Genomic DNA, 72,089 nt, shown 5'->3' on the forward strand with positions numbered 1-72,089 from the left:
CAGAGAGTGGTGAATCTATGGAATTCATTGCCACAGTAGGCTGTGGAGGCCAGGTCACTGAGTGTATTTAAGACCGAGATAGATAGGTTCTTGATTGGTAAGGGGATCAAAGGTTATGGGGAGAAGGCGGGAGAATGGGGTTGAGAAACTTATCAGCCATGATTGAATGGCGGAGCAGACTTGATGGGCTGAATGGCCTAAATTCTGCTCCTATGTTGTATGGTCTTATGGTCTATAAAGTGACAAAATGCATATGCCCGTGCAACCAACTGTGATCAGAATTTCTTAACTTTTCTAGGCCTACTGCATCTTCTAGGTGCTGCCCTGACATCTGCAGGAAGGGTGGAGACAGCCTGTGCAATGGGTGGTCCTGCTGCCTCTGATGACTTCAATGTGGGTCCTCTGGAGACCCAAAGCCTTGAGGGGGTCACAGGCAAAAGGGAGTTGGAGGAGTGGACAGCCTCTGAGATCCCTGAGTGAATGACCCTGGGATGTCCAGCTACTACTACTCCTCCCTTTGGGTGCCTGACTCCTTGAACTGGAGGGACATCAAGGTGCCCCATTTCCCTCTCGCGTTGCCACTGCAGGAACTCACCCATGGCTACCGAGATGGAATGCAGGTCAGTATACACCTCCACATCCTGCTGGACCAGGATCTCCTTGGCGTCCACCATCCTCCCCATGGAGACCTCCATACGCACCACTTCATCAGAGAGCAGGCACACACTCCTCTGCCTCACTCTATTGAGAGCTTCCAACAGATCTGCTTCTGCAGACTCTCCACGATGAGTTGGGAGGCTGAATCCAGAGGCGTCATCTGACTCGAACCTCACAGATGCCTCTTCCCCAGCAGTCCTCCGAGTACCAGGGAGCTCGGTTGAACCTGCCTCCTCCTGCTGTGGACACGTGTCTGTGCGATGACCACCAGATTGTGAACCTGAGCCTGCTCAAGATCTAGATCCCACTGAGATGTATGTCTCTGCGCCGGTGGAGGGTGTGGGTAAGCGCTGTGACGGGTCTTTCATGCTGCTTATTTCCAACTCTTCAATGGAGGAGGTGTCTTCTTGGCTGGAGGTGAGGATGTGGATGGAGCTGAGGGTCTGGCTGGCTGAGGGCGTTGGTCGCTTGGCAGAGCTCCCTGTGAACCACAGTAGAGATGAGTGCAGGGCAGCAGAGTCAAAAGCAGGAGAGAGACACTCACAGTTGCTTTGAGAGAGAGATGAAGTGGTGCACGATTGTTAGGTGGGTGTTTGCCGCCAACCTCACATCACCACAGGCAGGGTCCACATCTGTACCAGTCAGCACAATGGCACGCTCCTCAAAGTGAGTGAGGGGCCTAATGTGGGACACCACCACCACCACCACCCCCCACCTCCCCCCATGTCTGGGACCTCTCCCTGTTGATGTGAGCCAGCTTCTCCTGCATGAAAACAGGTGGAGGGAGTGTGAGCAGGACACATGGCGCTGGGTAGGATGTTTGTGTGGTGAGCGGAACCATGGACAGGATGAGGATGTGAGGGTGTGTGTGGGAGTTAGTGATGTTGTCCCTCGAGGTGTGAGATCCCTGTGGATGTGTGATGGGTTTGTGAGTGTGTGAGCTGAGAGCGATGGGAATAGTGACCCACCTGAGTGGGATGGATAAGGGCATCCACCCTCTTCCTGGCTGGGTGGCTGTCCTCTTTTGCAGGGCATTGGACCACTGCTGCCACCATCTCCCATGCTGGATTGGTGACCTTGTTTGCTGGTCTTCACCCAGATCTGGGGGCAGAGGACTTTGTGGCCTCTACTGCATCCAGTAGGCGCTCGAGGGAGGCATCACTAAATTTGGGGGCAGCATATTTCCTCCATTTGGTAGCCATCAGTTCCCAGCAGCTTCCTATTCCATAAAGAGTGCTAGTTCTGAGCAGAGATGCCCTTTAAATATGGCATCCGGATTACTGAAGGCCTGAGCTGATGGCAGGGTAGGCAAATCAGAGGCCACCCCACCAGTGACCAGCATGTTTCCCGGGAATGAATAATTAGTGAAGCGGGATGTGCCGGGAATGGGATGACATGGCACAAAAAGCTGCCATTGCGGCTGGTGGGTAAAATGTCCTTTTTCCCACCCACCTCCACATGGGGCAAATCTGGGACAATTCCACCCTCAGTTTTAGTGAGGTTGATTGAGGGATAAATATTTGCCAGGACATCAGGAAGAACTCCTCTGGCTCTCTTTTGACATAAGACCATAAGACATAGGAGCAGAAAGTAGGCCATTCAGCCCATCGAGTCTGCTCTGCCATTCAATCATGGCTGATAAGTTTCTCTACCCCCATTCTCCCGCCTTCTCCCTGTAACCTTTGATCTCCTTACCAATCAAAAACTTATCTATCTCGGTCTTAAATACACTCAATGACCTGGCCTCCACAGCGTGCCATTGGATAGTCTATGTCCACCTGAGAGAGCAGATGGTGCCTATTGTCTCATTGACAGTGCAGTAGTCCTGCAGTGGGTCAACCCTAGATTTTTGTGCTTAAGCCTCAGCAGTGGGACTTGAACCCACAGCCTGACACAGAGATGGAAGTGCTCTAAACTGAGCCAGGGCTGATACCTAGCAGAGAATTTTCTCCCCGTCAGGGGGCATTTTGCAGGGGCAGGTGCAGGCTGGCGCAGACACAATCGGGTACTCACTGTCATTTTACGTGGGTGGGCCATTTAAGGCCCCTGTGCGGGCAGGGGGTGGGGGGGTGGTTCCCTGAGTGGGGGGGTGAAAGAAAGAGCACAGAAATCTACCAGAGGCACGGAGGTGACAGTGTCACAGGAGCTGGGACATGTCCATGAACTTTAATGAAAAACTTTATTTAATTTATAAACCCTTCATGAAACCTCATCCGGCCTGTGGATGAGGTTCCATGAAAGATGTGAAGGCCGCCTGGGCTCTTCACCTGCCCCGGCCCCCCAGCCTTAAGGTTATGTTTCTGGTGAAAGTGGGACCAAGATACCCACCCAGTTTGTAACTCTTTTGAGGACAAACCAATTTCCATCTGTTTCAGATGAAGTTACGTTGTTTCATAGTTTTGCCATTGTGAGATTCGAACTCTTGATCTTACAAACCCAGTACCATAACCACTTGGCTATTTAGGCCAAGCCTCAGCCTTAAGGTTAGACGGGCAGCTTTCTCAATAGAGTTAATTAGCTAACTAATGGCCTTAACAGGCCTTTGGCAGTTTGGTGGGTGTGCAGCTGACTTGGCTGTGCGCCTGCCGAACTGAAAATCGAAATGATGCGCGGTGATGTCGGGATTCCAGCCCGATGTCACCCGCATCTTTTTATGCCTCAGCGAGTGGACCCAGCCCCCCACTCGCCAAGCCGAAAATTCTCCCCCCAAAGACAGATTAATGAATGGGGAAAAGTGTGGCAAATGGAGTCCTGTGTAGGGAATTGTGAGGGGGCCATCCACTGTGGACCCAAGAAAGATAGATCAGAATACTTTCTTAATGATGAAGGGCTGTGGCAGATCAAAGGGATTTGGGTCTCCGGGCAGATAAATTACTAAAAGGTGTAAAAAGTAATCAAAAAGGCAAAGGGAATGTTTGCCTTTTAATCTAAAGAGGATTGGAATATTAAGTGAAGACAGTGACACATCAGTTACACAGAGCCATGGTCAGGCCTCATTTGGGGCACTGCGTTCAATTTGGGGAACTGCACCTCAAGAGGAAGGGATTCGTGGCAGGTTCACCAGAATGACACCATGGCTTAAAGGCTTAAGCTGAGTATAGGTTGCAAAAACTTAGCTTGTACTCCTTTGAGTCTAAAAGTTTGAGGGGTGATTTAATTAAAATATTTAGAATTATGAAAGGATATGATGGAGTAGATACATATAGGCTATTTCTGCTGATGGGCAGGGGTGCTGGGGGTGGAATCAGAACAATTTTAAGATTAGAAGCAAGCCGTTTAGAAGAGTCAGGAAACACTTTTTCATACAAAAGACAGTGGAAATCTGAAATTCTCTCCCTAGTTGGCTGAAATATTTGTCCTTGGAAATTCAATATTGTTGCTAATATTAATGTAACTAAGATTTATGGTGGCATTGTTCATGCATCAATGTTAAACTGATCACACTGAAGAAATCTAGTTTATAATCCAGTCAGACACTTTGCTCCTCTTGTATGTATACAATGTGCCACAATGTTTGTGGTTAAATGAACTGCACACTCTTTATTCAGTTCTTGGAACATGGGTATGCTTTATATAACAAACAGAAAAGGTGTCTTTCTTCAGGCTCCTCCACATCCTGTGGCACATGTAAGCTGTCAACCGCTACAAGTGCACAATATCCTTTACTGGAGCTATGAAATCTGTGCTGCAATGTGAATGAATTGGACTCCATGGCACTGAAAACACCAACATTTCACAAAACAGCAAGCAGTTCTGTGTTTTAAAGTATAAAAAGCATACATAGCCTGTGCTTGATCCTGTTAACTTATACATAGTCACAAACTGAGATTGTGCTATTGTGCCTGTACCTTTATCAGCACAGTTACTCAGTAGCATCAGCCTCGAGGAGATCTACAAGGTAGTTGCCTTGCTGACATCATCAGCATTAACCATTTGTTTCTCTTGGTGTTTGGAGTTAACAGGGTGAGGGGCAGGGTGAAATAATTCACAATTACTCAACTGAACTGATTTTTAGAAAATTCATTTACAGGATGTGGGCCTCACTGGCTGGGCCCAGCATTTATTGCCCATCCCTAATTACCCTCAAGAAGGTGGTGGTGAGCTGCCTTCTTGAACCATTACAGTCCATGTGGTGTAGGTACACCCACAATGCCGTTAGGGAGGGAGTTCCAGGATTTTGACACAGCGACAGTGAAGGAACGGTGATATATTTCCAAGTCAGGATGGTGAGTGGCTTGGAGAGGAACTTCCAGGTGGTGGTGTTCCCATCTATCTGCTGCCCTTGTCCTTCTAGATGACAGTGGTCGTGGCATGACCAAAGGGAATCCAATTTAGTGTCTAGCTGTCATTACTAATATGAGGGTTTATCATGTTTCTCCACATGGTGAGTTTTCCCCACCTCATGAGTAGCGGGGAGGTTCTGAGCACAGGTTAAACACTTTTCTACAAGGGTGAAGGGAAAAGCAGAGAAACAGTTGGCCTGTGCCCGGACCATCCTTCTACATCTCCATTTATTCAGTGAAATTGATGGAGGTCTATCTTCTCAAATTAAAAAGGTGTGTGATGCAAATGGACTTTTGGGAAGAAAGATAAAATGAGATTAGTAGAGGCTTGAATTCATCAAAGTGGCAGCACTTTTATTGCATTTAATCACACATAATACATTAACAATGCACAGTAAAAGTCTAAATGTTACAAAAACTGAAAATTTTAAAAGTGCTTACGGAAGTTTATATTTTACAATAAATACTTGATTAACAGTGTCTTGACATTTTAAAAGTAGCATCCATTTTTGTAATGGTAATTGTTGTAAGCCAAGACATGTTGAATCATCACATGCTAAAACAAACAATTTACATTTGGATTAAAAACGCTTTAAACATCTATGTACAAGAACACATATGACAAGACATGAGTTTATGTTTCAGCATAATCCGTGAACTAGAGTGAAACCTCCTTTTACAGGTTACAAAGTCGTACATACAAAGACAGTATGCTTGGAAAGAAGTAAACAATTTCTTTTTTCACCAAAACAAAATAATGTGGTCATTGTGCTTCTTTGCTCTGGCCTGGATGGTTCTTGTAAACCTTTACATTTTCATTAGATACAGAATGAACAGTAAAACCTGTCTGTATGAGGTATGATGATTCAGCCAATGTTCTGTGGTTAATTCTGTGCAATTGCTAATGCATTGCTTGCTAGAATTGCTTCTAAATCCATTGTGCTATAAACAATGAAATCTACACAACTTCATTTCCTTTATGGTAAAATGTGTAAAATGCTGATGAAGTATTTAGCTAATTCCATAGCTCTTATTATTTCCTCACCACTTCAGTCAGCCAGACATGACAGCAACTCTGCATCCTCTTAGTCACTGCTACCAGTTAAAACACAGGATGACCTACAAATCCAAGTACATTAGATAAAACAGAACCTTTGGGGCTAAAAATGGATATGTGAGCCTTTTTCCCAGCCAGCCACACAACTGTTATCCCAGTGAAGAACAGTAAAGCATCTCCTCTTCTACTGTATATATGCTCACAATGGCTCTGTTACTGGTCAAATAAACAATAGATAGATGTTATGCTAGTATGCCAGCAAAACTCTAGCCTATTTTAAAGTCCAGGAATGAGGCAGTTTGATTTTTGTTGACGGTGACACAAGTCCGTAATCTGAAAACTTGGCAAATATAACAATATATGATCCTTGAAACTTAAACAGACAGCTGTCTCCCATTTCAACCTTCTGGCCTGCTGTAAAGGTTTGTAAAAAGAGTAAATGGTGTAATTTGAGGTTACGATGTTCTCCTTAGGCATTCAAGCTGCCGATTTCAGCGCGAGCAATCCATTGAAAGGAAAGACGATAGGCCACACCTCGAAACCTTGCTAGGGTGAGACTCTGCTTTTCTACACTGCAGCAGTTACACCGAAGCCAATGAAACCCAATTTGTGTACGTACGTACCTTAGTGTGGGTGTACCTACACTACAGAGACTGCAGCGGTTCAAGAAGACAGCTCACCACCACCTTCTCAAGGGCAACTAGGGATGGGTAATAAATGCTGGCCTAGCCAGTGACGCCCACATCCTATGAATGAATTAAAAAAAAACAGAATGACTCCCCCTTTTTGGTGAGGTATAAAATAAGCTTTTAGCGTTTTTTAAAAATGTAAATCTCATCTTTTAATTCATTAGTTTATTTCTGTCACTCTTGTTTAATATCACCAGCCTGCAGGTCCCAAGATCTGGCAAGTTATGGCTATACTAGTGACTATGTTAGCACAGCGAGCTGCATTTAAAAACAAATAGGATTGATTTCTCAGCTGAATGGAACGGCAGAATATTGATAACCTGGGTAAGAATTGTTTACTTTAACTAAAATTTGCAGCAGATATTCTGTTGTGGCCTCTGGCCATTTCTCATGTACTTTTCATGCTAACATAGGTCCACGTGCCTCATGGAGAGTTGGCAAACAATATTAATTTGTTTCCCCCAATCGAGAAAAATCATATTAACTCTATAAGTGCTTCAGTTTTCTACCAATTTATATTCCTATTTCTTTTTTCCACTCAAAAGCCTCAACTCTTAAAGGGATATGGTCCCCATAAGTGACAGAAGCTCACCTGAGTGACCATTTTTGTTGTGTGACTCTGGGAAGAATGCCCAGTGCAGGCAAGCTGGCATTGTGAGTTTCCTTTCCACATGTGCACACTTGCCCAGCACGGCCCACAAGGTAGCAATCTGGAGCAGGATCCTTTGCAGATTTGCACCCTCCCTAGCTCAGGCCAGCTGAAGAAAATTGCTGCGGTCCTATCGCTACTCTGGCTAAGAGCACCAAACAGTGCAGATTAGGAATCAAACCTAGAAGCCTTTGGTCTGTTTATCCTAGCATCAAAGGGTGGTGCATTTACTAACTAAACCAGGAGGACAGCCCCAACAAGTGTTCCTATTGCTCGCACGGTGCCACAAAGGCAACAACTCTATATACACGACAGACAACCCAGTCTGACTCACCCTAAAGCTTCACACTTCTCACATGGGACCTTCTACATCTTATTCCTTTCATTGTTACTTGAACAAATGGAAACAGTTAATTTAGGCTTCCTTTTCTGGTGAGACATCATTAATTCATGCCACATAAACAAAATATTATACAACAAGTTACAGCCAGTGGCTTTAGCATGGCTGATCTGCGACCCAATCATTCAGCCATGTTCAAATGCAGTAGGATAGGTGAGGAAGATTAGTTTTGATGAGTTCCTTATTTCAAATTTTAAATAACTATTTCAATTGAGCTGAACTGAACATTATTGGTTGTAACTAGAATCTAATGGGTAATATGCTGAAGTTTGTAGTTTACTAAAATTAAACCACCATAAACCACTTAGAGCCATTAGTGTCTAATTCATGAGCCCAAAGGAAGAATGAGTGTTGAGGGCCTGATTTCTCTGCTGGTTTATATTTCTGTGAACCAGCAAGTCCCATTATATATATATATATATATATATCTTGTTTAAAACACCGTCATACAGTTTAACAGTTTAGTTAAATTATGCTTGAAAAATGAAGTCAACAAAATTGCGTTATTGTGTAGGGTATTCAATGTGAACCATGACTGTTGCTGTGAGATGATGCATTCTTAGGGCAGTGAGTAAATTCAGTGTTCGTGTGAACTGTCTGATGTGCAAGTGGTGGAATAACAGAAAATAGGTGGGAATGTTTTCATTAGCAAGTGGTTTTGAAAAAAAGGCCCATGACAAGAGTGATGGAGTTATGTATTTTCCAATGTGGAGTAGAGTCCATGACTCTGTTGCTGGGCTGAAGGAAGCTATCATTGTGCCATGAGATTGTAGGAACCAAAAAGTACCAATTCAACAAATGCACTACAAGTAAACCATCCACATTGAGTCTACGTGTGTGATACTAGACCAGAATTTTTAAAGGTGACCAGTTGTTGCAGTACTGGGAGGCATGAGTCACAATGCATAACACTCCTTCATGCTGCATTGTCAATAAAAAAAAAGACTAAGTCAAAGAAGCTAAACAAAGTTCAGAGTCTTCTCACCTCAGGCCAATTATTACTGATACAATGCTAGAGGTGATTTGATGCAGCAGCTGCTTTACCAAACTCTGGTACAGAAAAACCTTAATACTGTTACTAGAAACAAAATGGGAAAAACATTGTTTTATCACTGAGATCGGTCCTTATCCTGACAAGGACCAAAAAGGTCCAGCCTTTGGATTAAGTGAGCATGTTCTTTAGGTAATGAATTAAGAGGAAAATACTGCAGATGCTGGAAATCAGGTTTGGCAAAGGGTGCACACCTGAACAGTTAACTCGTCTGTTCTCTCCAAAGCTGCTGCCTGCTGAGTATTTCCAGCATTTTCTGTTCTTGTTTCCTTATATAATGAACTGGATTCAGTACAATTTGAAAACCAAGCCATGTGAACAGCATGTAGACAGGTCCTAGCATCTTAATACATTACTGAGAACGTCCACAAGCGGGGTTTATGAATTTAAGTTTTGCTTGTCACACGATCCATAAATGGCATCTGTTCTTCAAAGACCTTTTCTGGCAGAGGGATCAACGGCTGATTGGCAATTGTGGCAGAGCCAAAGCTTGGTGTGGAATGGGCTGTGTTGTCAACACTGAAAATGGATGACCTAAAAATAGAAGGAGAGCTAATATACCAATAAATTTGAATATAACAGTAATTTGTTTCATAAGTACATGGGCACATTAACATTGTCGGAAGAATTGCATGGCTCTTGGTACCAAAAAGATATTCGCAGTTAATGGTTTTAAAAGATGAGACACAAATTCATGTTGGTATTCAGAGGATGTCCTTGTACATGAATCACAAAGTTAACATGTAGGTATAGAAAGTAATTAGGAAGAAAAACGGTATGTTAGTCTTTCTTGCAAGGGGGTTGGATGACATGAGCAAGGGGGTCTTGCTGTAATTATCCAGGGATTTGGTGAGTCCACATCCGGAACACTGTGTGCAGTTTGATCACCTTGCCTAAGGAAGGATCTACCTTTCTTAATGAGGACACAAGATTGACTAAATTGGTTCCAGGGATGAGAGGGGCTGTTCTGTGAGGAGAGATTGAGTAGAATGGGCCTATATTCTCTGGAGTTAAAAAGAATGAGAAGTGATTACACTGAAATTTATAAAATTCTTAGAGGACTTGACAGAGTAGAAGTTGAGAGGCCATTTCTCCTAGCTGGAGTTTAGAACTAGGGATTATAATCTCAGGATGAGGGGCCATCCAGTTAAATCTGAGATGAGGAGAATTTTTTCTTCATTTAGAGGGCTGTGAATCTTTGAAATTCTCTATCCCAGAGGACTGTGGATGCTCAGTTGTTGAGTATATTCCAGACTGAAAAATTTGGGGGAAAAAAAGTAAGTAAAAGGATTTGGAGGGGGGGCAAGAAAATTCAGTTAGTGTAGAAAGTCATCCATGAGAGCCATATGCCCAATAGCATCTAAAGTTACCTAATATTTGCATATGTCTATCAAGATGTGGGAGGAAGTATTCAATGCCTACCATCACTCAGGAAAAATCTTACAAAAGTGAAGGCAAATATCTGGTAAAGTAGATAATCACCATGATTCCCATCCTCCTTCACCCTGAATCTGCTGGACAATAAGCTGAAAATCTGGGTCAAAGCTTGTATGTGAAACTCCTCTGTTACTTAACAGAGGTAATGAAACTCAATGTGCTTGTATTCTAAGAGACAAAAAAGCCAATTTTTCAAGGCGAGAGGCATTAATCACACATTGGTCTCTTGGTTCAAATTGTCTCCAGATAAGGAAGGATCCAGGACAATTTCTTCCCAGATCTGTGCAAATGAGATTCTAAAGGTCACGATTACAAGTCTGGGGTAATCTGCTTCAATTGCCAGACAGTCTACGGAATTTATTCTATCAGTTGTAAACCAGAGCCAATTAATAATTATGAGTAGGAGTGCTTCCAATTAACAGCATCAACTGGGTACAAACTGGTTCAAAATAGCCTGCGAAAATCACCTTTTGTTTAGCACATACTGGTGTGACATCATAAAGTTAACTTCAGTGACATCATTATAGGTAGTTGGTGCATAAATTAATAAGATTCAATCAAATTGCACAGATAATGTTTTGTGGCAATTCACATCACTACTACTCATGATGAATGCCAGTGGGCCCATCTGAGTTCACACATCTTGGAAAAATGCACCAAGAGTTCTCCCTCATCACACCATCCAACTGGACCTTCCTGAATAGAAACACAGAAAATAGGAGGAGGAGTAGGTCATTCGAATTGAATTCCCTCATATTCATTCTCCAACCATGATTTCTATTTCAAATGATGATCACTATGTGAATAACTTCTTCCTGACATAATTTTCATCAGCTTTAACCTATTGTGAAGTAGTGCTCCAGGTTTAACGTTCAATGCCAATTAATATCCTATATGCACTAAAAGGCTCCCTCTCAATCATTGCCGTTCAAGAATGAAGAGTCACAGTTTTGCACCTTTCCTCATAGCTATACTCTCCAATGTCAGGTATCAGGTTTGTGACTCCTTCCTGCACTGGCATCAGGGTCTATGTTAACAAAAACTGAACACAGTGCTTAAGGTGCTCAATTTAGTAGAATACCGGTCCACTTAATTGTTTCATGTGATAAATACTGTACTTGTTTGCAAAGCACAAAAAGTTTAAGGGATTGCACATAAGTGAATAAGGAGGTCTTTAGAATATTGTATTCTGTAGAATATTATGCAACACACGTCTACTTACTTTCCACATAACCATGAAGAGCCACCATCCTGGTCCGCTCATGGTGACTGAAAGCTTGGTAATGAATGTCCTCTGGTAGGGATGGAGGAAGGCGTGACCGAGGGGGACCTGGCTGACCTACTGCATGTTGTGGAGTATGCTTTTTGTGCCGTGCTCTGCAGTTTTGAAACCAGACCTACAAACAGCAACAGACACAATCCATCATGATGCCCCACGATAAAAGTTTCAGTTGCGCCCAATGATCAGGGATCTTTTCTACACACAACTATAAAGTTCTCACAAATATATTAAAAAAAAATCTAAAAATTCTCCATTAAATATAACTAGTTTTCAAGTGCAGATATAAGTACAACTTTATTCATGTTCAAAACAATTAATAAGGATGTATTCATAATGAGGAGGATCAGTGCAGACTCAATGGACTGAAGACTTCCGCCTGTTCTGTGTGATTCTATCATTCCATGACTGCCAACTAGAACAGAGGGGAATTGTAATGTAAATCGATGTGAAGTACAATCCTGATCCTCAGATGGACAGATAGTAAGATGAGAGTATCCAGGCTGACCCCTGCAGTTCAGTGCATGCATCCTTTTTGTGATCCCAGTTTTTAACTCCAGATATAGGTGTATGCTGAGGAGAGTTAGAAATCAAGCTGCTGCTGCAAATACGCTGACATCTCTTGGCAGGACAAGGTCACCAAGTCAGAGGACCCAGATTGTGCGAATTCCACTCATTGCTAAGCCAACAGTGTCTGCACTAACTTGGCCACATTCATCAGATGGATGACTGCCACATACCCAGAGACATTCTGTACGGTGAAGTGCCTACTGGATCATTACCTCCTGGGCATGCACAGCTGTGCTGCAAGGACACCTGCAAGTGAGATATGAAGACGGTGGATATTGACACTGACATTTGGGAGACAGTCACTGACGGGGTGACCTCTGGAGGCTGACTGTTTGGAGGAGCGCTGGAAGGGGTGAGCAGAAGCAGGAAACCCAGCTGGCTGAGAAGAGGGCCCAGAGAAAACAGAGGTCAACAAAGCCTGCACCTTCTCAGCACCACTGTCTTCCTCCGCAGCTAATGCGGCACAGACTGCTGTGCCAGGGTGGTGCTTCTCTTGAGCCACATCTGGCGATGCTTAACAGACACGCTTACCACCATAATAAAAACAAAAAAACTGCGGATGCTGGAAATCCAAAACAAAAACAGAATTACCTGGAAAAACTCAGCAGGTCTGGCAGCATCGGCGGAGAAGAAAAGAGTTGACGTTTCGAGTCCTCATGACCCTTCGACAGTTCTGTCGAAGGGTCATGAGGACTCGAAACGTCAACTCTTTTCTTCTCCGCCGATGCTGCCAGACCTGCTGAGTTTTTCCAGGTAATTCTGTTTTTGTTTTACGCTTACCACCATGGTGCATACTATCATCATGAGATGGAAGGCTGACAACCACTGCTGCAAATATCAGGCCTGGGCTATTTTAACTCCCAGGCCTTGTTGACATGGCAGCAGTCCAGTTCCTGGTCAGCTGGAAGTTGACAGGAAGTAGCTGCTGGCCTCAGGAAGTTTGTGTGTCCATGGTGAGGGGAAGGGGTCTCTGGGTGGGTTTTGCGGGACAGAAAGGAGATGGAGAAGTTTGTCACACAGGTGCCCTTTGCTGGGCCTGGATAAACCATCCTGTTCCTCCTGGCCCCACTAAAGAACATTTTTAAAATCTATTTGGGCCTCTTCATTTTCCTGACAAATCTTGGCCCTCTTCAGCCCAGTGGGAATGTTATAGTGGTCACCATGCCTCGACAGTATCTTTGAACCCGAATTTTCACATTCAAAGCTCAGCAATCTTTTAGAAGTCTGTGTAAAAGTCTCAGTCAGTGGGAGCTGGTCAGCTTGAGGGTGGTTATCCATATTAATACACTTTCCAGACAAAGTCACTGGAAAACAAACTGGAGCAGGGGCTGATCTACCTCTCCCCAACCCATGGATAGGTGGTCTTGTGGCACAATGGGTAGTGTCCCTGCCTCAGAAGTTCTGGGTCCAATCCCACCCAAGGAAAATGCAGTCATAATATGGCCAAGCAGATTGAGTATCAACCTGTAAATCCTTCCAACATATGTTAATTGCAGATGGTAAGAGAGGGAGAGATTCCTGGTCAGGCATGTGGTGAAAAGGAAACTGGAGCCTCTACCCCCACTCTTCATAGCTCCAGACTACAACATGAATATAAAAGTGTGCATGTTTCCACAGCGACTTTCTCCTTGGGGTGGGGGGGTGGGGGGCTGGGTGTTGGCTGAACAGCCAGTGTGGACCAGAATGGTGCCATCAGCACAGGGTTCAATCCCCATTGCGGCTGGGATGAATTCAGGACCAGCCTCCTTGCCCTACCACTGGTGGAGGTCACGGCGTTGTGTTGCTGCAGAGAAGTGGAGAAGAACCCATGGGCGCTGATGCCAACTGGAGCACCCCTACCCCAGCGGATCTCAGCTAACTTAATACAGACATAGGATTCAACAGGGTAACTTTGATCTCCAAAGTGCATCTTTCTTACCGGATGTGCTCACTGAGTTCTGGGGAGCCAGGTTTGAACCTCACAGCCACTTCTGTGTTCAAGCTACTCTAGTTTAGATATATTCCCTTTTATCCCCTGCATCACTATAAGCTCCAACCAGGGTAGGCTTTAGACAGCATCTGAGCGTTCAGGGTAAGTTCATCCACAGCTTGATTTAAAAAAAAACCCTGATACTAATAAAAATTGATCGCACCACCAAAGAATGAGTCCAAAATTCAGATTTGTGAATCTAAAAAATATCACTTCGAATCCATAGTTGGATGTCAGATTTGGAAACCAGAAAATAACATTTAGGATAAGAATTTTGGTTTTAAATTCCCCAACATACCAACACTTCAATGTTAAACAATAAAAATTATTCCTACACCAGAGAGATGGCAATTATTGTCAGACATATGGAAAACAGATACAATGATATCAACAAGCGTCTTACATTCTAACTCCTCCCTGCATCTTGGCTGCCATTGCTTGCCTGTGTTCCATCACTTTCACCATGAAAGCCAATAATATTAAGGTGATGAAAATTACTCTTGGAATCTGGAGATGTGTAATTCCCTCTGAGCTGAAATTTTCATTTTCAATATTTGTCACTTTGGAAGATCTTTCTGAATTGTGACGTAAGTCAACTTTCAGCTCACCAACAATATGAACTGGACTGGAAAAATCAGATCCTAAGAGGAACAAAATATGCTTTGGGAATAAAGGAAGATCTAGATCCTGGAAAAGCTGCCATGGGCCAGATGGATCAAACATGGCCAAACTCAGAACCAGACAACAGAGAATTGGAAGGATGAACTCACTGCACTGGAGTCTGCCCCAATTCTTAGTTCATCTAGGAATGGAAGATAACTGAACTCAGGCTAGCTGACAAGTGGAATTTTCCAACCCTGATCACTTTACATTACACTCCAATGAAACATGTTTTTACTTACATTTACATTCCACATAAATTGAAAAAACTAATAACAGTTAAAAAATGCTTTTTTAAAAATCCCTACAAAGATTGAATACATTAAAGTGGGGCAATAGTAAGTGTTAACATGTCAGGTATACATAGATCACACATGACAGGAAACAAGTGATACAAAACAACACACTGAGCAACAGTGAACCGAATAACATGAGCACATTTGAGTTATAATGATCTACATCTTAAGATGTATGTAGCACTACTGCCAAGTCAGGTACTCAGTTCACATCCATGCCAATACTTGCAGATTGAGTGGGATCATTCCAATATTATGCCCATACTTAAAATATTTGTTGCATTTTGTAAGCATGAATAACAATTCATACACTGCATATGGGGCCAAGCCATTTATAAAATCTCACCTTTCATGCAATAGTTATTAATGTGGTCTTAAGTAAAACAATAATGATTGTGCTTTAAAGAACAGCATAAATTATAATACAGATTAGTGTGAAATGGCAAATTTAAAATTTTACTTTTGTTTTAAATCACTTTTGATGTCAGAGTTGATGTTAGCTGACTTACGTTGTGTATCTCATGATTGCATTAAAGAATTGTTAGCCAGTACAACATCCTGGAAGTTACTGACCTAAATTTATGAGCAGAAGGATTTGGGTTTAACTGAATAGTGAAACAATGGCACCATCCTAACTCTCACCCCCTCCTATAATCACTCTGCTATTTAAGAAAGGTGGGAGGGGGAAATCAGTGAATTCTCGGATCAGTTAACATAATATCCGTTGTCAGGAAATTGCTAGGGTTTACAATTCAGAGTAGGATGACTGAACACCTTGGAAATGTTCAGGCTGATCAAAGAGAGTCAGCATGAATTTGTAAAGGTTGGGTCACGTCTGACAAACCGGAATGAATTTCTTGAAGAGGTGATGAAAGTAGTGTCAAGGAATGTCTATGGATGATATTTATATGGACTTCCAGAAGGTATTTGATAAAGTCCCATGTGAGAGATGGTTAGCTAAAGTTGAAGCTCATGGAATTGAAGTCAAATTACAGATCTGGTTAGGAAATTGCATGACCGGCAGGAGAGAGAGTGAGGATGCTGCCAGACCTGCTGAGTTTTTCCAGGTAATTCTGTTTTTGTTTTGGATTTCCAGCATCCGCAGTTTTTTTGTTTTTATTTATGAGAGAGTGAGGATAATGGATAGGCATTCTAGTCCTGTAATTGGCAGAATGTGGCTCATGGTGTCCCACAAGGATCTGTGTTGGGGCCGCAATTATTCACAAATGTATTAATGCCTTAATTGATGGGCTAAACAGCCACATATTCAAGTTTGCCAATGACATGAAGGTGGGTGGCATTGTAAGCAGTGTAGATGGAATCTAAAACTGTAAAGAGATATTAATAGGTTAAGAGAATAGGAAAAACTGTGGTAAATGGATTCAATATAAGCAAGTGTGAGGCCATCCACTTTGGACCTAAAAATGATAGGACAGAGTACTTTCTAAATTAGTGAAAAGCTAAGAACAGTTAAGGTCTAAAGTGTCTTGGGGGTCCATGTACATATATCATTAAAATATCATGAACAGGCACAGAAAATAATGAAAATGGCCAATGGAATGCTGAGCTCTATATCTAGAGAACTAGAATACAAGGCGTAAGAAGTTATGTTAAGGCTATACTGGATCAAATCTAGAACACTGTGAGCAGACAGGGCGCTATATCTCTGGAAGAAGTGCAGCATGGATTTACTATGATAATATTTGAGCTCCAATAGTTAAATTGTGAGGAGAGACTACACAAGTTAGTATCGTGTTCCCTGGAATTTACGAGGTTAAGGGGTAATTTGATCAAGGGTTTCAAGATATTAAATGCAACAGAGAGAATAAATAGAGAGAAGCTATTTCAAGAAGCTATTTCCCCTGGGGAGTCTTGGGGTGGGGTGGAGAGGGATGGTGAGTATGGCGATGGGGGTATAGCCTAAAAGTTAGAGCAAGGTCTTTCAGGAGTGAAGTTGCAAAACATTAATTGAACATTAATTGCCCACTTAAAGGCCTCAATTGGCTGTGGGGTGGGAAGGCCATTCTCAAGCTTGGACTTAAAAGTCCCTCCTGCACCAAATGCTCCATGGGTCAGGGCATTAACTTAAGCCTTCAGGATCTGCTGCACTGAAAACCAACCCTGACAGCCAAAATAATAGAAGGGGAACAAATGCTGGGAACTGGCTGTGTCTTGAGCCCTGCTGGTCCAGAGGTCCACAAAATATAAAATGATCATCAATAATCATAATCGGGGTTGCTGTTCTTAGTGACCTGTGCAAAAAATACTTATAATATTCACTGTTTGATATAATGCTGTGAGCTATTCAGTGGTATGTCATATCTGCAGCTGCTCAGCTCCCATGCAATAATAAATTCTTCATTACGTGAATCTATTCATACCTGGATAACACGTCTGCTCAACCCAGTCATGTCCGCAAGCTTCTGAAGTGTTTGTGCGTCAGGGTTATTGTCTTGTGCAAACTGTGCCTGCATCACCTGTACACAGATAGTGAGAGAAGTACTGTCAGCAAAGGCAGAGCTCAGTACAAGGATCATAAGACAGTGTCTCCCACTTAACATCAATTCTTATCTATTAAAAAGGAAAGGATGGTCATTGACAAGGTATTAAAAATGAAGCAACTGGCATGGGATCTACATTGTGGCACTAGCTGTCACCATAATGGATAAGAATTCAATTTAACACAAAATCTGAAACGACCTGAGAAGGGCAACTTTGGTCAACTTGCAAATTTTTGACTTTTTCTCATTTAGGTCATTTAAGGTTGGCTGTCCCTTTAGTAAATTTGGACCCTTCCGTGAATAAACACTGTGTTTATAAATATATTTTCACTAGTCTCTCACTCTAATGATAGTTTGCTAGCCAGGAATTTGTCTTTATATATATTGCATCCAGCAGCAGCACCAAGCACTCTGGGAGTCCGCTGTAGCACAAAGGCTTGAATTTAATATCTTATATAGGAAATTAATTAAAGCTGGCAGAATGACAGCAGATACAGTTTAACATCACAAAGTGTGAGGTTATATAATGTAGAAGTAAGGATAATGGATGGGGTGTGGTCTAAATGGATAAGTACTACAATATTCAGTCAGTGACTTTGAAATATCATTTTTAATTGCACTGGTTAGTTATTAGATGCTTCACACAGACTGGCGGCAGTGGTACTCATCAAGTATGGTTCAGAAATAAAAGCAGCAACATAAATGGAAAGCATCTGATCTTAAATGGATTTTCCTGTAGCAATGCTACCTGTAATTGCTCTGCAGTGAATGATGTCCGTGCTCTCTTTGCTGGCTTAGGATGACTGTCTTGGTCTGAAGGTACAGCTCCCTCCAATGTCAGCCCGTTACCTGAATTTAAAAAAAAAATTCATAAATACTGAGTGTGATAGGCCATCTTGCAACAGGCAGTAAAACAGGATGCACACAATTTCAAACTTGAATATTATAGGGATGGTTATATCAGTCTTAGTTATAAACATGTTTCAAGCTACTTTATTTTTTAATTAGGAATTAGTTTGTCTTGGGTTTGAAATGTATTGTATTTATACTGTGCATCCGGTAAAAGGAATGGTGGAGTGTATTGCTCACTTAAAACAGCTAAAAAAAAACTCACTAGCAGCAGAGAGGATGTAATGTCTAGGGTCCAGGATTGGATAACATTGCTTCCTCCATCATAGCTCCCCATTCACCACAGCCTGAGCCTTCTCAAATGCCCAGTGTCTCCAGTGAACATTTTTTTTTCGCTTTGAGTTTTAATACAGGCTAAATCTAAACAGGGATTTCCACACCTCCATATCCAGTATGCAGCGAAAGGACCTCACGCACAGGAAGAACAAGGCAGCATGGTTTAACAGAAAGGCCTACCCCATAGCCAGACATGAGAATTTCCTGGAATGTGTAGCTTCATCTTGGAAACGATAAATGGAGTAACCGAGGTGGGAAGACAAAGATTGGAAAGTGGGAAGTGTAATTACAAAGAACAAGGGGAAAAGTCACTAAAAGAGAATAAACTACCGGAAATATAACGAGTAAACCACATTCGTGGTATTTTATATACAATCGTGATTATCAGCATGGGTGTATTGCGCTCTGAACAGCATCACGTCAAAATCAACAGCTCATCTACTACACTCGGAACAGCAAAACCACACGGTTGTGCCATCATCGCAAATACAAGCTCTTACTTCAGACTCTGTCACCTCATATCATCTTTAAACGGTAAATAACCAACTTTTAAGATACCAGAAAAAAAAAGACTTGCATTTATCTGGCGTGATTTACGACCGTCAGACGCCTCAAAGCGCGTAACCGCTAGTGAAGTACTTTGGAAGAGTTGGAATGTTGGAAAATTAATGCACTTCAAAAGCTCGCGAATCGGGGTTGTTCTGCACTTTTGAAAGGGGGAACATTATTTTGATGTAAACACATAAGCGAAATTGGGATAAACGCATTCGCTGATAAAACGCATTGATTATTTCAATAAGAGGCTGTTGTAGAAAAGTTTGTAGAAAAATGTCAAGTTTGTTTACAAGTCCTGAACATGTATTTGCTAATGGTATATTGAAAGAAACGGTTCATGCGGGTGTAATTGGTCAGCTAATAAATGGCTATCTCACCGACCTGAGAAGTGGAAAGGCAACTAACTATAGGTATGAAATGAACACAATACAGCGACATCTAAAGATCGCAAGTGAACTCGCCATTTATTAAAGCCGACATCCCTGACTCCCCGAAGGGCGAAGTGAGTTCCATGAGACTGAGAATTTCCATTTGACTTGCTAGCTTCCGTTCGGGAAGAGGAGACTGGGCGTTTTGAAATGGGTTTGCGATGTGCTGCGTAAATGAGAACCAGTATGAAAATACAGGCTGGGGTTGGTCTTTAGAAACCAATGTCCCCAAAGTCAATGAACGAGATGCAAGTTAATCATTTTCCAAGGTCCCATTCCTTAATCTTCAGTATCAAGTAACTCGTTTCTATTATAATCTGATTAAATTTTGTGTCCACTCCAAATAATAATTTTAAAATATTTATTGTGCAATAACATCTTTTCTAAAAGCGGGGAAATTTGAGGAAGTTCTCACACGTAATGCAAAACAGGGTAAAATGTGAAAAATGTTCAGGCGGGTGGAGAACGAACGGCTCCAGCTCCCCCCACCCCCGAGTTGGGGTCTCGTTATGCCTTCAGCAAAGTGTTTAGGGTGTCTTTGCTCGCCGCGGTAAGAGAAATCCCTCCCTTCGCCCCCGCAATTGTCAGCTTTATCCTCCACCACCCAGGTTCACAGGTGAAGGGCGGTGTGTGCGCGGCCGCGCAGAGGAGCACCAGCGCCTGAAAGTGATCCATAATTCGCCAAGACTCGTTACATCAATTTACAGTCGGAGAGATTGGAGCAAAGCTGCGAGCTCGATTCACACCGAGCCGGATCTACCTCGCTCGATCTGAGTGTAACCCACTCTCCCTACCTGCAGTAGCGGAGCCAATAACTCCAGAGATACCAGCCCATCCTGAATAAACGCAGGTCACTTAACCTTAAGCCCAATGGTCAACCTCCCGATTCAAGTTACTGCGCTACCAAAATCTCAGCAACACGTGCCCCCGCCGCAACTTTTTGCCTGGGGCACTGGACCCTTCTTGCCAATCACTGATCGGTCTGTTCAGCTTGAAGGTTGGTTTGTGAAAAAAATAAACCCGACAGTCACACAGTTCCCCTCTTCGATATGCAATGCAATGGAACACGCAGGTGTAACTGTGGTCAGCCTGTTTTGTAATAATTCATGTGCCGCTTTTAATCCTTCCTTCCCCCCCCCATCCCCACCCACCCTCCCTCCCTCCCTCTCCATGGGCCAAACCCGCTTCTGGCAACGTGAAGCAGCTTTGCCTTATTCTCCCATTCCACCCCCACCCCCTGGAATATATAAAGAGTAGGGCCATATGACTGTCAGCATCCGACTGCTTTTGTCGCTATCTGGCCAGTCAGATCGGCGTCAAATCCTGGATTTGGAAAGTGAGCCTAACTGAGCCTTGAACTAAATTCTCACACAACAGAGCTCTCGAGTCAGCTGGGACTCATCAGAGGGAACTCGGATCAGAACATTTCTAATTCTTAGTGCCTGCTCTTTCTCGGTGGCTGTGGAGTTTAGCTCCCTGCCCCATCGCAACTGGTTAAAGAAAAAAAAAACACAGGAGCGTCTTTGGGTACCACACACTTTTTACGTAACAGTTTTCAAAAAGGTCGGGTTGCTTGATATTAAACGCGTTAAGCACATTTGGTGCAGATACAGCGGTTTTCCCGTCGCCACCGTAACTGGGCTGTCTGTTGGGGTTGCGGCTACACTGGAAATCGACACACGGGATGATGCAGTGATGTACCTGGATCGGGGGGAGATGTGCTGCTGGGTGGGAGAATCTGTACCCAGTCCCAACTGGTGAAGCACCGACTCCCTCTGAAACATTGGCGGACCGAACAGATTGGACCCCTTAAATAAAAACAGAAAGTGCTGGGGAAAAAAAAACTCAGCAGGTCTGGCAGCATCTGTAGGGACAGAAACAAGGTTAACGTTTCTTCCAAGGTGACTCGTACTGCACTCCAAACGTTAACACTGTGTCTCCCCGCTGCCAGACCTGCGCAGTTTTTCCAGCACTTTCAGTTTTTTTTTTATTTCAGATCTCCAGCATCTGCAGTATTTTACTACCAGTTTGGACCCCTCACCTGGAAGCCTATGTGGATTAGATGCTCTGCTCGCATTGCCGGAAGACAATGAGAACAGGACAAACACGAGATTCACCCTAAAGTCCTGCACAGCACAAGGGACCAAACTCTGGAAGACTATATTTAAGCAATAATGACACAGATGTACGGTTTTAGTATATACTAGTCTATCTCCGTGCCACCACGTGTTAAATGTATCTCCATGTGTTTAATGTCACAACAGCATTGCTGCTTACAATAGTTTGGAACACTGCGGCAAGTCCTTTTCGAGAATGCAATCCATGGGTTAATTTCATTTAGTTTACTGTACTAATATCCATGTGTTATTTTACTCATTCACAGGGTGTGGGCTTCACCGGCTAGGCCAACGTTTATTGCCCTAATTGCCCTTGAGAAGGTGGTGGGTGAGCTGCCTTCTTGAGCCGCTGCAGTCCATGTGGTGTGGGTACACCCACAGTGCTGTTAGGGAGGGAGTTCCAGGATTTTGACCCAGCGACAGTGAGGAAACGGTGATAAATTGGTAGAGGTTGGAGGTTTGGGAGGTACTGTCAAAAGAGCTTTGGTGAGTTGTTCACACAAAGAGTAATGGAAACCTGGAGCTTTCTGCCTCATAAGGCTGGATGCCGGATTGAATTTTACAGGACATAGGTTTCAGCTCAGTAATCAAAGAAGAGTAGAACCGGATAAATGGAGTTTAGAAAAGATCAGCCATGATCCGAGAATGGCAAACAGACTCAAGGGTTGAATGGCCCGCACCAATTCTTATATTCCTGGGTCTACTCATTAAGTGTTCAGCAAAGAACAGATCTTAGTAATGTCTGCAGCATTCAGCATTTCAATTTGCCTGTAGTTGACTTTCAGACTTTCCTTTTGTCCAACTCTGCTCATAATCATGCAGCCTCCCTGAGGGATTATAATGACATGTTTTTAACTTTCAGTTAATAGCCAATTCAAAACAACTCAGTAAATCAACCAGCCTGAACTTTACCATTTCTGACTTATCCTAACTGAAATGTTCTCTTTAGTGTATGTGTCTGAATGAATAGCCTCATGAAATCTGGTTCATTGCCTGTGCTATCACGTAAGGAGTGCAGTCTCAAATCATCAAAATGATACTGAGACTAAAGGTGTTAAGTTATGAGGACAGGTAACATAGATTAGGTTTCTATTCCCTTGACCTAATTGAGATAGTTACGATGATCAAAGGACATAAAAGGGTAGAAAGAGAAAAACTATTTTCATTGATGGGGAGTCCAAAACAACAGAGGTTAACTTTAACATTGGACCCAAACCATTCAAGAGTAATATTAGAAAACACTTGTTAACTTGGAACACTTGGAAATGTGGGACACCCCAAAAAGCTGCAGATTAACTGAATATTTAAAAACTGAGCTTGATAGATTTTTGTTAGATAAGAGTATTACAATTTACAGAAGGCTGGAAAATTGAGTTAAGATACAGATCAACCGTGGATCTACTTAAATGGTGGAGTGGGTTTGAGGGGTCGAATGGCCTACTCCTGTTCAAATGTTTTGAGACCTGTTGCCCTGTGCATAACCGTTACTAATTAATAGCACAACTGGTACATGGCAGTGAGCAAGCCTAGGGCAGAGAGCAAGCCTAGGGCAGTGAGCAGGCCTAGGGCAGTGAGCAGGCCTAGGGCAGTGAGCAGGCCTAGAGCAGTGAGCAGGCCTAGAGCAGAGAGCAGGCCTAGAGCAGTGAGCAAGCCTAGAGCAGAGAGCAGGCGTAGGGCAGTGAGCAGGCCTAGAGCAGTGAGCAGGCCTAGAGCAGTGAGCAGGCCTAGAGCAGTGAGCAAGCCTAGGGCAGTGAGCAGGCCTAGGGCAGTGAGCAGGCCCTAGGGCAGTGAGCAGGCCTAGGGCAGTGAGCAGGCCTAGGGCAGTGAGCAGGCCTAGAGCAGTGAGCAGGCCTAGGGCAGTGAGCAGGCCTAGAGCAGTGAGCAGGCCTAGAGCAGTGAGCAAGCCTAGGGCAGTGAGCAGGCCTAGGGCAGTGAGCAGGCCTAGGGCAGTGAGCAGGCCTAGAGCAGTGAGCAGGCCTAGAGCAGTGAGCAGGCCTAGAGCAGTGAGCAGGCCTAGGGCAGTGAGCAGGCATAGGGCAGTGAGCAGGCGTAGGGCAGTGAGCAGGCGTAGGGCAGTGAGCAGGCCTAGAGCAGTGAGCAGGCCTAGAGCAGTGAGCAGGCCTATGCCATAACACTCTATTTGGTTGGCTGACTCATTGAGTGATATTTCATTTTTTGAACATGGAACAAATCTTATCCTTATTATTTTTAAAGATAAGCCCGCAACAACTACAGGACAGTCAGTTTAACCTTAGTGGTGGGGAAGCTTCTAGAAACAATAATTCGGTACAAAATTAATAGTCACTTGAGCAAATGTGGGTTAATTAAGGAAAGCCAGCATGGTTTTGTTGAGGGCAAACTTGCTTGAGTGTTTTGATGAGGTAACAGAGAGGGTTGATGAGGACAATGCTGTTGATGTGGTGTACATGGACTTCCAAAAGGCAGACTTCTGTTCAAGTTAGGGCTCATGGAATAAAAGGGACAGTAGTAGCAACGTGGATATGAAATTGGCTGGGTGACAGGAAACACGGAATAGTGATTAATGGTTGTTTCTCAGGCTGGAGCAAGGTTTATAGTGGAGCTACCCAGGGGTTGGTGTTAGGATCCCTATTCTTTCAGATATATATTAACGATCTAGACCTTGGTATACAGGGCGCAATTTCAAAATCGTAGATGATAAGAAACATGGAAGTATTTTGGACTGTAAGGAGGACTGTGTAGAATTTCAAAAGGACAGAGACAGGCTGGTGCAATGGGCAGACAAGTGGCAGATGAAATTTAATGCAGAGAAGTGTGAAGTGATTCATTTTGGTAGGAAGAACATGGACAGGCAATATAAAATAAAAAATACAATTCTGAAGGGAGGGCAGGAGCAGAGGGACCTGGGTGTATAGGTATGTAAATCATTGAAGATGGCAGGATAAGCTGAGAGTGTGGTTAATAATGCATGCAGAATCCTAGGCTTTACCAATAGGGGCAAGAGTACAAAAACAAGGATGTTATGTTATACTTGTATAAAAGACTGCTTCGACCACAACTGGAGTCTGGGCACCACACTTTAGGAAAGAGGTTAAGTTGTTTGAGAAGGTGCAGAAAAGATTCACTAAAATGCTTCCAGGGATGAGGAACTTCAGTTATGTAGATAGATTGAAGAAGCTAGGATTGCTTTCCTTGCAGAAGAGACGATTAAGAGGAGATTTCATAGAGGTATTCAAAATCCTGATGAGTCTGGACAGAGTAGAAAGGGAGAAACTGTTCCCATTGGTGGAATGACCAAGAAGCAGAGGGCACAGATTTAGAGTAATTGCTGAAGAAGCAATGGCGACATGAGGAAAAACTTTTTTTCACACAGCAAGTGGTTAGGACCTGGAAATGCACTGCCTGAGTGTGTGGTGGGGGCAAGTTCGATTGAGGCATTCAAGAGAGAATTGGATTATTATCTGAAAAGGAAGAATGTGCAGGGCTATGGGAGAAGGCAGGGGAGTGGCACTAGGTGAATTGCTCCATCAGAAAGCCAGCATAGACACAAGAGGCCAAATGGCCTCCTTCTGAGCTGTAACCATTCTATGATTCCATAACAATATCTGATTTTCTGATGAAGAACTTGGGAAATTGCTGTCTCCAAGCTACTCAACCATTGGCTCATTCAACATACTGTTGCTCAATGCTTAAAATCAAAGGAAAGACTTGGGAGCATTAAAGACTTCAAGCTTTCATTTGTGATTATAGAAGGAGGTAAGAATTCACTCTATCCAGAGCAAACGCAGGTAATATCATTTGTTTCTCTGTATTACTTTTGCCTAATGCATTGGGTGTGTCAAGATTCAATTGAACTCTAACATTTAGTTGTCACTAAAAATTGCTGTTCAGGATAAGCACCTTACAATAGGAAGGTAGCAGATAGAGAAGGTCTTATCCAGAATTTTTAAAAGCTGCGCTAAACAAGAATGCTTTTGGAGGACACATACTGGAACTCCCATCATTCCTTAGAGTTACCATTCTGTTACTGATGAATAGGGCATACAAATTTATTGGAATTTAGTTGTGTTATTTTGTCCATAAGGGGAAAAGTCTTAAACCCAAAAGCTACTGAGTAATTTTACTGAAATCAATCACTTTTAAGATTTTTTCTGGATTGTTTTGTGGGATATTAAATGTTCTGGAGACCCATCAGGTAGTCAAAAAGGAACAGGCTCATTCATGTTTTTATGAAAAATCTTGCTTTATGCAAGATCACAGACTACTGTAAGATTAAGAGATTAAGGTTAAATTAGTAAATTGAATCACATCGTCTTCATTGATTTTCATAAACTTTTGCCTAGATATCATGCAACTGGAAGGTTTACAGATACATAATACGATGATGGCCTTCTGCTCAGATCCACTAACCAAAAGAATGTGAAGAAAGTTTACTGAAAGCCAGAGAAATAAAACCCTATCATAAGAAATAGGAGCAGGAGTAGACCACACAGTTCCTTGAGCCTGATGCACCATTCAACAAGATTGTCACTGATCAACTTTATTTCCTGTCCTATCAACATATCCCTTGATTTCCTTAGTGCTCAACATTCCATTGAACTCAGTCTTGAATGTACTCAACAACTAGGCATTGAAAGCCCCCTGGGACAATGAATTTTAATTATTTATACTCCGACAATACTTACTGCCCACGTGGGTGTACTTAAGCCTTAAGTGCCAACTTGCACTTATGGGCTTACACAAGTAGGATGTACACTTACAGATAGAGATTGTGCACTCCATAATAGGGCAAACAAAATCTAACTGTATGACTTCTCAGTAGCTTGGTTTAAATGTATCAGCTATTCAGCCATGCAAAAGAAAATGTTAGTAAAAATAGACATGGAAAAGAAAAGTTTACCAAAATACAGAAAAAATATGTAGTGCAACTATCAGACTGTACTTAACCCTCAGAGAACTGCTGTAGAACATTTGTAATGCTCAACACCATTGCTGCCCTCAGCACTCCCATCTGTACCTTAACTAGTCGAAACCCCACTACTTCTTTCAGAGTTCCATATTTGACATTAAACTGCTGGATATCATCCATCGACAAGCATTTTGTTTTTTGGCAGCAAGTCTATGATAGAACACACATTTCAAAGTGAAGAAGCACAGGCAGTTGTCAAAAGTTAAGATAATAAAATGGACTGAACAGCTCTGGAAAAAATAACTGCATCACTCTCCATCAACAACGAATGACCTCTAAATTTACAAGCAATGTGGCCAAATGAAAGAAATTTTCCTGAAGCCTACACATTCAGAAATACAAACACAAATCCTTCCAAACAAACAGGGAGACTTGTACTCTAATCAAGCAACAAAACATTAAAGGGTATTATTACCACCTATTGCTCTCTGTGTGCAATAACTATTGGGTATTAACACACCAGAAATTAACTTGAAAGTAATGTGTAAACCATATTTATAAGTCTCTTAATTTAAGTTATAAAACATTATTTTATTGCTGCATTTTATCACTTCAGATTTACTGAATTTTCAGATTACATAAAACTAATTACAACATCAGTTGAGCAAATAACCAACATCACAATGTCCTGCTGAACATTTATTAATAATGGGGGCTTATTCAATGAGGAGCTGGCTGTACATTTAAATTGTTGTCAAATTTTTTGCTTAAATAAGATAGGTCAGGCAGGTACACAAACAATTTACAATGCAGCTCTTAAGAACTTCTAATTCCTCAGTTGGAGCTGACCAGGTCCTTTATTGGGAGTTCCCATTTGATGTGTGAACCACATTGGAGAGAATGAGGAGCAAGGACTGGGTGTGCAAGTGGAGGTCAAAGTTTGGACTCAGTAAATCCTCAAACTTCTAAAAAAGCTTTCACAGGTCATCTCCAACAGTACATTTCCTTTAGGAGAACGCTGACATTACAACTTCAAATGTACTTCACTGGGTGTAAAACACTTTGGGATATTCCGTGGTTGTGAAAAGCACTATTCATATCCAAATTCTTTCATTCTTGGAGGAAAGATGCCAATTCCCAATGTCTGAGGGGGAAAGTAGTAGGCTATGGCTGAAGCAAATATTCAGTAAGAAGCTTGTGTGTCAGGAAGAGGGGCAAGGACACATGAAAATGTCACAGCTGTTCTTAGAAGAGGCTCCTGTCATTTTGTAATTGCTCTGGGATTTCACTCACTTTTCCAGAACTGCTTCATCCAATTCAGGGCCGCGGGGAGTTGGAGCCTATCCCAATAGACAATGGGTACTAGGTGGGATGCCTAGCACCCAGGACAGGATGTCAGTCCATCACAGGACACAGACTTGGACAGTGGGACGAAACTGGAGCACTGGAAGGAAACCCATACAGACACAGGGAGAACGTGCAAACTCTAGACAGATACCCGAGGTCAGAATCCCTGGTACTATGAGGCAGCAGCACTAACCACTATGGCTCTGGGATTTCTTTTGTTCATTTCAAGGACGTATATTAAAAAGTCATTGTAAAGATAGAATGTTTTCATTACATTTGACTGCTATTACCATAGAGTTGCATTAGATTTAACCTGAGACAGTTTAATCTGTTTTTCAATGTGGGAATTCATTGACAACAACTAAAGTTAAGTGGGGAACATAGACTATAAGCATGGAATAGACCATTGCAGTCCATCTAGCCATTTTCCCCCAATTGTAATTATGCACAAAGGCATTATCTTCACTAAATGTATTAGTTTCAAGGAGTGCAACTAGGTTTCTATCCTTGGCTTAAAATGGTGCCTTTAGGAGATCAAATGAAGAGAAGTCTGGATGGGATCAGGTTACATGATGAATATGCCTGTGGGTTTAGACACTGGCCAATGTGTCTCTATTGCCATGACATCTAAGAAATATTTGGCAAACTGTAGCTGTGTTTTGGCCTGGTTCAACACTGTATGCTTATGTTTGTGAACACAAGTCTCTTTTCTATTTACAGTTTTGCCTTAATTTTTCTCCATTTCCTTCTCTCCTGGGCTCTTGCCTCTGGTCAACCTCTTTCCTTTTTGGGGGCAGACACTGTGGACTCTTATGTGATTCTAACATTAACAGTACTCCATGTTAAAGTGCCAGGAGAAATGTATGGAAGAGGGCCAGACTGAGATACACTGGTAGTTTTCCCTCTCTTGAGATGTCCTGAACATAAGCCTTTTTGATATTCTGAACACTAAACCATGAAATATATCTCCTCAATGGTTCAATGAGTAAATGCACCTAGTGGTACATTACTGAGCATTAAGGACAAGGAAGGGTTCAGATTTGATTCCTGTGAGGGGGTGGGGGAGGTTAGAGGATCTAAACTTGGCAATGCTTGAGCATTGGAATAGCCTCAGTGCCTCTAGACCAGGGAGGGAAATAATCAACGAGGTTCCCAGTCCTGATGGCTATCCGTTTACTAATGTTGGAAAGGACACGCATCATACTAACTGATTGGGTTGTATTGTGATACTCCGCATGGTCAATTAGTCTGCGGGCGCATTGTCTAGGCTTCCCAATGGGTGAGGTATTGGAGAAACAACCGAATGTCGTGTGAGATGTAACAACCATAGTACATAATTCTCCTCCACACACACACACCACCCCGCGCCCCCCCCCCCCGCCAGTCTTCTCCCCTTTCCTTTGAAGACAACTGAGGGCAGGAAGGAATCGTGAAATACAATTTATATTAATTAAGCATTGACGGTGTCACAAATTATGGAGGAAAATTATATCTTATTAAAGAAAAATCTCATACAATTGATTCTTTAAGGGTTCAATTTGCAATTTGTTTGAAATGGGATACTATGCAATACATCTGTAAGAATTATAGCATGGGGGATATAGGAGTGTAGAGAGAGGAGGTGAATGTTGTACACAAAGTGAATATTTGTGAACAAAGAGAACATGTTTCAGCCAATGTCAACATCAAGTGCTGCCAGATTATGGATGATATGGATCTATATCTGGGTCAAAGTGCTTTGTAAAGTTTGTTTTGCAAAACACAACAATACACCTCACATAAGCCTCAAGAGACTGTGTGATACATCAGTAATCATCTAAATAACTAAACGGCTGGAGACAATTACAGATGCAATAGCTCTACAATACGAAAGGTTTAGTGCTGTGGATTTATGCCCCGTAGAAACTGGATCAAATTGTTTAACTTCATTTCTAATGGAACACTTGCAGAAACAGAGTGCAAAAAATTTAGATAAGAGAAATATTCCATCAGTGTATGTTGACTTTGAACCCAGGCCCCCAAGAGGAAAGAGCAGAACAGAACTATCTCCAGGATCATTTCTCAACTTGTCTATGTAGAAGCCTATGATCCAAAGCATCAAATATCATAAATATCTATCAGAAAGAGATCACTATTCCTTTGTTTTACCTAAGTAATGCAAAATTCTAGGACTGAGTTCTGCTCATTGTCATTTCAAATAATGACCTTCTACCTAATCTCCAAATCTAAAAAAGAAGGAATCACGGAGTTCGCCCACTGACAGTTTAAAAATGTAATGCTTGCTCTCAACTGTGTCATCAATACAACGCAGAGAGTTAGTGCTTCCCCATTGGGATGAAGGAAAAACAAATCATAGACAATTGCACAAAGCCACTGTAACATACCATCTAGGAGCTAGGATCAGACTCAACTCAGTGGGGGAAGCTGGGAGCTTCACTGCTAACCTCACAGGTAGGGAATGATATGAAAAGCAGTGAAAATCCAAGAAAGAGAGGTTCAAAGGAACCCAAATGAATAATTACTTAACATGAATACATTGTTCTTCTTATAAGTGAATCAAACGCATTGTTATAGCTGTATTCCATGAATAGCAGTTTCCAACTCATGGGGTTACTGTTGGTTTCACTCATTGAAAACAGACTAGTTCCTTCTGAAACTCTTGTCACATAAGCATTTGTTTTTCAAATGTACTGGCATCTGCTCTATGCTTCCCATTGTCCCACTGTAACTAAAAGAACAAGCCCAGGCTTTGGGTCTCTCTTGCATCTTTTGATTCACAGCCCTAGAAATTGTTTTATTTTTGCTGTTTCAGATGTAGAATAAACTTGCCTTCTGATGCACACTGCAACATAGGTAAGGAAGGTTAGAACCTAGCCAGCAAACAATCATTTGTACAAGGTACAAAGTTATCAGGGGGTACATGTCAATGCCAAAAAATCTGAAATCATTGCAAGAAAATGCTGGGGAAATCAGCAAGGAAGCCCCGACCTTAGGAAGGATGGTAGTGAATTGAGGACAAGCAACAGTGATGTGGAGACAGGACTCGATCTGCAGAAACACATTGGAAGATACCAGAATCAGATTCACTTGGGTTTGTCAATTTTGGATTTAGTAGCAGTGTGCAGAAAGCCTGAACTGAATGTCCCTGGAATAAGCTTGCGAAGAGCTCAGCATTAATTAGGCTGCAGAGATTGTTCAGGAAACTGGATAAAACTGGGCCTCATCTACACACCCATAATATAAATGTCAAAATTGTATGCTGCTCCAAATTGGCTGCAGTTTCAAGGCCCCAGCTAATTTGGAGTGCCCAGAATGTGGTAGATCTTACAGAAGCACTATTTTTTTCCTGTAGAGGGTAATGGGAATGTGGAACTCTTTCCCCAAAAAACTGTTGAGGCGAGAGTGTCAGTTGGAAAGTTTGAAACAGAGATTGATAGATTTTTGTAGGCAAGAGTATTAAGGGATGTGGAACTAAGGCAAGTAGATGGTGTTAAGATATAGATCAGCCATGATCTAATTGAATGGTGGAACAGGTTTGAGAGGACTGAATGGACTACTCTAATTCTTAGATTTTAGCTGTCAGGCAATTGACTGGCTAAATGTGCTGCTGGGTGCACAATGCTGCCAGACAAAGGTTCAGTCCAATTCCAGGGCCTAGGCTTCAATAACATGTAAACAGTGGGAAGCAATCTGACACAATATTGGGCAGCTCAGAGGCCGACCCAGGCAGGAATAAGATAGAAAAGGTTGTGCTGATGGGGTGCAGAAGGCAACCTGGCAGAAGATGCACACATTATTCCTGCGGAGCTTGGAGGAGCACTCCTGCTCATTCTAGCCCCTCAAAATTAAATTTCAGCACTAAAATGGAATGGCCTCTTTGGTTTCCCCTGCCAGGCTTTACTGGGCAGTGAACATGCTGTCCAGTAGGCAGTTAAATTGGAAGAAGATCTTGATTGGCATAGATTAATGAGGCTGCCTACCCTATTCAGGAAAATGCTTGGCAACCCAATGAAAGGGCTTGAGAAACAGGTTGGGGGAGCAGGAATGGTATGTCTAGCACTTCCATTTTAACTCTGCTACTACCCTATTTCCTTCTGGAAAAATTATTTGGTCATCAAAAGTGAAACGTTAACTCTGTCTCTCCCTGTGGATGCTGCTTGATCTGGTGAGTATTTCCCACAATTTTTTTTGTATGCTTTTGCTTGTTTTGCAATACAAGATGATAAGGGTCATCAACTACAGATTATTGGATAGACCTTAATTCCTTTCCATCAGCAAGAACACCTACTTCTGCCTCCATAACATTGCTCATCTCCATCCCTGCCTCAGTTCAATTGCTTTTCAAATCCCTTCATGACATCTCCTGTTTTCTGGTTCTAACTCCTCCAGCCCTACAACTCTCAGATTTCTGTGTTCCTCCAATTCTGGCTTCTTGCCCATCCCTAATTTTCCTGCTCCACCATTGATAACTTTGGCTGTCAGGTCCTATGCTTCGGAATTCCCTTCCTAAACCTCTCCTCTTTAAAAGCACTCCATAAAACCTACCTCATTATCTATCCTTTTGTGGCGTGGTATCAAATTTTGATTGATAAAATGTCCTATTAAGCACCCTGGAATCTTTTACTCCATTACCCATGCTATATAAATGCAAGTTGCATGGCTAACCAGTTATCATTAGTTTTTTTTGGTAGGGTACACAAGGTCATTTATTGTATCTGAACAATAGCTAACCAGACAATACAACACTATCACAACTGATTGAGAAACTATTAGTGAATAAGGTGCTACGGAATGGCCATTGGGTGACATTGACACAGTTGTGTGTGGCTCCAATTATAGCTCAAGAACAGTGTAATCTTAAAATACTATTATTACCGTTAAAAAGAAAATGATTGCACATTTTGATTTTCAATAATTTTGAAAGGCCAATATAAATGGACGTTATAGCTTCAACATGAAAGCATTCTTATCTTCAATAAAGTACATTGATCCTGACTGATTTTCTAGCAAAGCCAGTGGGTTAAAGGGCTAGAGTACCAGTGGGCCACTCAAAATAAACATTGTGATTCACATATTACTGTGCTGGCCAAGGCCATTTCCCACCCACCAAACAAAATAGGAAACAATTCAAATGAGATAACATTTCAGAATAAGCCAGGAGATTATGCTAAACTTTTATAAAAAACTAACTTGGCTCCAGCTGGGGTACTGGGCAGGATTTTCAGGCCGCTAGGTGGGCGAGCCTGAGAGCTGCCGGGAAACGGTCCCCGCAATCGGCCCCCAACCGCGGGTTCACACTGGCTGGCCAATTAACGGCCAGCCCGCGGGAAAGGCTCGGAGCTACCAGGGCGGGGGCAGGAGGAGGGTGAGCGCTGAAATCTGCACGGGCGTGGGGAAGCTTGCAATAAATTCTCCCTGAAGGCAGAGAGCTGCCTCAGGGAGCTGAAGAATTTTAAATCCTTAAACAGAGATTTCAAAATCCTGGAAAAAAAATTCTACGCATAAGAAGCACTGACCTAAACATGTTGATGATAAAAATTCTGCCCAAACATTTTTTAAAAAATTATTATCAGAAACCTCAACCTGCCCTTGGATGAGGTCTCCTCAAAAATCCAAAGGCTTCTAGCTGATTCGCCTGCCCGCCAAACGTAAGGTTGGACAAGCAGTGAAAAATAATGGTTAATTAATTGTTAATGGCCTTAATAGGCCTCTTAATTGTCGGCGGGTGTGCTGCCAACTCTCGCGCACGCCCGCTGACCGAAATATTGCGTGTCATTTCATGCTCGAATGTGTTGGGTGCGCACGCTGAATGGAAAATTCTACCCACCGTGTCCAATTCTGGGGACCACACTTCAGGAAGGAGGTGAAGGCTTTAACGAGGATACAGAAAAAATTAATTAGAATGGTTCCAGGGACGAGGGATGTCCGTTACATAGATTGACTGGACTAACTGAGATTGTTTTCCTTAGAGTAGAGAAGGTTAAGAGGAGATTTGATAAGAGGTGTTTAAAATCATGACCGGTTTAGATACAGTAATTAAAGGAAAATTGTTTCCAATTTTCAAAAGGTCAATAACCAGAGAGCACAGATTTGAGGTGATTGACAAAACAAAAGGGGCAACATGAGGAAAACTTTGAATTTGAAAGGGAGGAAGTGGTTTGGAACAAAAACAGAAAACGCTGGAATACTCAGGTCAGGCAGCATCTGTGAAGAGAAACATTTCAGCTCAATGATCCTTCATCAGTTCTGATGCTGCCTGTCCCAGTGAGTATTTCCAGCATTTTTGGTTTTACTTTCAGATATTCAGCATCTGCAGTATTTTGCTTTCATGCAAGTAGTTAGGATTTGGGATGCGCTGCCTGATAGATTTGATAGTATTCCCTTCAAAAGGGGATTGGATATCTCCTTGAAGTTGAAAAGAAATAGGGATATGGGGGAAGAGTGGGGGAGTGGGACTAACTGGATTGCTCTTCAAAAGAACTAGCGCAGACTTCATGAACCAAATAGCCTCCTTCTGTGCTGCACTATTCTATGATAATAACAAGGTAACATTAAGAGGTTTATAGAAACTTTTGGAAGGGTACCAGCCCTTTCTGATAAAATGCTCCAAGATGCACTTTCATGGGCTTAACAATCATTATTAACCAGACTGTGTCTGTTTCACCATATCCATGTTAATATAACTATTATAATAAATCATTTATTTACCTATAGATTTGGTTGAAAAGAATTAGGTACTTGTAGCTATGTACTGTTATTTCAGGGCAATTAAGAGCTACTGCATCTTGGAAAGGTATACAAAATACACTTGATATTCAAAACAAAAAGGGAAGTGAATGCCATGAACAATTCATTGATATTTTCAAACAAATTACTTCCAAAATATCCAGCTAAAAGAGGATTGTTACCACACTGTCCTTTCAACTCTAGGATCTCAATTTGAATTACGTAGGAACATAGGAACAGGAATAAGCCATTCAGTCTTTGGATATGAATCAATCAGATTATGGTTGATCTGTATCTCAGCCTTATTCACCCATCTTGGCTACATCCCTTATCCCTTAAATACCCTTACCTAACCAAAATCTAACAATCTCAGCATTGACATTTTTAATTGATCCCTGCTTTCTAGGGAAGAGTGTTCCCAATTTCTACTACCATTTGTGAGGAGAATTGCTTCTTGATATCACCAGTGAATAAGCCAGCATTAATTTTAAGGTGAAGACTCCATGTACTAGACTCCCTTACCAGAGAAAATAGTTTCTTTCTATCTACTCTATTGACCCCACACTCAAGCGTCTAACACCAACGACAAAATCTTATTGAAATATATTTATGGCAATCTCAGTTACTAGTGGTTGTAAATCCTCAGAATAAAGATGTCCATAATTTCAACCAAATTGTTAATCGCAATTCAACAAGTCACAAGAATGACCGGGGTAGAACCTTGCAAGGAAAGAGTTAAACACCAAATACCAAAAGTGGAAAAACATTCCATTTCCCAACATTGATATTAAAAAAATGTCAAAGTGATAAATCAAGTAAAAAGAAACCCAAAATATTGTTACACCATCAAAGTAAAATGGATAAGTACCTCTTGACCATCCAGTTTTATTACCTGGTGCTTCCTGTGAAAACTTAGTTAAATGAGTTTAATGCACTCCCCGCTCAAATTATTAGGTGGAGTGCCACATGGGCACAAAACATTCAACTATCAGAGGAAAACAAAAAGCAACGAATCATTTCCACATGAAGTCACGTGTCCTATTGCCCAGGCATGAGTTGTCATTGTCATTGATGGTGGATAGGTCATTATTGTCAACGCCAGGAATGAGGTGGGATTTAGGCCACAAGGGTAAAACAAGTTTTAAAAAGGTAGGCAACAGGCAAAAAGGATGTAAGGACACAATCAAGGTTGTCCCTTTAGTGAGAGCTATTGGATTATTTTTACATCACATTTACATACAGCTCCTGATTGAAGCACAGAACTCCAATGTACCAAGTCACTTTCCAATCATCTCTATCACATACAAATTCTGGTTCAAGGTATAGCACAGGATACAGCCAGCACAACACAAAACTCAGAACCAGACATTTAAATGCTACCCAATCACCAGCACAATAATTACAGCCAGACACAACCACGTATCACCAAGAGACAGCAGAGCATTCCAAAAGCCAAACCTCTTTCAAGTGTTTTATATTATGTTCTTTTAGATTGATTTGTTGAAAGAATTAAGAAGTGAATGTGGTACAGCAATTCACAAATGGAATATTTTATCTGCACTCCAATCTTTTTTTAAAAACCCAAAGAAATCTCAATCAAAGTACAATATTTCCTGACTGCATATGTTGTAACGTTTGACTGGATAAAGGAAATGGAATGTGTTGCATTTCTTTGCAGTTTTAAGGGCACAAGCAGCACATAAATGCATTGGATTAACAATCTCACTACAATTACCATTCTCTGCTGCTTGCTTGAGGTTTTCCAACATGGTGTCATAGTGGATCCTACACAGCACTTTTTCTTCAACCAGCCCAAACTCCTCCCCTGTGGAGAGCTGCCTCTTACAGGAGAAACAAGCAAAGCATGCCAGATGGTAGGCATTACCCCGTGCTCTCCGTACCCAGTCACTGGCGTAGATCTGCCTGCCACAGCGGGCGCACTTTGTGCCAAACCGGCTGAAAAAGAGGAAACAATACATCAGAAAATACAATTAGGTCTCAGTTGTGTAGCTGAAGTCATGTATCATAAAATGTCAGGAAATGAACCTTTAATTGTGGGTGGTCTAAAATATTGCGAGTTTTTGAGCATGATATATAATGAAAAAGTAATTAAAGAAGTCTGGTCCTGCATGCCCCCAACATTAATTCATACCATTGGAAACAGCTGAAGGCATACCTGCTTTAGTGAATTTGGTAATCATCCTATGACTCGATCTTAAACTAGGGGCCTGTTCAGGGTTTCAGAAAGAGACTGCCTTCACCGCTGGATAACAGATTGGAGCAATGGTGTGCTCCCCCCCTCTAAAAAAGATCGGGTTACACTTTGTAAAAGTTACTTTCCTACAACTTTGGAATGATATTTTTCTTGAAGAGGCATGTTCCCTCCTTCCTACTCACACATCATAATCAGTCGTCTCAAGCGTTACTCATTTGGAGTGGAGTTTCACACTGTGACACATGGTGTAACACTGTGACACATTTTAAATGCAGCACATTTTTCAAAATAGTTTCATATGTTTGAGTGTGTTGGTGATTCGGTTTTCTTTTTGATCATGAATCCCACTAAGGATTCCACCCCCCCACTGCACCCCGTGCCCCCCCTCCCCAAAGGTTGACGATCAACAGCCTCATGTTCACAGCAACTCCACAATCTCAGTTACAGTACTGCGCAAGTTTTGAGATTCAGGAACAAGGCTGTAGTTTGGGAGGGCGAGCCAAGAGAAGCAAAGCCAGACTGTGCAATAAGGTGTTTATAACACAACCTGCAGAGGTTATTTTTCATGGATTTGTGTTTATTTGTGTGAGAAATGCCATGACGGTATTAATCATCTCTTCCAGGCATGAGAGCGAGTAACTGCTTTATCTTTACAATCCAACTCTTAACTCTTTCGGTGCTGAATCTCAGGACATACAACTGTCCTACATTTACGTTGCTAAACGGTTTGAGTTGTGCTGTTATTTTGTGGGATTGATGATCATTTTAGAAACTGAAGTCTCAATCTAAGGTCAACACTATATTCCAGGGTTGAGGTTCTCTCTTTCTTTTGCTGTTCTCCAATTCCACCAGCTGTAATCTGGTGATCATCGATGACACACGTGGATTTGATTGAAAAGTATATCAAACAAAGTTATTAAGTGTCAGCGCATGATGGATTTTCAAAAGGCAGGATGTTTGTAACTCTTAGCATTTGTGTTATAGCATTTAAATCAGAGAGTCAACTTTTATTACATCGTAGCACATCAGTAGATGATTCCATTGCATAAATATATAAACTTTTTGAGAGGGATGGTGCTTGATTATTTAATTTTCACAAGGCAGGCAGAAGGAGCAGACTGAGGATATGAAATCACGGATGAGGGCTATGGGATATGAGATCAGGACCCAAGGGATCCGAGATGTGGGCCAAGAAAAGCAGAAAAATTGGACCAGCCTGAAGCTGCCAAACTGAGATTTCACTGACCACTTTTACCACTTAATTTCTAAAAGCTGATATACCACTTTCCAGTATTTAATTTGGTGGTCCACATATACACAACTTTATAATCTTTCCACAGTCAAGTTTAAGGCACACTTTATTCATTGTTGAAATAAATACAAGTCTTACAAGACAACAAAGTAATATTTTGACTATTGCCTGTAATTTCCAAGACAGTTTGCATTTTGTGCACATGTAGTAACAAAGCAATTAGTATTCAATGATGATTACATAATTAATCTGGATAAAGACACAGCATTTAATGACTGTTAAATAAATAGCCCTCTGTCATTTTACTTTTGTTCTCTTGACTGTTTTTCTCTTTCTTTGCATATCTGCGATTAGACTGAGAAATGATTCCATTATTAGTCATTTTTACTTGTGTGCCTAAAAAAAGTTGGTGTTCTATTAAACTTGGAGATTTTAAGATTGAAGGAGTGCCTTTAGGCTTTACTTCTAGAATGTCCTTTTACAAAAAGTGCTAACACCTCACTTATTGTGAAAGGCAAAGTGTTGTATTGCATTTTCCATTTCTTCTAATTTAGTTTAAATAATAAATAAAAATTATTTGTGAGCTCATATGATTACGTAAGAGTAACAAAGTATACTTACTTAAACAAAGTATTTTGGCTCACTAAACAGAAAATGAACTGACAGGTGTAGAAGAACAGTAAAATGTTATGACTTGTCTTAGAATCCAACAGGACAAATTTTCAGGTCCTACTACCAGTAGCTGCACTCAATTGGACAAACAAAACCTAATTGGACAGTGACCCTTCAGCCTCTCCACGCTTGTAATTTGGGTGCAATTGTCCTTTAAACATTGTTAATTGTTTTGATTTTGTGATATCTGTTTTCATTGGAAGTGGTGCTTTTTCAGTTTAACTGCTCTCACCACATGCCTGCTGAAGACCAAGACAACAACATCCTTCCACATTCATTGTGTACTTTAACAAATTGCTAGCATTAATGTGCCATCTTAGAAATATGTACTGCCGCTTTGTTTTGGCTAAAGGCAGAGACTTAAATGGAGTTTCCCTGCCAAACTGTCCAGAAAAAAAATACATTGAACAGAAACATAATTACCGTTTTACAATAACATCTCTTCCCCTTGACCCTGATGCTGCCATAGCACCTTCCAAAATGGATGCATATAGAGCTTGTCAAGTAAATAGGAGCATCTTGTGAATACAACACAATTTGTAACTATTATTTTATGTTATGTGAACTGTTATTTTATGCCACCTTCTCCCCATCCCAATTTTCAAACTTGCCTTGCCCCACCAAACCCTTCCTGATCTGCCCACCCCTTACCACTTCCCACAGTGCTGATCCATGCTGGGCATAGTCCAGTGGATTCCTGCAGTCCTCGAGTACCTCAATTAGTGTCAACAGGTTGTTTGACTGCAATAAGCTTCACACTTGGTGCTAATCTGTTCTCAACTGAATATGCACGCTCACTTATACTCCAGCACCTATCTCATAGGTCTACATTTCTATAGCAACTTGTGTATCGCTCATATATGTCCCAAAATGCTATTATGGACAGTAAAGTGCAGTCAATATCTTTATGTAAGTAAAGTGCAGGTATTCATGAAGCACAACATTAGCAGTTGACTGTCTTTTGAGGGGAAGAATTTTGGTGGGCTGGTAAGTCTTTAAACCATAGAATATTCTAAGGCTATAATGTAAAGTTTACAGCCTCATCAAGATGACATATGTTTGCTCTGTGCTTCGGTCTCAGTCGGTTCAGTTCCATTCAGCCTTATGTTCATGCAGAATATTATTGCAGGAAGCAATATGCGATGGGAAACATAATAGTTTCTCACAAACTAAAAAAAGGAAATCAGTCTTTAAAGGGTAATAGAAGCCAGAACTTGTTATTGTTGCAATTTTTCCTATCAATCAAAACAAATAGGAATTCAAGTTATTTTCAAAAATCAACATTTGTAACAATGGAGAGTATTTTTAGAAATTTGCCAGAATGATTACAGTGAGCATATCCTTAGCTTACAGTCTGGAGAGTTTATTTCTTTTAAGGTAAGGACACATTTATTTAACTGCCAATGCTGCAGATTTATAGTCAGAAAAGTGATAAACCAGGCTTCCTCTTACATTGCCAAAACACATCTGTAAGTACTGTATTAAAGCAGTAAATCCCAGATGATGAATATAACCTCCATTAAGAACTCAGACCGTAACAAAGTTTAATTACATTTTGGCACTGGATTATTAAATACAGTTTACCATTATCAAATATATTTTATGAAGTCACCACTTATATATTCAAAGGTGAGGGTGATGCAGAGAGAGGGGAGATAGGACAAGTCTGCTCAAGTACCAATTATGTGTCTGCTATGGCGTGGTGGTAGCACTCTCACCTCTGTGTCAAAAGGTTCAGATTCAAGTCCCACTCAGGAGGTTTGAGCGCTAAACTCTTGGCTCACAGTTCAATGTGGTACTGAGGGAGAGCTGCACTGTTGGAGGTGCCACCTTTCAGATGAGTCACAAAATTGAGGCTCTGCCTGCCCTCTCAGATATAAAAGGTCCAATGGCACTAGTTTCAAGAAGAGCAAGGGAGTTCTTACTGTTGTCCTGGTTAACATTTATCCCTCCATCAACATCACAGGAAAAACAGGTTATCTGGTCATTATCACTTTGCTTTTCCTACCTAACAACACTGATTACAATTCAATTTCAGTGACTGTGAAACATTTTGGGACTTTTGAGGTTCTGAAAGGCACTATAACAATCTACACCTTTCTTATTTTTTCCTTTAATTATTTATTGAATTTATTTTTTGACATTATATAAATCATTAAACGTTTATATTAACCATTCAATAAAATGAAGATGAATGGTTGCCTAGAAGACGCTAATTCCTGCTGCAGTCATGCAGTCTAAGATTATACTTTAACTACAGTTTCCAACATTTTCTTGGAACTTCTTAAAAATTCACATTGGCACCACCAAAATTTGAAAGCCCCTCACTGATGGGGCAGCTGTTGCCGGGAAACTTTTCAACACGAGGCTTGAACCCCACGACTGATGCGCTGTGATGTGTAGCTCTGATGCAGTAACTCTGGCACAAGAAGCATTGCAATCAAGTGTGGTAAAGGATATATTCACACCAACAGAAGTTTTCTACATCTCTTGCAAGCTCCTCCTGCTTATGTCTCGTGAAATTATTTTCCACAAGTTCAATGATTTAAAATCTGAATTTACAATGCCCGGTTACGAAGTTCCACTCCCTGAAATGATGAGTGGGAGCTGTTGCCTATTTTCACTTAGTCACTAAGTGAAGCTTCATGGCATCAGAGTCAATGCTACATAGGATGTCTACTCCAAACTGCCTCAAACACAGCATTTTAAACCATTTAATTACATTAACATTGGATATCTCAGAGTCATTGGTAAATATTTAATGCATTCCTTTATAACATTTACTATCTGACAATTCCATTGAATAATTTTGCTCTTTAAAAGCTTTAATTGTGCAAGTCTAAATTTGATTGTGAAAGAATTAAGTTTGAATGAGTTTATAATTTTTCTAAGATGAACAACAATCAGTGCAGTAGGAAGAAAATTTCAAGTAGAGAATGAAAGACATTTAAATTGCAACACTAAATTTCAATTCGACCAGAATATCCTAATGCTTTTCCTGAATCTTCAGTCACGTGTATTTTAACCATGTTCTCTACTATTATTACTATTTTGAGATTACGGGCAGCCTATTAAATTGCTTCATAAAATCATTGATTGCTGATGGATGTACTGCAAACCAGCTAAAAGTATTAGCAGCCTAGACTAATGTACAAAAATAGAATATTGCCAAATTGACTCATCAAAATGTCGAAATATAGTTTAGGGTTATTAATACCTAAACATAATTAGGCTGATGAGTGTCTTTACTGAGTGTCATTGCATCATCACATAAAGCATAGCTTGTGAGGCACTGCTAGCTATCAGAGATATAGCCTAGCTTCCACTTCAGTGGAGATGTAACACACACACGGGTTAAAAAAAAATCTATTGCAGTAGCATTCGATGATTACTGATTGTGGATCACTTTTACTTTCCTCATCCAGTCTAACTTTGATAACTCGTATATTTTCAAGCTTTGTTTAATTTATCCAATTTGATGAATTTCTGATTTATAAAAGCATTCTGTTACTCAAACTATGTATTTTTAAAATGTAAAAACTTGGTTTCAGGAGTGGCTAGTGTTCTGATCATGTTGTCTCAATATGCTGTGTTTTTTTTTGCTGGATTATGATGTTATTATTTTAGAATCTTGCCAGTTTAAACCATATATAAATTTGTGTCCCAAGTAGTTGCTGTAAAAAATATTTTTTACTTTAAAACATTCTCTAAATCCACAAAGTAAAATTTCCTGCATGAGTATAATATAGTTTGTATTTAAAAATATTGACATTGCAGTTCAAACTACACCTGAACTTAGGTTACAGAATAGTTTAATACTTTGAAGAACTTTTGTGTCCTATTATCTGCTACCAGTCAAAAGGAGATCGATCCAGTGGTCTGTTTGGACAGATGTATGTTGTTTTACTTATGTTTCAAAATTGATTTTAATGGATTTTTTAAAAGTCAAGAGAATTGATTTGGATTGTCAATATTCAACTGTGACTTCAGTATTAAAGGAAAATTATTTATTTCCATAATTCTGGTGTTACGTGATTGTTAAAAAAATCTTATCTTGGCTGCAGTTTTCAGACTATAATTGGTAAAGTATTGCCTTGCGGGCGTTCAGTCAGTATCACACATTCATCAGTCACTTGTGAAACTTAACTTGGTCAGTAAAGAGACCCCATATCTGAAGCCAAGAAGGTACCAACTTTGGCTGCAACACCAATTATGCAGCAACTTTAGAGCCAACTGCTTGGCTTCAGTTTATTTTCCTGTGTGCGATCTGCCCTTTCACTGCTTTTATTGGACTCAAGGCTTTGATTGATGTCTCAGTTTACATCCGGGTAATTACTTAGACATATGTTTTCAAAGTTACTATCGTGGTAAAAGCCTAAGCCAAACTGCCTATCAGATGCTCCACTTTGTTTAAAAGGGATAACAGTGTGTGATTTATTGCACTAGATATTATAGTTTGTATTAATTGGGAAGTCAAGGTGAAGGCTCATGGTTCATTGGTCCTTAGGTACAACTAAAATTAAGAAGTATAAAAGATGGAAATCAGGAGGTAGTGTATATGGGATCCCCAAATGTAATTGTAAAAGTCAGAAGATCATCTGTAGTAGGAAAGACCAGGCAAAATAAATACTTCCATAAGTAGGAGGTGCTGAAAAGTGTAAGTTAGGCTAAGCAGACACAATACCTGGGGTAATGATGCCATATTGAGTATTACATTTGCTCATTCTAACTGTGTTTTGAACAGCACAATAGGAATAGACTGACAGAATTACTTCAATTCAGAATCCAGAAATATTATTATGTAGAACAGCAAGATCGTTTATGTCATGTGTAGTTTCTCGTGGAATTTCTCACACATGAATTTCTGGCAGCAATTGATTCCCAGAGCAGTTTAAGAAATGTGAAAAAGTATACATTATGATTATTCATTCTTCTGTGATCAAGGTATGTCCTCCAATCACAACACCGTAGAATAATATTTTCAAGACATATCAGTTCCATCTTTAATATGAGGCAGGGAACTTGATTAACTGGCTTCACATGAACCATGGACAACAGTATTTTCCTTATGATGTGAGGTGCTTGCATCTATATGATAAGAATCCGAGTGCTCATGGTAACTCCATAATGGGTAATGGGGTTTATCAGCTGGAACTTCCATGTACATGTGAACTTCATCCATAACATGGAGATACTTTTCCAATAGCATCAAGAGCACTCAGTGTTATAAAGTTTTGTTGGGAGAGACTTTCATGCATCATTATATTTATTGTGCAATATTACTTTTGTAACCAAAAAGTGTGTCCCTTTTCCATGCTTAATTTTATTTCAGCATTAGATAATTACATCCGTATACATTTTTAATCTCTTAGAACAATTCTGTTGCAAAGTGCTTTTGGAGAATAATTTGATGCTTTTGACTGACTGTGAGGTGATGCATGTACTGGAACCAAGGTAATTTAGCCATGGCCTTGGGGTGTATAACTTTTGACAAGTACTTCAGAAACCTCCTATTTTAAAAAAATCATACTGCTCATTTGTCCAGTAATTTAAACAGGTTTTAATTTATTTTTAAGCATTAGAGTTCAAGGATTGAATGTTTGGCATAAAAGGAACAATCCTCGTGTCATAGGCGCAGTAATGTGATTTATATATCAGTATATTTGACAAAATTTAAGAACGCCCTATACACCAACAAGGTTAAATGGTGATCCGTCAAAACCTGTTAATAAGCCACACAATCACAAGATTCAGAACAAAGAATTTTAAGGAAAAATATCTAACTAAGTAATGCATTCTTTTATTTTTAATTTTGCCTTAAGTTAAGCAAGCCTGCCTTCCTGCAATAGTATATAATCCTGTATCTGTATGAAATTAAAACTCCAAGAAAATACTTAAAAGTATTAAGCTTTGAAATTTAGCTGATCACACATAAATTACTTGCGGAAGTTGTTGTGAGAATAGCAAGCTCACTTTGGGCTCCCACACTGGGAAACACAGCTGTTGATTCTTAAGTGAGAGCCCAGTTTAATCAGAAAGATAATGAGATTGGCAATATTAAAGATTGTTTTTCATATTTATAAACAGTATTAATTATAAATAGGCTGAAGTAATAAAATGAGAGGGTTTATCCACCAGTTGCAGCAGCTGTTTTAACCTACATTAAAGCATATTGGGGTCACTGTCATCTTAAATCATTTTGTCTTCTCTTCATATATAACTTTGTGTCAGTCAACAACATTGCCCATGCAAAATTCCATGCAGCTCATACAGCCAAGCATCTAGAGCACAATCTACCCATTGGAATAGGTTAACTTTCAAAGTTCTAGTAACACAACCAAAACCCATGAGGCTCTGAAACACCAGATTAACACAACAGTGCAAACTAATAACAATACCACTTCCAGGAATCAATTTTCAGAGTCATCCACAACCCAAAGCTCACTCACTACCACAACATACCATATATTTAATATATCATGTTATAAACATGGCTTTTTATAAAAAAAAAGAATATGTCAAAATAAATATTGAAAATAAGGAATGGAAAGTCAAGGAGCAAGGTACCTGCTCAACAATGTCTACCTTTAAAAAGAATATGCCTAACACTATTCATTTTAAAGCATTTCTGAAACTTCATAACTGATACTATTCAGACTTTTGTTCCAGAGCACCATTGATTTTGGGCTCATTAATGCTTTACCTAACCATAAAGAAACGGGATCAGAGAACTGAGTTGAATGAGGATTCATCTCACTTTGAATCGGGGTATAGTGTATGTGCCCAACACCAGAAAAGGCAGAAGAACACCAGTTACAATGACATCAAAGTGGAGTGCGGTGTGCTAGGGTGCGATTCTAGGCCTATATCAAATGATGAAGCAACAGAAATGTTCTTGATGGTCAATCTCTGCAGCGTTTACAGTTTGAATGCATTTCAAACAAAAGCACAGTCAAGTGGGCTACGTGATGTAGCTAGATCCAACCCTCACAACTCTGGCAGCTGTGTTCAAATCTGACCCAAACAGATGGGATGAATGTCACTCTGTTTGTGGGCTGCAATGGTCCGATATGAAATGAATTTGGGTAATATCAAGTTGGTTCCACAGCAAAAAGCCAGCTGGTGTGAGAAATTAAGAAATTACTATAGAGTAGGAAATGTTTCTCTGAAATTGCATTTCATGCAGTGGAGAGGAAACTTTACTCTATATAAATACAAAAAATCTTATTTGTGATTACCCAATACTAATATGGGTCACCAGTACTGACAACTTTCAATTAAAATTCACAAAAAAAATCCAAACATATATCCTGCGAACAGTTACATGGGCTCTGTTAATATTCTTTATTCTAAAGGCTCTGCTGTGATAATCACAGTCCGTGAATGACAACTCTGAAAATAAGTCAGCCACCTACTAATTAATTTCTATGGAATGTAAACTGACACCACATTTTTTAAATTATTTAATTAATTAATTGAGATATGTTACCAGCCTCACCACTAAAGATGGCTTGCTGGAGTACTATTTTAGCAATGCTGGTCTCATTCTCTGTCCAAGTTTGTTGTGAATAGGATATCACAACTAGCACTGTTTCTAATCTCCCCTGTGGCCTTTCTGCTCGATACAGCTCAAACATGGTGTTTTTATCTTAAAGCCACAGGGGAAACTTGGAACCATTCAGGCAATGCCTATACAACAGGATATTACTGTGGGTGATTGTGGGTACTTAGAAGTCAGTAGGTGATATTATAAACGAGGTTCCCTGCCTAGCTCATAAATCACTTGGTTAGTTATACTTTAAAATATATTTACCACAAGTCAAAGCAGGTCCATCAGATTATCTGATTCATTTTATTGGAATAATACAACCTTTTTATTTAGGACCTTTAGACCTTCCATTCAAGGCTTTCAGCCTAGACGTGGGATGTTCGACCACAAGTCGCATCACAACATACGCTGCTTCCAGCTAAATCACTGGTTAGCCATCTAGAGGTGGAAACCAGGTGTTTTTATTATATTCCCTAGCCTAAGAACACTGGGCTCAATTGTAATGTTTTGGTTTCCTTGATATTTGAGCCCAACCAAATCGGCTGGAAGTCCTGAGGAAGAGGTTTACACCGGCTGCTCTCTGTTTCTCCATAGATGCTAACTGACCCGCTGAATATCTCCTGCTTGTTCTGTTTCTGTTTTCAGCTGCGAGTGTTTTGGAGATTTTAATCCTGCGAGGTGAGGAGGACAGGCCGGCAGAGACCCGTTCTCGCTGGTCACACACTGTGCCTAATAAAGGCTTCAACACACTACAGCTTGCCTCGCCTGCAGGAAAAACTATTCAATGGGTCCCCAACATGTTTTCTGCTTATGCTACGAACAGACCAGAATTAATAAAAAAAAAACCGAGTGAGAAAGGTGGATGTACTAAGTGGCACCTAGTGATGTAATGACATGAAATCGTTAATTGTGTAATTGCAGTAACCATTTTAATTGGATACTTTAGTGCTTTGGTGCCAGTGTGGTTGCTAAGGGAACAGTTATTGACTCGTGTTAGAGTTCCCGGCGCACGCTTGTGTTTAGATACGGCAACACAATCTCTGATGCCCCCAAAGCGAGGGGGGAATAGTATCATTGAAAATGTTCACGATTGTTTTAATTAATAGGAACGAGTTTTGTCACAGATAAGAGGATTCAGAACGTGCCAACCACAATGCTCCACTTAAACCAAAATACAGCGAAGAACTGAATAACGGTACGGGCTGTAATTACTTGCTAGCATTTTTTTTTTCACTGAAATGTGATTTTGCTTATGTCACGGTACGGCTAACTTGCTAATACATCTTATTCTCTGGCTCCAAGGGCAAGTTTGTTTTCCTAAATAAAAGCGGCATTTGTTTGTATTGTGCAAAATAACTATGTTGGGAGGGAGTTCATAACTTTACTACAACCTTGGAGTTCAGTTGACAGACATAGCCGCTTTTGCCCGTGTATTTTATGGCACTGTCGGAAGCTCTTGATTTGCCTCCTCCGATCTATTCGACAATTAAAACCCTAAACACTAGCACCCTGAGCTTAAGCGTGCTTCACGGATGAGAGAAAATGTGCAGGATGATACCGCTATGCTATGTTGGCCATGATGTAAGTGCAGCCCTGTGTCACTCTGCAAGATTGATGCTGCAAAAAAGCGACCTCCCTCCTCAATATTCCGCAGCCCCACCACAAAGTCCATTCGCACGGACGGTCCAGACACAAGCTTTCCCATTCTGTCTGCAAATTCACACATACCGCGCACACACAGGCAACAGTAACGTTAATCCAGCCCAGCCGACACATGAATTGGTCCTTATATTTGGGTAGTTAATTGCACCAGTCTGTGTGGGGGCACCTCCCTCTCGTGCATTGATGTTTTATGGAGCTATAAGGTTTTTTTCAAAAAAAACTTGCATTTATATAGCTCCTTTCACGACTTCAGGGCATCCCAAAGCGCTTCGCCACATAGCAAGTACTGTTTGAAGTGCATGGTTGTAAATTAAACTATAAACAATCAAATTGTTTTATGTTCAGTGGTCTTTGACTAGCAATTGACTAGCAATTATTCCAATCCTGAACCGTTCGGAGTTTCTAACTATGTTTCCTGGTTAATTTGATTACAATGGATTACACAGCTTTGTAAGAAGGGCGGCGCAGTGTTAAAGGGATCCCACCCACAGAATGGGTGAAATATATAGCTGGACTGAGATCACTATAGAAATCGCACGTTAAGCTCATCACGCTCCCCAACTCTGTAGTCTTTCTTAGACCTTCATAGCCGATTGTGCCCTGCACAAATCCTCATATCGCCCGCTAAAGGTCAAACCCATACACTTATTTTCGGGGAAAAAAAAACAAGGTGATCTGTTGAGAGCTCCCACAGCAGTGGCGTGAATAGCACCGTCCAGTATATGTACCACCCCTTATACCGAATCCAGCATGTTTGTTAATGAGCACAACAGCCAACAAAGTTGCCATTGCTCTTCCCTTCTCCCCACCGTCGGTGTTATGGAAAATAAGAAACCAGCCCAAATTAACTTACTGCTACACATGGAAAATATTCATATTTCTTCATGACAGAGGTCACTCAGACATGGTTATTTACGCGCCCAGATGCTAAATGCGGTGCTCAAGCACATAATTAGCACCACCCTCGGCAATTTATTGCACTGCTTTCAATTATTCCCAGCTTAGGGTCCCCTGGAAACACCGATTGGATGGCGAGCATCTCAAATGTCAACACCTACATTGGTGGCATTTGTTCTTGAAAACTGCCTCTTTAGGGAGCGGGAAGGTCCATAAGGTGCGAGTTAATTCCCCACTCTGACCCCATACACACGGAGTTGGCTTGTGGAAAAAGTCCATTTACTTCAATAAGCATCCAGAAAACAGTGTTGTTCTAGCGTATGGTTTTATTTGTTTCACGCTATAAATTATATAAAAAAGTTGGTAAACCGAGCCCTATTTTTATCGGATACACTGTGATAAATTGGTCCTGTTTGAAAGTTAGCTATTTCATTCCGCTTTGCAGGCTCAATTTCTATGTGACTAATCGAAAGACTCGGTAATTGGCCTCCAATTTGATTTTAAAGTAAAAAAAATAACTAGTTTATTACAAAGTGCAATAAACGTAAAATAGATTTTCAAACCTTTTAAATCTTTTTAGAGTTCTACCAATACCCAGTGCCCTAAGGCATGAAATTCTATACCTGCACCTTAAATGTTACTGATTCAGAATTCAGAACTGATTCACATATTCAGCTCTTGTGAATATGAACAAGTCAACTTTAACAGATAAAAAACACGAATGCGTGAGACTTAACTCCTCAGCAGAACGGACTGCAGGAAGTAAATGAAGAGACATAAATTTGACGATTGTACACACAAACACACACAGACATAACATGGGAGGGATCTAGATTTTTTTTGGGGGGGTGGGGGTATTAACTATTTTAATTCACCTCGAAAGCATTGTTTGAATATGATAGTTCTGATAAGTCCAACTATGTTCGAAATTTTAAGAGAATTCATTTATCAGGCTCCCACAGCATGTGCCATATGCCATTATATATCTGTAAAACATACTTGCTCGAAGCTAAAATGTTGTTCATTAACAGAGCACAAAATCAAGATAAAAGATTCGCAGCAATTAAATAACTAAGATATGATAGGATCATTTTACTGGTGGTTTGGTCAAATTGTCGGTCTATATTTTTGATGCGACTCCAAACGTGCACAACATTTCTTCCACTATAATTTGCAGCATGTAAAACTCACATAAAACACATGTGAAATATAAATACTTCTTGCTGGACAGACGCAATTACTGGCAACAAACTCAGATGCGGATCCAAACAACACTTGCATGGTTTCATATCGATTATCCCTGGTACTTACTGGCGGAGCGATTGACGTGGAAGCTGGAGAAATGCCTCCCATTTGGGGCATTAATTGTGCAAAGAAAATTCGAGTCATACCTTTCATTTTGTGAATTTATGTATTAACTATCAGCAAAATAAGGAGAAATCTACTTCCTGTCAGAATTCCTGCAAATGATTCATCCGTGTCTTCGCCCCTGAAATGGATATTAACTGTACTGCAGCAATCCAATACATCCCAGTGACTAGATCCCCACAGTGCGGAGGGCTCCACATTACTTTCAACTGATATCACACAGGGTTTGATCTAAAGACTGAATCCTGAGACATCATCAATACTTCTACGAAAAAGCTCTGGAATGGTCTGAAAATCTTGCACACCCTTTTGCAGGACACCTCTAACTTGAAATCAATTATTCGCCCGTGCCCAGGCTGAGCTGGATTGTATTATTTTGCAATGATATTTCAATTTGTTTCTTTAAGATGCAACACACCCCACAAGCCTCTTTGAGAAGTGAGGGCAGCAGTGCAATATAGCACTGGCAATCCGGATTCAATCCAAATAATCGCATTCTGAGTAGGGACTAGTTGGGAATTTAAACTACAAAGGGAAGTTAAATTGACAAGTTGATTAATAAAAAGGGGCAGTATAATTTCCCAGTTGTGGAAAAAAAATGGAAAATTCTGACCTTGTAAAATGTTTCAATGTGGCACACAATACCTATGCCGGCCTCACAATGCGGACACAAAGGCCTTTCTGTTCCTCTCTCATAATTACATTACCTACATTGCACATCATGGAAGGAGTGGAGATTATTTTCATGAAATTGTCTAAATGAATCGCACAGTTATGTGAAAGAAAGCGGAATTTAATGAACAAAACATCAGGCGATTGCTAAGAAGCTAAAAAAAAAAAGATATTCAGAACGGGTGAAAACTAAAACGTAAATACAAGTTGTTGAGGAGGGTGGATGACATGTTCGGTACTTTTGTCCATTCGCGGAGTTTTAATGTGGACACTGGTTTTGGATGAGACCTGAGGGAATTTTTGATCTGACGATTAGAGCTTTGAAACTTCCTGTCAACTTTCAAATCCACACTATTCTGTAAAGGACAGGCTGTGGTCACCTGTCCGGATACCTGAGGCGTGCGATCTGCTTTAGTGATTTATTGGAAGGACCTATTTAAAACCCTTCACATACACGGAGACCCACCAACACACAAACACACACACACACATACACAGTGCTGACATCATTATTTTTTAAATTACAATTTTCACTGATGAAAGGTCGGTTTAATAAAGATCCTGTAGCTCATAAAATATTATCTTTAAAAGTGCTTCAAATGTTGATTATGAAATATTAATGCGCCGTATCCAAATATTTCATTCTATCCTCTCTAAAGCGGACTCTTCCATGCTTTTCATCTTAAAGAGAAGCTTAACGCACTTTAAGAACCTTCACCAAGCGGGAAAGGAAACAGCCATCTAGATTCCCAAGGGAACGTAGGTTCTTACCTGAAATAATCCACTTTGCAGAAAATTTCTTTGTTTTTAATGTAACAGCTGGTATGTCTGCGTAGGGAGGTCCTGCAGACTGAACATACCAAACAACGAACGTGCCAGATCAGGTTATTCACCTGCAATGTAACAACAAAATCCATCAGCTGCCACAAAGAGTCAGATTAAGCACTTCAGTCACTTAACCTGGACACATCCGAATGCGCAATAAGTGTTACATTCATGATTAACCTGTTTAGAATGTAATTCCGATGGAACTTGTGTATTTTGCCTGATCTATTTTAGAACCAGGGAGTGTGATGATAGTGTAGCAGCATCCAGAAATGCGTATGTAAAACAGTGTTCTGTTTGCACTGAAATACATCCAGAAATGTCAAATGCGGACATTGGTATTACTTCCTGATGATATCTTGTAACTATAAAATGTATATAATTCAACTGAGAATTTCTTATTGAGCATCATGGGTCTGTCGCTTATGTTGAAAGCGCAAAGTAGAATAATCGGTTTTACTTTGCGCTTGTGGTTTTATATATATAAAAAACATGACGCAAATTATCATAACGTATTTGTAACGTGTAATGGATAAATAACGAGATCGCCTTGGTGCTTCAGACGTAAGGAATATTTCATAAGGTCCTAAATATCGAAGGATTAAATTTTACTTAAGTTATTTGAACACCTAATGTTGTTTATGAAGCCATTTTCTGCAGATCCATGAGTCAATCGGTTAAGATGGACCTGCCTCTGTGTGCGAAACATAAGTATTTACTGATGAAAATAGTGAGGTTTGGCCCTGAGAGTCACCATCGTCAGATACATTCATGTGGTTGTGCCTTTGCATTAGGCAAAAAAAAACTCTGCAAGGGCTTCATATTGCGGGGATGTGGATATCCATATAGTGCTTTGTTTTAAAGGGAAATCGGCAGAGTTGGATCACAGTTTGACATTAAACAATTATTCTTTCCACCCGCCGCCCCGCCCCCATCCGTTCTCATCTGCTTTACAGTGTCAAGAGGTCGAAAGTGGTGCATTCGATAGAACTTTGAATTCGAAGTCCTTCAAAGTTTAACAGCAACTCCAGTCATCAAGGTTGAAAGCAACACGCGATGTATCCACTCATGATGGCTGCGCACAGACATTAATTAAATACACGAATCTGTAGAAAACCAGCCAGTACATCAGCGGGTCACAGCTCAGGGGTCGGAATGGTTCCCCTGTTGTGGCCCTTTCCCGAACAGTTCGGCTGAAATCGCATTTGGCAACATTGGGATGATCTCGGAGTTGAATGTGTGCACTAACGGATACAACTGCATGCGCAGTTTACACCTAGTGAGCTCCTCCCTCTCGCCTAGAGCTCGGGTAATAAAAGTAATAATTCATTTTATAAAAAAAAAAGTTGTTCGATTCAGTCAATATTTCTGTCCAGACTGATTAGTATTGCCACTTACCAGGAGTTAATAACCAACAACTAATATTCCACACTTTTCTAAATTGTAGATGTTCAGAGTATTATTTTCTAATTCCCATTCATTGGTGCCCAACCTCGGGTTATTTTCCATAAACCTCCATCTGCCCAAGGTGCAGAACACCTCCAATATCAGCATCAGGGATACTGGGAATTTTGGCCTCGAATTTTAACCTGGAGCGTTCAGTGACAGTTTATGCAGCCGGCCCTTTCTGTATTACTTTTTAACGCGGCGCTTTGATACCCCCTTTAGATGCTGCATTTCAAACTTTGGGAGTTACCATCCCTCACTACGTTTATTTAAAACACTAGAATTAACGAGTACATCTCTTTACCGCAGCATTGCATTGTCAGGTTTGGTGGGGGGAGGGGTTGGCATATTGTTGAACTGTACATTTAAAATACATACATTTTATGTTTCTTGCAAAAAAAAATAACTCTGGAGGATATATCAACGTTAAATCGGAATTGACGCGGTGAGTAATCTGAATCGGGCCACATCTATTTTCATTAGTCCCGCTAACGAGAGAAGACCAACACTTCAAGGCGCAGTTTCTCCTCTCTGTGTCCATTATTCTCTTTACTTTTCTAACTCAGCTGAGATTCAAGACTATTTGTTTATTGGGTGAGCGCGCATTATTCGAATTGCGCCTATCTGATGAATCGATACGGCGATGTTACTCTGGCGTTGTCCCCCTTGTGACCTCTCATTAAAATACTCACCTTTAACAGATATTTATCTAGGATTTCTAAGCCACAGCTGGCACAGATGTTTTTGTCGGCAGAGGTGATGGAGTAAGAGGATGAAGGCGGAGATGAAATAGAGGGAGTAGATGGAGGACTGGGGGAAGATCGGATCTCATCCTTCTCCATGTTAGTTCCCAACGTGTCCCCATCAGAGTGAGACTGTGGAAAAGGACAATAGGGGGGAAAAATATGAATCCATTTCATCCAACTGCATATCTCTGAAAAGTATTAAATGCGTTCTAGAGTCCTTAAACGAGTTTGTTTTTTTTTTAAAAAAAGCACTGCCTCCCCCGCTTAAATTTCCTTAATTTGAAAAACGATCAATGTTTGTTGCCATCAACAATTTGCAGGCAGCATTAGTTCCAAAGTTAGGCCGAATGTCAGACTGGGTTGCATTTTTTTAAAAAAAAAGATTTTCAAACGAACTTTTCACATTAAGAAATAAAGTTTACCAGATAAATGCAGGTGATCTGCCGGTTTCCAGTCAAATAAATCATTATCCAATACACGTATTTCACGTATTTCAGACTCAACCAGCCGCACATCTCTCTAGGCAAGGCTTGAGATTATTTGTATACAATGTCGGCTTTTATAGACTAGTCGCACCAGAGTTGATTATAACACAGAAAACGCGCCCGTCAAAAATTATTGGTGATCAATTTCGGATTTTGTTGACCCTCATTTGAAAATGGCGCTCGGGAGAATTCATGCATTTTCCCCCAATTTCCAACTCGATCAGCGTGCGGGGCACTGGACCCCACACTTCACCTGTCCAGAAACCAATACAGTTTTCTCGCTACGCCGTCTGTGCTTTCTAACGACGGGTTCGGAGTTTGCCCACATGTTACAGTTAAGCAGCGTGCAATATTTAGCTAAATACCCAGCAAATGCGAAGGTTTGAGTCTGGTCACTTTTTTAAAAAAAACCCTATTTTATGCATCACTATGTAACACTACAGGCTAATCAGTTTGGTTTTGCACTGGGGATTTCGAAGGGAAACGCATTCTTTGACACGGGTTGTTACAAGGGATCTAAATATTATGAGTTTAGCCAACAATGTGCACTCCATCGTGACAGCTGCGTTGACTGGTACATAGTTTGATCCCTGTCATTTTAAAAATACAGATATATCATGGCTCCTGTATTATACAGCGATATAGCTGGAGCGCTCTAACAGTTAATAATTATCATCCGCGTATGTAACCTCTTTGTCCTATAAAATCTAGCACACACGGAGAGGGCTCAAATCCAATGGATTATCTTTACATGACACCTATTTTCAGGTAAATTTCAGCATATCATTAAAAATGTCAATTCCATGCGGGGAAAATACAGTTCAGCTTTAAGAGCCCAAATTAAGTAAGAGCGTTCTTAACGTTAAAATAGTTTCCCTCCTTGGCAGCGGCAGACAGTTGTATGAAATACACGAGAACACACACACACACACACAAAAGCCACGCCGCTAACATTTTGCCTGTTATTCACCATCACTTTTTTGTTTGCAAACTTTTGATTGTTTGACCGTGGCGGCCCGGCTTGTAAAATCGCCGATTGTTTAATCTCTGACATTGACACAAACAATCCAAGTGGGATCCTATAACCTCAAATGGATTTAGGATTTACCACGGGGGGAAAAAAAATAATCAAACCCGTAGCTGCATCGTCAGCCTGGAGCGAATGAAACAAGTTCTGACTAATCATGTTCATCTTAAATGTTCTCATACTTACCATGATCTGAGAAATGTTGTTTTCCACACAGCGCGAGGTGCCTTGTTTATGCTGACTGTCCTGTGACATTACCTTTAAGAAAAATTTGAACCACAAACATGAATGCAATGCTTGCTGCAGCAGCCTTATAAAGGTATTTAAAAGAACTGGACGTTTATATATATGAGCCTAAAATAATAAATAATATTTTTTCTAGTGGGCATTTAAATCTATGCAACAATACGGCATTTAATGAAGCAATTTTAATTTTGATTCGATCTTTTCTCCACTTAACCCTGAGCTCTTGAAGTAATCGCTCACTTTCTGTGCAATCCAAGGCAGAGAAATAAACTACCTGCAATTAGAAACTGGATGAAATCCGGAAGATAAGTGCTAACCAGGGTGTCAATTACAGCTGTCAATCAATAAGGCATCCGGGCACCACAGAATTGGAAATTTGATTTCCTAAATGGCAGTAATTAAAAATCTAATATTTTTGAACGAACGACTGGGGGATGAGAGTGTGAAGTGGTCAGCCTGAAAGCTTTTTTTCTATTCAGAAGACCTCTCACCCACCCCCCACCCCACCCCCCCCCCTTTAAATTTCAGATCGAGATTTACAATTGCAAATGCCTCCTTTTTAACCAGCTGATGGTGAGAAGGAAGGTAGTAATTTTTGGATCTATAGTGCTGAGTTCAATGGAAACAAGCCACGTTTTCGATTATTAGTTGCATTTTAAGGAGACGGTACAACTTGCACTAGATCTAGGGAGTGTGCAGTCATATCTAAGAGGTTTTTTTGGCGCACAGTTTCTTGACATTGCATCATACATTTTACAATCCGTTTTGTTTCCAATGCTCTTAAAAGCAATAAGTACTTGTTTGAATATATTCTTCAAACTTACATGGTTATGGGCGCGACTGAAACCGAAACAGTTGGTTTGAAATGTATACAGGCATAACACCACAGTGCAATATTCTGCCGGGTCTTTCGCTCCCCAATTCTCACTGATATTACTACAGCCCATTTATTATTATACATCCATCACCCCCAACCCCCATACTCTGAAGGTTTATTTTTGAAAAGCGATCGATTTTCAATTCATTCCTGTGTTTGAGGCGTTCATTCTCCCAGTTCGCCTTGAATATTTGAAAACCCTTTTCCTCCCCTGTAATAAATCCCGCGATAAGCTACAGAGAGATACTTGGACATACTTAGCCCTCGTTTAAACGATTTCTAAGCCATTCAGAAGGAGGTTTTGCAGCCGGCTTCTTTTCTATATGCAAAATGCTCCAAGGGCTGATCAGAAAGTTAGTAAAAACTCGCAATTAACTTACACGCATAGCTGTCCAAACATTTCTCGCTCTGTCTTTCTCCCTCCCCTGTAAAAGCCAAGTGTTTTTACCTTTTCGGCGGGGATTCCTTCAGATAGAACCTTGTTCCCCTCTGGCAGAGGAGCCAGAGTTTCACTTTTCCAGTACATGGGGATGGTCGAGTCTTAAAGGAACTGGTTCCGCAACACCCAGGAAACTGCTCGGGAGCTCTCTCTCTCTCAGTGCCGATCAGAAGGTTCCCTCCTTTTCTGCTCCCGTTCACTCTCCCCTTGGCCCTTCGCGAGGTAAACGTGTAAAATCCATCCGTGGACAGTTCCAAAGTCAGCCGGTGTGTTTGGCGAGCACCGCACGGTGAGACAGCATCAGCACTGATCGGGGGCGGACCAGAAAATCCTGTCTGCGCGGAGGTATGAAGGGGCATTCATTGTGATTACGTTGCGAATCTGGACATCAACGCAGCGCCTGCGATTTCTTAGCCGTTCAGAGAGAGAGGAGAAACACACACACACACACACACATACACACACAGCACAATTTGGTTCGAAGTTTCAGATCCCTCGGCTTCACAGGTCTGATCGCAGACAACCGGTTTTTTTTTTCAAGAGCTAAATGTTTACTGGACTTGAGTGAAAAAAAAACCTTCCTTCCACTTTTCCGTTTGGAGTGAAGTTGCTGGAAGCCAGGAAGTGAAGTGACTCGATCATACAGGGCAGGTCTGCTCTGTCAGCTTCTAGAGAAAGTCCATGTGGAAGTGCGAGAGGGTTAGGGATCTGTTTAATCTAACTGTGTAATCAGGATTGACCGGAGGGAATGAGAGAGAAAGTTCACCTCCTCTCATTCGCTTTAACTACAGTGAGTTCCAACTTCAGCCAGAAGCGCCCATAGAGTTTATCATTAGGTTAGCGGGGGGTAGAGATCTGTGTATCTGTTTTCTAATAGACGCTTATTGAAATATGCAATTAAATTCCTACCGCAGTTTATTTTTTAATTGTGGAAATACATCGTGGCCCTCTACATTTTAGTGACCAATCTCCGAACTGAAACCAAATAAACAGCTGGTTTGTTCAAATCTGACCTGGGGATTAACAACCCAGTGTCCTTTGGCGGAATATGCAATTGAGGGAGTTGGGGAGTGTTATTGCACTTGCTATGTGAGCACATGTCTGTAAATGAATGAAATGTACACACTCTAGTTGACTGGAAATGTATAGGTGAGGTGATTACATTAGACATGTGATTAAAGCTATCAGCCCATGCCTGGACTGGTACAGTAATCTGTGCACATGACACTTGCTGTTATTTGCTCTTCACTCCACCCCTAAAACGCAATCCAGACCGATGTTTTTATGCGAATTGTTCGCTCGATTTTCTCCCAGCTCAAACTTCATCCGATATGCGACAGTTCTTTAGTATAAGCCTTATGTTTAGCAAATAGATCTTATCTCTTATACCTGTGTTTCCTTACGTGGCTCTGACACTAATGTTAAATTAGAAATGCGTTAAGTGGAACATTATCGATGAATTTGTATCGAGATATCTGTGATATAAAGGCCAATGTTTAGCTAACTATGTGAATGTGCATATGTCTAAGCCACCTATCAACAGGGGTTAATTATAGCTTCTAGTCTAAGGAGTGAAAGTGCTTGAAATGTAGAATAGCTGGAGGTTACATGATGAGTGCTGGGGTCCGCACTATTTCTAATTTCAATTTCACTTTTAGGGTTTTCAAAATGGCAGACCCAGGCAAAGACCTGAAAGTATTTTACACGAAGGCAGGTTCAGGAAGCCTGGGTGTCTATAATAACGCATTGGCTGCATAAACAAATTCCTCCCTGTTATAAGTGGTTGAGTAGGAGTTTATCCCAATCGAAAATGGGACGGCAAAACTGATTTGTACCTGACCCGCTCCCTCCCAGAGACACTGCAGCAACAGAACGTCTGTCGTGGCTTGTGTGTGTGAATTTCACTGTGTTCAGTCGCGGAATGCAGACTCCCTTTAAACAATCTGACATCTCCGATGAGGTCAGTTATCGCTTGGCATCCATTCCCCCCTCACCTCACTATATTCTAGCCCACACTTGCATTATTTTGGTAGCGTTAAGGACGAAGCTCCGGTCGGCAATTTTGTGTTTGGTGTAGTAACAACGCATTTTACCAGTTCCTATGTCAGTTAATTTTTGGCTACAGCGTTTCTAAAAACAACATGGTCTTTAAAGACGGTGCTAATTCCCTGTTCCGCTGGATACTCCCCCCTTTGGAAAGTACAAATCAAATTAATTTTCCGCTTTTCGAAAGGAAAATAATTCAGTTGTCCAATTCGAATTTATTCGGTGAAACAAACTGTCCCAGAGAATCGTGGACACGTTTGGAGAATTAGTTTGTCCTGAGACAGAAGACTGAGGCTATCAGTTTAACTACCAGGGGCAGGTAGCCAGTTACAGAGAAGCCACATGAAACAAATCATTCACAACTCTCAACAAGCAACAGTTTCTATCCACCTCGCCGGCTAATGAAACTGGAGCTGTCACAATTGAAAGTGGCAGTAGAATGGAGTGAGATGGTAGCGAGTGTTAGGATAAGTCTGTAACTCTGCGGAAAATGTGGCCAAAACGACAGAAAAAAATACGAAAGCGAGAGGTATATATTTTTTATTTTAAAAAATGAACAATTTCTCCCCTCACGGGTCAGTTTGGCTGGCGGCGGAGAGTCGGGTGTGAGTGAGTTCACTGTGGGGCATTTTACCTGATTGATTCGCAGGGACAGTATTTCTCTGCTTAACTCTGCCATTTCTGGGTGAAATACTAACTTTCTGTTTGAAATACTAACCAAAGCGCTTAAAGGCAACCTGGTGAACAAGTAGGTAATTTAAAAAGAGGCCCAAAGCCTCAACTACTGATTTGTGTGCGTAGTTGCTGCAGACCGAGAAGCTGGGTCCTAGCTTCCTCCCGTGCTCCAGCCGCGTTAGCTAGCAAAAAGACTTGCATTTATGTAGGGCCTTTCCCGTCTCCAGGACGTCACAAGCGCTTTACAACCCAGAAAGTATTTATTTTGAAGTTGTTGTCATGAAGGACCGTGGCAGCCTATTTGCGCACAGCAAGCTCCCAAAAACAGCATTATGTTCATGACCAGAGGATCTGGTTTTGTGATTTTGAGTGAAAAATAAATATTGGCCAGGACACCACGGGTAGATCCTTGGATCTTCTTCAACGTAGTGACATGGGGTCTTTTTCACCAGGGAGGATAGACAAAGCCTCAGTTTAATATCTGTTAGAAAAAGAGTGCAACTTCCAACAATGCTGCACTCCCTCAGTACTGAATTGCAGTATCATCCTGACAATACAGCACCCCTTCAGTACTGAACTGGAGTAACAGTACAATAATGCAGCGCTACCTCAGTACTGAACTGGAGTAACAGTACAATAATGCAGCGCTACCTCAGTACAGAACTGGAGTATCAGCCCAGCAATGCTGCACTCCCTCAGTACTGAACTGGAGCATCAGCCCAGCAATGCTGCACTCCCTCAGTATTGATCTGCAGTATCAACCCAACAATGCTGCACTCCCTCAGTACTGAACTGGAGTATCAGCCCAACAATGCTGCACTCCCTCAGTACTGAACTGCAGTATCAACCCAACAATGCTACACTCCCTCTGTACTGAACTGGAGTATCAGCCCAACAATGCTGCACTCCCTCAGTATTGAACTGGAGTATCAGACCAAAAATGCAGCACCATCTCAGTACTGAACTGAAGTATTAGTCCAACAATGCAGCACTCCCTCAGTACTGAACTGGAGTATCAACCCAACAATGCTGCACTCCCTCAGTACTGAACTGGAGTATCGGCCCAACAATGCTGCACTCCCTCCGTACTGAAATGGAGTATCAGCCCGACAATGCTGCACTCCCTCAGTACTGAACTGGAGTATCAGCCCAACAATGCTGCACTCCCTCAGTACTGACCTGGAGAATTAGTCCAACAATGCAGCACTCCCTCAGTACTGAACTGGAGTATCAGCCCAACAATGCTGCACTCCCTCCGTACTGAAATGGAGTATCAGCCCGACAATGCTGCACTCCCTCAGTACTGAACTGGAGTATCAGCCCAACAATGCTGCACTCCCTCAGTACTGAATTGCAGTATCATCCTGACAATACAGCACCCCTTCAGTACTGAACTGGAGTAACAGTACAATAATGCAGCGCTACCTCAGTACTGAACTGGAGTAACAGTACAATAATGCAGCGCTACCTCAGTACAGAACTGGAGTATCAGCCCAGCAATGCTGCACTCCCTCAGTACTGAACTGGAGCATCAGCCCAGCAATGCTGCACTCCCTCAGTACTGATCTGCAGTATCAACCCAACAATGCTGCACTCCCTCAGTACTGAACTGGAGTATCAGCCCAACAATGCTGCACTCCCTCAGTACTGAACTGCAGTATCAACCCAACAATGCTACACTCCCTCTGTACTGAACTGGAGTATCAGCCCAACAATGCTGCACTCCCTCAGTATTGAACTGGAGTATCAGACCAAAAATGCAGCACCATCTCAGTACTGAACTGAAGTATTAGTCCAACAATGCAGCACTCCCTCAGTACTGAACTGGAGTATCGGCCCAACAATGCTGCACTCCCTCCGTACTGAAATGGAGTATCAGCCCGACAATGCTGCACTCCCTCAGTACTGAACTGGAGTATCAGCCCAACAATGCTGCACTCCCTCAGTACTGACCTGGAGAATTAGTCCAACAATGCAGCACTCCCTCAGTACTGAATTGGAATATCATCCCAACAATGCTGCACTCCCTCTGTACTGAACTGGAGTAACAGTACAATAATGCAGCACTACCTCAGTATTGAACTGGAGTATCAACCCAACAATGCAGCACTACCTCAGTATTGAACTGGAATATCAGCCCAACAATGCTGCACTCCCTCAGTACTGAACTGGAGTAACAGTACAATAATGTAGCACTACCTCAGTATTGAACTGGAGCATCAGCCCAACAATGCAGCACTACCTCAGTATTGAACTGGAATATCAGCCCAACAATGCTGCACTCCCTCAGTACTGAACTGGAGTAACAGTACAATAATGTAGCACTACCTCAGTATTGAACTGGAGCATCAGCCCAACAATGCTGCACTCCCTCAGTACTGAACTGGAGTATCAGACCAAAAATGCAGCACCAAATCAGTACTGAACTGAAGTATCAACCCAATAATGCAAGACTTTCTCAGTATTGAACTGGAGTATCAGCCTTGAATTTTGTGCTCCAGTTTTGGAGTTTGGGGCTTGAATGCACAACTGTCCGCCTCTAGGGCGAGGGTGCTCTGCCAACAGCCACGGCTGACACTCAAGCAGATAGATCTGGTCAGTAGGAGTCCCTCCAAGTTCCCTTGTGCTAGGAAGGGGGGAATCAGTCAGCATTGGCGCACCGCTGCCGGGGCTGGCATTGTTGTATGGATAGGATCTGCCCGAGCATCCCGGCTCTGTAGTTACTGACCAGCTCACAAAGGTATTAGGGGCATTCGGAAGGGCACTGGTGCTTTGATGAACTGCACCCCAGCAAAGGAGCTAAAATCTCCTGAGTGAAAAAGGAGCGGAGACTCATTTCACTGAAGCTCAAGTGATGTAAAAAAAAAACCCTTAAAATTGGCCATTGAACCGTTTCAGTCCCAACAGAGCACCTCCTGGCATTAGTTTGCCTAGAGAAGTGACTGACGGTGTCTGCTCGGCCGGATATCCTACGGAGTAGGTTTGAGCCTCTAGGTGCCTACAATGGAGCTCAATAAATATTAACAATAAGCAGCAGTATATCAGTGTTACTAAGTACAGTTGACACGATGACTCGGCAATAAGCCAGCGCAAGTAGACCAGCACGCGAACACCAGCCCGCAAATATTTCAACTTTTCGGTAAGAAGCTTCTCTGGCGACATCGCGACCCCCCCCCCAAAGTCTCCCTGCAACTCCAGACAATGATTACAAAGTGGCATTCTGATGTTGTACGTTTGATACGGCAAATGGACTTGTGAACACTGGTTCCTAATCTATCACAGTGCTGTTAGTCCGGAATCGGTATGGAGCACAGCACGACTGGGGGCAGACTCACACAGAACCAGCAACTGCGCTGAGTTTGGAGGTAATAGCTATGTGTGAGCGCCAAGTTACTCGCTTTAGGAACAGGATGACCAATTTGAACTCACGCATTTACCAATGGCCACAAGTCAAAATCACCGTTACCCATTTAATGAGGGGTTGTTGTGAACTTTAGATATACTGTAGTGACTTTTTTAAAGGTGTTAGGACCTTATTCAGAAAGTGTTATTTTCATCCATGGTGTTGCTCTCTCTCACTTGCTGTCCGAATTGTTACAACTCCCTCTGTCCAATCGATGCAGTGAATGCATTGACAGTTCGATGCAGCTGTACCTAAACTACTTGGGTGTTTACGGTATAAGTTATGTTCCTGAGATTGTTCATAGATGCGAAACACATTATTCAATTTAAAAAGCTGGGAGTTGCTTTTAATCCCTAAGCAAAACAGGGGTTTTCTTTCCATTAGCATATTTACATGCTGCAAAGCACAATTTATCACTGGTTCATCGGTAACCCATCTTAAATCTGTGTTGAGTGCTTTATATTACAGTGTTTAGTTGCTGTATAAAATGAGATTGTATAAACCATATAAAACGTATGTAACCAGACCAGAATAAAGATGGTGATGATTATAGCAATGTTTCCTCCCATTCACCGCATATTCAGTAGTATATTTTCCACCTGTAGTATTTTCCAGGCCTCACAAAGCACATTCTTAAAACTGAGATAATTAGCTCAATCCTGTTGTGTATTTACCCAGGATCTCTGGAACTGTAGGGATGACATAAATATAACGATTTATGATATTGGTCTCGTGTAGATGTCATTACATCTCTTTTTTAAAAAAAACTGAACATTTCAACTAATTAAATTTCAAATTAAAACTAGCCCAGTTTTACATTACAACTTTCTCCTTTAACTTCAACGTCAGTTTGATTGGTCCGCCTCTTAATTACCTCAGTTTGTGGTGGTAAATGACTGCAGGATTTGAGTCAGTCCTCCCTCTTTGGGCCCTTCTCTGTATCCTGCATGAGTTAGCTCTCAGCAGTTGGTAGTCATTAGTAATATAGTACTGAAAATTTGCTTCTGTGAGCATCCATATCCACTTGGCATCTTGAAGATCAATCAGGACATTCCTTTGTTTTCACAAGTTGCCTGCAATTATGTTGACACTGTTCCCTAATGCTCTTCACTTTATAGGTCCAGGAACAACCTACCAGATAGATGCTGCTTTTCCCACTGTTTATTCCTCTGTTGATCACGGTTACATTTTCTTCATTTTGCTTTTGTTAATGTTCTTTCCCTCTTTTGTAATCCCTTCTTACTTCTTTCAAGCCTTCGAAAACACCTTCCATAATTCTTGGCTTGGAAAGGGAAATAACATTTTGGTTCTTTGTTCCATTAGTGTTTGCACTGGAGAAGAGCCAAGCCCTTCAGTTGGAGTGTTTCTCCAGTCTATCAAGGGTAAGCAAGGACCTTTATCAGCCTTAGCTTTTTTCATCAATCTTTTGATTGTTTGAACGGCATTCTCCACTCTACTGTTAGACAATGCATAATTTAAAAATATTGTCGTATGCATAAAGCCCGAATCTATTAATTTTAAACTGTAAGTTTGAGATCAAAAATCCATTGCCACTCCACACTATGGAACCAAAATTCTTCTGTGCACTATTTTAACAAATTAATTAACTTGTTTACATCAAATTTCTGTGTGTACTATTTCAACAAAGACTTTAATGTAGTTAAATAAATATGCTAAACTCTATCTGGTATGCCAGAAGACGTAAAATATGATTTAAGACTTGCAATAACAAAACCTAGTGTTTCGTTGTAAGTTAACCACAAAATACTTTGCATTGTAGTTTATTTGTAATTACATTTTTTTTCTATTTGGGATGAATTCAGCTACAGCTTCATTTGACAAAAACCTGTATGGGATATTGTGAGACACCAAATGTTCTTCAGTCTGTGAGTTGTAATATGGATTAAAATTGCCACATGAAGCAATGTGGACTTAATTTCAGCATTCACGCTACACCAGCATACAACATATTTCTGGCATTGTACAGACATTCTCTAATTCCAATATTGGCTGGAGTGGATTACCCACTTCTCACTAAGAAACTTGATTTCCTTGGAACAAGATTTCTTTTGATCAGGCTGGACAGGTTAAAAAATAGTCACATCCTTTAATCTCATAAAAACCATTATTTTTGCACTTGGTCGTCCATTTAAAATTACATCATTACATTTTTCTAGAGTTTACGTTTTTGAGTTTTCAGCATAATTTCAGTGAGTCACTATTCCAAGATAGAAAACAATGCAATGGTGTTGGTGTTTCTGATCTATTCAATTAATTTCTCTTCAGGAGCACTTCATGATCACCATCTTTATTTGTCCAGGCAATTAAACTCTACTGAAAGTATCAGCAATGCACACATATGTTCCTTGTTTGTACTATAATTTCAACATGTACTTCTGCAAACATTCCTTGTAATTTGGATGCTGAAAGGTGTGATTTCTTTCAATATTTTTAAAGAGCTTTTCTCAGCCTCTATCAAAATGTTTCTTCCATCACATATTTCTGAGGCCTCCGACAGCCTCAGAGGTTGTTTTGACAGGCATCTCTATCTCATTTTCTACAAAACTCACTCCTGGTAAAGGTTGGAGGTGCATCTTGCTGATTCTCTTGGGATCAACATTGTACCAAGGTCTGATTCCAATGGACCACATTGTAATGGGATCTCTTCCTTCAAATCACAGCATCTACAAACTGGATGTTCTGTACTTCGCTTTTTGTCTTCAATTACAAATTGGTCATGGGTTTATATCCAGATCTAATGCATACCATCATACATTGCAATGGTCCAGTTACAGTCAAATGCAGAACAACCTTTGAAAGATAATTCAGCATATCTACAGGGTGCTTGAATGAATGGACATAACCTGGTTCTAGCAGTTGCAGGGAAACTTCAACTTTTTTCATGTGGCTTCAACTTACTAATAATGAATAAGTGATCCATATATTTATCCTCAAGCTGCTCTTGTGTGATGCCTCAAACAGACTACAGCGAATCTTGTCATGGCCTCCATGGTAGTCATAAGACCAGCTCTTTCTTTGTACACTAAAATGTCATTGCAATAACTTTGGATAAAGGAAAAGGTTTAGGTTAATGTTTACATCTATGACCCTTGACCATAATCATTTCCTTTCTCCACAGATGCTGCCTAATGTGTTTCCAGTGTTTTCTATTTTTATTTCAGATTTCCAGAATCATCAATACTTTGATTTTTGTGTTATTGTATTAACTTTAACTTATCAAGATCCTCATGCATTTTATGCATTTGTTATTCCTCTGAAGCTAAGGTACACATTCACTACTACTGTGATGGTTGCCAATAGAATTGCATCTTTGTCTATCTTGATTTATCAGAACACATCAGTGGCATCTATTACAGACAAAATCTTTCTTAATTGGCATTTTATTTTGTCTAGGGTGTGCATTACCAGTTTTTATTTCAGTATAATATGTATCTTGTTGACAAACCTGGTTTGAAGATACATATTCATATTTTTCTTAGTTTGCTGCCATATGACAGGTATCAGTGTATATCTGTAAAATATAATGCGCAGACAGGAGCTGGACATCGTGAGTAGTTTATGCATTTTCACATTTGGATATATGCTTATCTCCAATTCCTGGTTCATTTTAATGTGATCAGATAGTTTGAAAAAGCTCGCAGAAGATCCAGTTGGTGCATGGGAACTTTTGAATTCTATTTCTGCCAGGTTGCAGTTGTGGTCATTGGGAACTTTGAAGTCACCCCTGGGCTTCAGTACACTATTGAATTACACCAACATTTTTCCATTAAATATAACAGATTTTTACATTTATATTGTTTTATTAACTGCCCCAACAGTATTTGCACAATAGCATGTTGTATCAGCAAGCAGCGTCTTTGGAAAGTTTTGTTTCTGAAACATTACTGCACTTAACAATAGTGTGACATCTGCACCTCAAGCTTGGATCTCAAGATTGTGTTTGACTCCTCTGTACAATTCAATCTACATTTGCCTATCACACATGTTGCACCTTCATTACAGGGCTTTAGTGTTGTTTTATTAACAGTCTATCTATAATGAAGGATCCATGGGAAATGCTACTCCTGCCATTTAAAAAAAACTGAAGTAGTGAATAGAAATGTAAGTTAATTCAGTTCAATTTCAATTGGACTTTTTTTAGCCTTACAGACAGAAATTCAGCAAATCTGGACTCACCTAAAAGTCATTTTGAGTCTCCCAGGTAGCTTAACAACTACTGAACCAGGCAAATAACAGCCAAAAAACATTAATCCACTATAAAGAGCAGGAAACAGTGCATAATTAAGCAGACCAAAAGATTTGTATAACCTTATTCACTAACCCAGCCATTTCCATATTCTGAAAGACTGATTTGTATTTCTAGGACATTAATAGTTGCTCTTATGAGTGTAATCAACCTGTGGGGTTTTAAGTTAGAAGCAATTTGATATTGAAATTAAGCACGTATCTGCTTCTGTAGTTTGTACTGAAAACTATATTTATTTCTTGATGAATTGACCATTTTACTTATTACTGTATAAATATTTATAAACTGAAAGTTTTAAATTCCCATGAAAGAGAATGAACCATAATGCTGAACATTGCATTATAGCTTTTCAAAAGTTTCTGCTCATCTTTTTAGATGTGTCAAGTTGATTATTGCTTATCTGGTAAAACGCTGATGATTGTGGTGCAGCAGATTATTGATTATTGTCTAATGGTGTTGGGGTGACTGCTCAGTCTGCAGTACAGTTCTCTTTGGCAACCTTCACCCATCAACAACGAATATGGAATCTAAAGCAGTTAATATTCTTAGGGAATTATCACCTTGGATACTGACTGGGCAAATGGCAAGACCACCAATACTGGTCAACATTTCTTGGGGGTTGAGTTTGATATCTCCTAAAAATGGGCACAGGGATTACAAATAACCCATGCCCGTTGATTGAAATGCAAGTAAATGCTAACTTCATGCTACCTTTTTACTATCATGATTTCTGTGTAAAGCCGATCCTCTCCGCACTGTTCATTGGCTTGCATGTCTAGTGCTACTTAAAACCAGCCTTCCTTACTTAAAGCTAGCCCACACATTTTAAGGAGAAGGTGTATTGTGGCTGCAGGAGATGCTAAGATAACTGAGAAAGGTGCTAGGCAACAAGTAACGATGACTGATCATGGGAGAGATTGTGCACCAAAGTCTTCAGGTGGATGTCTTAACTGATAAGGTGCAAAGGAGAGATATTCTGCATCCTCAGGGAGATCAGATGTATACCCAGAAGGTAGTGGCAAGAGATAGCAGAAAAGGTCAAAGCCAGGAGTAAATCTCCAAGAACATGGATGTTTTGCAGGAAGAAGTTTAATAATCTCACCCAGGCCATCAAGGTCAGTGAAAGCATTTTCAAATGCCATATCATTCTGAGTGCATTACTAGCCTCAGTCACTGATCAATTCACTACATCCCCATCACTCACCCACCACCAACTAATCAGGACTCGTGCCTAAAATCCAAATGCTTCGCCTCACCCTCACAACTTAACACTGCTGCAAGCATCATCCCTTGACATTCAATGGCATTACCATCACCAAATCCCCCACTATCAACATCCTGGGGGCTACCATTGACCAGAAACTGAACTGGACTAGCTATATAAATACTATGTTTACAAGAGCAGATCAGAGGCTAGGAATCCAATAGCAAGTAACTCACCTCCTGACTCCCCAAAGCCTGTCTTGTGATGGAATACTCTACACTTCCTTGGACGAGTGCAATAACACTCAAGAAACTCAACACCATCCAGGGAAAAAGCAGCTTGCTTGATTGACACCGCATCCACAAGCATTTACTCACTCCACCTCCAACACACAGAGGCAGCAGTGTGTACCATCTACAAGATGCACTGCAGGAACTCACCAAGGCTCCTTCAACAGCACCTTCCAAACCCACTACCACTACTATCTAGAAGAACAAGGGCAGCAGACATATGGGAACACCACCACTTGGAAGTTCCCCTCCAAGCCACTCACCATCCTGACTTGGAAATATATCACCGTTCCTTCACTGTCGCTGGGTCAGAATCCTGGAACTCCCTCCCTAACAGTGCTGTGGGTGTACCTACACCACATGGACTGCAGGCTTCTCAAGAGCAATTAGGGATGGACAATAAATGCTGGCCTGGTCGGCGACACCCATATCCCATGAATGAATGAAGAAACAGCCTCAAACCCACACTTCACGGCTTGCACACGCTAGCAGCTATTCAACCACATCAGCCAAGCAGATTGCACAGCACTCATTGACTTGCTTCTTCCCTCTCTTGTGGGAGAAGGTGGTACACAAAAGGAAGCAGCAGGAACTAACTGGCATCTGCGAGGTGTGCTGCGTGCTCTAACACCATGGAGGAGGTGATGTTTGTCATCATGAGAAGGACTATTGCCAAAGCTGTGGCAAATGTGGGAGGAGACAACTGAAGTGATTGAAGATGAGGGTATCCACATGCTTAATCTTTCTCTCATCTCACTCCTTCCTCACCCCACAATCTCTTCTGACTGAGAAGCAGCTGATAATGTAAATACATCTTACTTTTTCCTCAGAGATAAAAACAAAAAAACTGCGGATGCTGGAAGTCCAAAACAAAAACAGAATTACCTGGAAAAACTCAGCAGGTCTGGCAGCATCGGCGGAGAAGAAAAGAGTTGACGTTTCGAGTCCTCATGATCCTTTGACAGAACTTGAGTTTGAGTCCAAGAAAGAGTTGAAATATAAGCTGGTTTAAGGTGTGTGTGTGGGGGGCGGAGAGATAGAGAGAGAGAGAGGTGGGGGGGGTGTAGTTGTAGGGACAAACAAGCAGTGATAGAAGCAGATCATCAAAAGATGTCAACGACAATAGTACAATAGAACACATAGGTGTTAAAGTTAAAGTTGGTGATATTATCTAAACGAATGTGCTAATTAAGAATGGATGGTAGGGCACTCGAGGTATAGCTCTAGTGGGGTTTTTTTTATTTTTTTTTTAATAATAGAAATAGGTAGGAAAAGGAAAATCTTTATAATTTATTGGAAAAAAAAGGAAGGGGGAAACAGAAAGGGGGTGGGGATGGGGGAGGGAGCTCATGACCTAAAGTTGTTGAATTCAATATTCAGTCCGGAAGGCTGTAAAGTCCCTAGTCGGAAGATGAGGTGTTGTTCCTCCAGTTTGCGTTGGGCTTCACTGGAACAATGCAGCAAGCCAAGGACAGACATGTGGGCAAGAGAGCAGGGTGGAGTGTTAAAATGGCAAGCGACAGGGAGGTTTGGGTCATTCTTGCGGACAGACCGCAGGTGTTCTGCAAAACGGTCGCCCAGTTTACGTTTGGTCTCTCCAATGTAGAGGAGACCGCATTGGGAGCAACGAATGCAGTAGACTAAGTTGGCTTAGTCTACTGCATTCGTTGCTCCCAATGTGGTCTCCTCTACATTGGAGAGACCAAACGTAAACTGGGCGACCGTTTTGCAGAACACCTGCGGTCTGTCCGCAAGAATGACCCAAACCTCCCTGTCGCTTGCCATTTTAACACTCCACCCTGCTCTCTTGCCCACATGTCTGTCCTTGGCTTGCTGCATTGTTCCAGTGAAGCCCAACGCAAACTGGAGGAACAACACCTCATCTTCCGACTAGGGACTTTACAGCCTTCCGGACTGAATATTGAATTCAACAACTTTAGGTCATGAGCTCCCTCCCCCATCCCCACCCCCTTTCTGTTTCCCCCTTCCTTTTTTTTCCAATAAATTATAAAGATTTTCCTTTTCCTACCTATTTCTATTATTAAAAAAAAATAAAAAAAAACCCCACTAGAGCTATACCTCGAGTGCCCTACCATCCATTCTTAATTAGCACATTCGTTTAGATAATATCACCAACTTTAACTTTAATATCTATGTGTTCTATTGTACTATTGTCGTTGACATTTTTTGATGATCTGCTTCTATCACTGCTTGTTTGTCCCTACAACCACACCGCCCCCCCCACCTCTCTCTCTCTCTCTGTCTCTCCGCCCCCCACACACACACCTTAAACCAGCTTATATTTCAACTCTTTCTTGGACTCGAACTCAAGTTCTGTCGAAGGGTCATGAGGACTCGAAACGTCAACTCTTTTCTTCTCCGCCGATGCTGCCAGACCTGCTGAGTTCTTCCAGGTAATTCTGTTTTTGTTTTACTTTTTCCTCTCCTCTCATCACAAACTTACCTGACCCCCTTTTCGTTTCAGATACCTAAGAACTGCAACCTGCCCAGTTAGTTGAGGAAGAACAAACAGACAATGAAGATGAAGACACAGCAACACTCCAGACAAGGCAATGGTGCTCAGACTGGTGTTATACAGTTTCAGTGCAATTTACTCTCCAACGCATGACTAGGATTGCTGAGGCACTGCCCTGGGTGTGTGGCATCGGCACAGAGAGAGGACTGCAGTAGAATTAATGTTTTGTGTTGTTTTTAAGATAATGAGCATGATGCACAGTTTGTGGCCACACACCAGCTGCGCATTGACAGAGGAGAATCCCTGTCCATTCAGCTGCATGGCAGAGTTAGTTTGAGGTGTCTGCAAAACAATATGCGTGCAGTCAGTGGCACGCTGCACCATGCGGACTGCTGCAATCCTTGTAGACCCTTGTTCACCCTGTCTGCTTGTCTCTGGCAAGAGATAATGAGTTGAAGGTATGGAAATTGTTCCCTAAATGCCCTCTGCAGATATGGACGTCTGCTCAGAGGCCTTCCTCCTCCCTCTTATAGCGGCTTGTCCTGCCCTGCATGGTCTCTGCTCATTCAACCAGGTATATTCAATGCCAAGGGGAAGACCTACCAG

The 72,089-nt window shown here is 41.2% G+C and overlaps 1 protein-coding gene across 1 annotated transcript; it reads right to left on the reverse strand.

Moving 5' to 3' along the window:
* Positions 1 to 5,430: 5,430 nt before the first annotated feature.
* lhx6a (LIM homeobox 6a) lies at positions 5,431 to 57,425 on the reverse strand. The gene is made up of 9 exons (XM_041193743.1): positions 57,132 to 57,425; positions 55,747 to 55,818; positions 53,995 to 54,177; positions 51,803 to 51,924; positions 36,480 to 36,700; positions 18,247 to 18,347; positions 17,379 to 17,474; positions 11,446 to 11,620; positions 5,431 to 9,320 (listed from the first exon to the last, which is right to left on the reverse strand). The coding sequence occupies exons 1-9, from the start codon at positions 57,207 to 57,209 to the stop codon at positions 9,241 to 9,243; spliced, it is 1,128 nt and encodes a 375-aa protein (XP_041049677.1). The 5' UTR covers positions 57,210 to 57,425; the 3' UTR covers positions 5,431 to 9,240.
* Between the last annotated feature and the right edge of the window lie 14,664 nt (positions 57,426 to 72,089).

The sequence above is a fragment of the Carcharodon carcharias genome, chromosome 8, assembly GCF_017639515.1.
Source record: "Carcharodon carcharias isolate sCarCar2 chromosome 8, sCarCar2.pri, whole genome shotgun sequence".
Lineage (NCBI taxonomy): Eukaryota > Metazoa > Chordata > Chondrichthyes > Lamniformes > Lamnidae > Carcharodon > Carcharodon carcharias.

Bases quoted from the DNA above. Each gene is read 5' to 3' on its own strand.
- lhx6a (XM_041193743.1), bottom strand. From the start codon at position 57,209: ATGTACTGGAAAAGTGAAACTCTGGCTCCTCTGCCAGAGGGGAACAAG. The intron at 51,925-53,994 runs GTGAGTATTTTA...GTTACATTGCAG, and splicing joins TAGATAAATATCTGTTAAAG to GTGAATAACCTGATCTGGCA. The intron at 11,621-17,378 runs GTATGAATAGAT...TGCTGTTTGTAG, and splicing joins TGAGCAGACGTGTTATCCAG to GTCTGGTTTCAAAACTGCAG.